This window comes from Dermochelys coriacea, chromosome 2 (assembly GCF_009764565.3).
Source record: "Dermochelys coriacea isolate rDerCor1 chromosome 2, rDerCor1.pri.v4, whole genome shotgun sequence".
In the NCBI taxonomy this organism is placed as follows: domain Eukaryota; kingdom Metazoa; phylum Chordata; order Testudines; family Dermochelyidae; genus Dermochelys; species Dermochelys coriacea.
The window spans coordinates 57,136,186-57,208,274 of record NC_050069.1 but is presented as its reverse complement, the minus strand read 5'-3'; the positions used below and the strand labels follow the sequence as shown (position 1 = coordinate 57,208,274).

General features: G+C 39.9%; 1 protein-coding gene across 1 annotated transcript; it reads left to right on the top strand.

Moving 5' to 3' along the window:
* The first annotated feature begins 24,892 nt into the window (after positions 1–24,892).
* PI15 (peptidase inhibitor 15) lies at positions 24,893–53,854 on the top strand. Its single transcript, XM_038392425.2, has 6 exons — positions 24,893–25,054; positions 25,620–25,961; positions 49,256–49,374; positions 49,715–49,847; positions 50,025–50,140; positions 53,365–53,854. The coding sequence occupies exons 2-6, from the start codon at positions 25,689–25,691 to the stop codon at positions 53,498–53,500; spliced, it is 777 nt and encodes a 258-aa protein (XP_038248353.1). The 5' UTR covers positions 24,893–25,054; positions 25,620–25,688; the 3' UTR covers positions 53,501–53,854.
* The last annotated feature ends 18,235 nt before the right edge of the window (positions 53,855–72,089 follow it).

The window sequence follows — 72,089 nt, the reverse complement described above, 5'->3', positions numbered from 1 at the left end:
TACTGAATGTGTGTGTGTGTATAGATATGTATATGACTAATACCCATTTAGCTAGCATCCCAGAGAGATGATGATGGAGAAATTGCCTAGAATATATGCCTCCACATTACGGGTGTGGTCTCAAAGAATCCTTTTTTGTTTGGGGGCAAAGAGAGAGGAAGTCCCTTTGAAAAATCTTTCCTCCAGCGAAGGGGGTGAGGGTGATGTGTATTTTTACAATATCCTACACAGGGATGCTTTCTGAAAATACATTTTCAATTAAAATAGTTTATTTTGGACCAATATGGAGTTGGTGTTTTGTTGCATATTAGAACTGTGCTATAGTACATCTGAGATCTTTGTCATCGATCTGTCTAAAAGGAGTTTGGATTTCTTCTACCACTAGAAAACTCATTAAAATAAGAATATTTTTAAAAAAGGAATTTATGTGATTCCTGAAATGTGGTCACTTGAGGTACAATTAGAGATTGTAGTTTTTATCCTAGATGCAGGATAGGAAATAACTGCAGTAATTCAGATAACACTGTGGGTAATTCTTCCCTTTTTATAGGAAAGCACTATACTATCATCTACAGGCTGAAAGACCAGCTATGATTGTTGTTTGGGACACAGTATCATTTTCATTATGAGAAATTCAGTATATAATTTCTTAAGATAGGAAATAAAGATCTATACAGTTGAGAAAATGTATGATTTTATGTTATAAAATAGTTGATTTTCTTCCAAAACATTTCATGAAAAGCAAGTTAGGTTCTGTTACAGCAGGCATATTTTTGTAATCTGTTTTTATCATTGTAGGAACAGTACAGTAGAAGCAGACAAAGCTGTCTAAGATTCCCAGCTCAATTTACTCACTTTGCAAACACACCACAGACTGATTAAATCAGGTGCTGCTGGATCTCTTGCATTACCGAAAATAGCAGTTTCTTTTGGGCTGGGTGCTGTTCACACCGGCTCTTTTAGTCAGTAAAACTTTTGTCGCTCGGGGGTTGTTTTTTTTAAAACCACTGAACGACAAAAGTTTTTACCAACAAAGTGCCAGTGTAGACAAAGCCAAAGGGATCCAGGTGCTGTTTCAACCTGTGTCACAGAAGATAACACAAGCTCAGACATTATGGCTGTAAATTTCTCAAGCTGGACACTGAATCAAGAATAAGTGATTGGTAAACTTCTGCAACTTAGGCCACAGCCTCTTTGCACCTCAATTTCCCCATCTGTAAATTGGAAATAATATTACTTATGTCCCTCACAAGGTTATAGTGAGTCTTAATTAGTTAATATTTATAAAGCATTTTGAAATTATCAGACGGAAGGATTCATAAATTTTAAGGTCAGAAAGGCCAACTATGATCATCTAGTCTGACCTGCAGAGAACAAGGCATAGGACTTCACCCTGATTAATTCCTGCATCAACCCCATAACTTCAGTTTGAACGATAGCCTATCTCCAAGAAAGGCATCCAAGTTCTACACAATTTTGAATCCAGTTCAGCACGATACCTAAGCATGTACCTTTTTGAGCAGGAGTAGTTCCATTATCTTCATAATCTCATTATTATTACTATTTATTATTTTGTATTTGTTGAAAATTGCCAAATAACTTGTTTTAAAGAGCAGGAATAAGCAGCTAATTAATCCTAATTGCTACATTTACTACAAATGCAATGTACCAATTATTAAACAGCCAGCACATCTACAATGAATAGAACATTAATGCACAAATTTTCATGAATATGCCTAAAGTTAGCTCTTTAATCCATATTTAGGCATCTACATAAAGCTTTTATTAGGTGCCTAATCATAAATTCAAGAGCTTATCTTTAGGCTCCTAAATTTCAGTTTTAGATTACTTTTTCTGTTATTTAAAATGAAATATAAACTTTAAATCCTAGAAATCACAAATATCAAATTAGACTGAGTGTTTTAGTAGCTGTCTATTCGTTCATGGCAGTGCTAATATTTTAAAATGATGCACACACATTATTAAGATCTGTTTTCCATGCCTTATTTTGAGACTGCAGATGGGATAAAATGGCAAAGTTCACTGATTCAACAGGCACTGCTTCATCACAGCAAGATGCCATATATGTGAACAGAAAGACATAAAAAAGTCATTCCCTTTCCCAGTATTGTCGTATGATTTCATAAGCACAACTTTGGGAGATATAATAAAATAAACAGATTGTTTTTTAAACAGATGTTCTTATGCTGGTCTGCATGGGAACAGTTGATATATGAGGGAATCATCTAAGATCTAGTACAAAAATAATATTTAAATTGGAACGAGTGCCTTTTGTGATTTACACCTAATATTGCTCTCCCTCTGACAGACAGCCAAATTTTAAGGGGGAAAAAATCCACAATGTATTTCTCATTTCAAAGCAGCTCTGAAAATTTGTAAGGGAAAGCAATCCAAGGATCAAAGATATTTTATATATTTTGCCATAAGATGCTTGTGCATTGATCTACAGTACTACTATCTCTATATAGAACAGTCAAGGCATCACATGTTAAAATAATGTTTTTTTGATAACTAATTTGGTTTAAATGCTAAGATTTTTAATGGGTCCTAAGGGAGTTAGGTACTCAAATCCCACTAAATTTGGATTCTTAGCTGTCTTTAAAGATTATGGATCCAGTCTTGTGAGGCTATGAGCGATTGTGAGTTGAGAACATTCAGCAACTTGCAGGATCAGATCTTATGTCAACTCCTACATCTGTCCTAAACAGAGCTAGTATTGTAGGTCTATGAGAGAGCCCTTCATCTGCAATAGCACTAATTAATGGAAAAGTCCTTCGGCTTCTGCATAGTCCACACCTTTTTCATTCAGTCTGTAGCACTAGCATGGGCCCAGAGTAGGCAGAGAAAGTGGTGGGGAAGGACTGCTTCAAGCAAATCTGGGGCCCTGTGAAGCCTACTGACTGCTAGGACCCAGGTTAAGAGCTTGGGAGAGGCTTGCCTTGGAGAGATGTGAGTGGGGGAGAGAGAATCCAGAACTCATGTGTATTTGTGGACGGAATTAGGACAATAGTGGGTGGATGTTTCCTGTTAAAGTGGAGGAGGGGAAAATGTGCCTCACAGGACTGGACAAGCATTCCAATTCCTCTGTGGCTCAGGTTATTTTTATCACTCAGATCTGTCAGTCAGCATACAGCAGCTCACACTCCAGGCTATGGATCTGTGGCACAGGAGCAGCAAACATCACACGAGCATTTGGGATGGGCTAGGGCTAAGTGCTGTATGTGGCTGCAGATTTGGGAGCATTGTTTAAACTGTATAGAACCAAGGATTTTGGCTTCCAATCCAAAGGAACATGCCTACCTGTTCTGGAGCACTGCCCAGCAGTGCTAGCTTACTAGCCCCTGGTGCAAGGTTCATGGTCAGGGTAAAGGGGGATGCTTCTAAGCCTGGTTAATCTCCAGCCAAAATGGCCCATTGAGGCCGTGGGCTGCTGAGCATAAGTTGGAGAAGCATTGATTCTTCTCTAATTTACTTCAGGACCAGTTTGATCCCTGACTGACCCCAGGACTGGGAAAGCATACTGCCATCTTTGATTCCCCAGATGGACTGGAGGAACTAGCTCATCAACTCTAAACATTTTTTCTTGGCTAGATAAGCAATTGTCTCAATATTCAATTTATTTTAAACAGTGTAGATTTATCCTCACATTAGGGAGTACAATGGATTTGACTACAGTATAGAGGAATAGCCCACTAGGAGAGAAGAATTTCATTTCTTAGTAGGGAGAGAGCAATAGGGACAATCTGTAGAATCCCATTCATACATTTGGTCAGAGACAAAAAGAGGCATCACATGTCTCCAGGGTAAAGGAGGAAATATCAGAGTTTTCTCTAACACAGACAGAGCTTTCTCGACCCCTTACAATGGGTTTTCAAAGAATTTGGTGTACTACATGGCCAAGTCGTTCAGGTACAGTGATAACAAGGATTAATTCTCTAGCCACTGCCAAACCTTGGGTTGGTCCACATGCTACTGGTAGGGCTAATGTAGAATGGACATAAGTATTTGTATAGTGGTTCTGGATGGCTAGTGCAATGCATAATGAAATGACTGTGCCCTTGCCAGTATGGATTCAACCCAAACATGCATAAATTGGGATACCCCAGAGCTGACATATTACCAATCCTCCAAATAATATTCAAAATATTAATATACTCCTTTTTTCTTACTTTTTTTAGTGAATGGACTTTAGAATTCTCCCAATCTCCTTTAATAAATGCAGTATGGTCTGTTAACTAGATGTCTGGAAATGGGTCAGCCTTGGGACAAATGTTGGACTGGACAAGCTGTTCTTTTATGTCCTTTATCCATTAGTCTAGTTTATGTAAATAACAGATCGGAGAGGAGTATATTAACAGGTGGAGGAATATGGGGAGTAGTGGCGAAGTGAATTTGGGGATGCATTGAGAGGTGGGTGATAAATGGTCTGAGTGGTATGAGTGGTAGGGGAGGTGAGAGGAGTTGGGGGCTCACATGAGAGGTAGGGACACTGGGAAGGATATGGGGGGTGAATGGCAAGGAAACTGGGGAAGAATAGGGGCAGGGACACCTCTCTGCCCGTCATTCTCATCTTCTGTGTGTGTGCAAGGATATGGGGGTCTGAGCCTTGTCCCCTCCCTCTGTCATGTGAGCTGGAATCTGCCCTCAGGGGATATTAGAGCCCCATTTCCTGCTCCCTCAGGTAAGCCAGGTTCTGGGGCAGCTTGCCTTTTGGAGGTATCTGTCCTCTTTCCCTACCCATCCTGTAAGCCAGGATCTAGGAAAGTCCTGCACCTCTATATGGGGAATTGAGAACATTCATGCACCATGAACACACTGATAAGACTGGAATGAGGATCTGAGAATGGATATGCCTGACATATATCAGAAACTGTCCAGCACTGAAGAAGGGAATGCCCACTGAGATGAATGGAGCAGTTCACACACCTCAGAGTTATTGTTTTAGGCTGTAGTCCTATCCATGGGATAGTCTCTTTCAACTGAGAATATCTAATTGAGCTGAATGGGCCACTTACCAGCTCTTTGATCCTGCAACTCTAGAGTTGGAAATGCAGTCTGGGCAGAAATCTGAGAATAAACTTTAAACCCTGGGGAAAAGTCTGTCTGTCAATTTGTTTTTTGTTTTTTCTCGGAGAAATGTCATCTGAGTACATCAGAACATTTCCAAGGGGCTGAAAGTACTGTTAAAAAGAAAATAAATTACACATGTGAATGCTTACTGATGGTGAGGGGTGATTAGGAGAGCAAGGTTAGGTGGTAATAGGGAAAGAGGCGCTTGAGTCTTCAATGAGGGCTTGGGGTAGGGATTATGGGGAGTGGAAAAAGACAAGAGGGATTGGAGAATATGAGGGGTAACAGAAGAAACTGGTGGCTTAGGGGTAGGATGGGATCCATCAGGCCAGAATTCTCCCCTTCCATGCATGTACTAGGTCTAGGAGAGTTCTACCTCTCCACAGGGGTTAGAACCCCTCTCCCTGCCCGTCCATGTGTGTTGGGATTGTCAGACTGAAGGTAATGCAAATTTAAACATCTGAAATCCAGAAAATAAATAAGATACACATTGCCCGTGTTTAGGGTAGCGACCCAGTTTGAAGGAGGCACTGTGCATGGTTGGGGAAGTCTGGCTGAAGCCGAGGGTGAGTGGTGGCAGTAATGGGCTTTGCTCAGCATGCAGCTGAAGCTACATAACCAAGGTAGTGTGCAGCCCTCCAGTAAGCTGCTGCCTGTGATATATATGTGTATATATATGTGTATATAAAGCAGCACAGGGCGGGAGACAGCAAGAAGCAACTTCTTACATGTTATTGGCTTCTACATTGCCAACTAACCACTTAATGGGCTAGGAAAGGTGGGAAAATGGTGACGGGGGACCACATGTTGTGGGGAATGGTGGGGTAGGGTGAAGAAGGAGAAAGATACATAAGTCTTCTCTCCGATACTTAAAGTTATTGTAACCACCATGTAATATAAATTGCAAGCTTTTGGAACATGGGGCCAGTGAGAGAAATCTCATCCTGGGTCTGTTAAGCATCCAGACATTGCAAACATTTTAAAGCATGACCATTATTTCCATTCCACTATAACAAAATGTACAGAAGGAGCATTTTGGATGGGTTGTACATAGCAACTGTGTAGCATAGTGGAAAGGCCACTGAACTGGGGCTATTCCTTGTTCTGCCACTGGCCTGCTGGGTGACGTTGGGCAAATCAGTTAACCACTGTATGCCTCAGTATCCCATCTTTAAATTGGGGATAATTATCTAAAGTTCTTTGAGATCAGCTGATGAAAAACGCTTATATAAAAGCTAGGTCTTTTGATTATTACCTAGCCATAGTAGCATATCAACTGAAGACCTAGGTGAGAATTATAACTGTCTAAAAGACCATTAACTCCTACCAGTGAACGTTTGGTTTTTGTTTAAAAACTAGGAAATTAAATGGCAAAAATATTTAACACAGATTTATGGTTGCCTGGTGATAGCTCATACTTTCCAGAGTGCTAAACTCAGACTTCTGAAAAATCAGGAAATACAGAGTGAAGGTAAACATCCATGCAACTGTAACTCTGCCCTGTTTAAGCAATGCCCCAATATGTCCATATCTCACACGCTTCCACTCTGCCTTTTCTCCGCAATGGATAGGTGTTATTTGAACAACTTGTGCTCTGCTCAAACATTGAGCCCCCTCACAGAATACCCCCTGAGCTGGCAATAGCCACTGGACATTCTCTGTATGCATTTTTGTGAAGGCTGAGTCCCCACCCTGGCACTTCAAGTGCAGAAGGTGGGGGCCCGCAAGGATTTTAAAAATTAATACTGACCAGTCCAGGCTTGTATTAAACTCCCAAGGTTACAGCTTCTCTCTGACCTTGCTGCAACCACCCAAGTGCAAAAAAACCTGTGGGACCCAGGAAAGCACACTTGGGAATTCCTTCTTGTGGGGTACTCTCAAGCTCTTTCACCCCTCCCCCTCCGGGAAAGAGCTGAGAAAGAAAACAAAGGAAATCAGCTGTTGCCACCAGCTAATTAAGCAATCTATGTACACCTCTTTGGACACGAAAATTAAATTCTGTTCTTTAAAAAGGTAAATTTTATTAAAAATAAAAAAGAAGAAAATACATTTGGAACTTAGGCTTTTTGCTAGATTTAAAAAGAACCACTTATAAGGATTAAGCATCAAAATCTTTCTAGAGGTCCATCTTAAAGGTTACAAGCAAAACAAAAGCACCTGGGGTTAGCACAGAGGAGCCGACAAGCCTTACAAAATAAAAGAAATAAACCTAATCACATTTTCCTAAACATTTCCTGATCTACTTACATATCTGGGGTTTCAGATAAGTAGTTCTTGGTATGATCTGATGATTTTTCATACCTGACTTAAAGCTTCTTATAGCATTGCTGTTATGTGTCTCCTCTCTCAGGAGAACAACAACAGGCAGACAAAGGGAAAGTTTTTTTTTCCCAATTTTAAAAAGTTCTAGCCCTCCCATTGGCTTTTTTGGTCAGGTGCCCACTCCCTTCCTTTTATCTATTGACTTGTTAACCCTTTACAGGTAAAGCAAGTAGAGAACAGCTACTAACAGGGATTTTATAGCTAACTGGCTGGCCGGGTGTCCATAAAAGGGAGCTACCCTCCCCACCTCATTTATCACAACTCTATACTACATTATTCAGGTTCTTATACTGCGCTCATCACTGTAGTATCTGAGTGCCTTCCACTACTGCACTAAGCTACATGAGTACCATTTGTTATACGAGGTGTGTTCTCTCTCTTATCTTCTCCCTAGAGAAAAATTGTGTGTGCAAAGTTGTGATTTCTTCTGGTGTTTTTATTAATTATTTATTTTATTATTATATGAACACACTCTGCTGTGTTTATATTACAGAAGGCAAGGTCACAAATTGTGTCTTTCATTTGGAATAGAAGTTGGTAAGGTTTGTGATGATCCTTAGTTCCCATAGTTTTTCCTGTACTGGGACCAGCCTCCAACAAAACTCTGTTTCCTGCACAGATGACAAACAGTAAGGGAAAAATAAATAAGTGACACTTAAAATACCCATAAAACTTTTTCAGTAAAAATGATACCTTTTTTCTCAACAGATCTGCTCCTTGTGTGTATTCTGAACACTTGCTTTAGTGACAAAAATAAGGCTTTACTGCATTTTACTCCTTCTAACCCTACAGAGCCATAACAGCTAACAGAGAGATAGCTACCAATTCTATACCATCAACACAATTGTTTGCTGAGTTCCAATCATTTATGCCCTGCTCCTGCACCATTTAAGGCATTGACTTAATGAGCATAGGATCAAGCTCTAATCCTTTTGACACCATGCTGAAGGCACTGGGGCTGCACAAATTTTTCGATTACCTAATTTAATCAGCACAGTTTCATTACTGTTGATGATGCACAAGATGGATGAAAACCCACATGACTTGAAGAACTGAAGAACAGGCTGAGTGTGCAAGGCTGGCAGTTAGAAAAAATATATATTTTTGCTTGTAAAAGAGCATATTTGATCCATAAGTCATTAAGACATAACACATATGGAGCACCATGATGCCATTTTTAGAGGCACCATTCAGAGCAAATATATTTTAAGTGGTACGCAGATGTTTGTGAAGGCCCCTCTCTAGTGGTATCACTTTTTCACTACAATACTTTTTGCTGTACTTTATAAACAGGGCATTTCTGCCAGCCACAAGTAACTCAATACAGACATGATATCTTTTCTATTAGGGCTGGTTATGTTTATATCATGAGTTAAAGACTTCACTAGGTTCTATAGATGTGAATTTTCCTCTGAAGTGAAAGGTTAACAAAGGAACTATGCAAAACTTATTGATTTCAGTTCACAGAGTCTCATGTAAAGCAAATATTATCTTCACTGGCAGATGGATTCACAAGATTTCAATTTCCCTTTGAGTTTCAGGACTGAATAAATTCAAAGCAATGCAAAATGCAGAGAAAGACATGGTTTTGATACAAAACGACAAATCAGATGAGATTTCTTAGAGATTGGACCCAGGTTCACTCAAAAGAGTCTTGAACCCTTTGATGAATACGGGGTCAGTTTTGAGTGTGTAATGATATATAAAACCAGACATGTTTCACATGGGTTGTAGGTATTATAATGAAAGTTTTGCACATCTCTGATTAACAATCGCTTATCACTCAAATCATTGAGAACAATGGGCTAACTTCAGTGGTGTAACTCACTGACTTCCCTGGGATGAATACACTGTAGTAGAGATGAATATAACTCAATATTATTTTCACAAAGCTGATGTTTTTGTTTTTATTTAGGATCAGGTTTACAGGTATCAGTCAGGAGCAATGCTATTAGGCAAACAAAAGTAACTAAAGAAAATCAAGAACCAACTAAAGAAACTCACCACTCCTTACTGACTTTGACTGGAAATACTGCTTGTCATTATTTCTCTGAATTTTTTCTAAATAGGTCATTTCAATAAAGTGACCATAGGGTTTGTCTACACAAATATTTAGTTCGGGGCAAGATGGGGTAAAAATCTATCCCGCAGAAGCCTGCTGTGCATCAAGTGTCTATGTGGATCCTGTTGCTATGCACTAAGGGTTCCCAGGGTTTAATCTACCCTGCTTTGAAATGGGAGTAGATCAAAGTACACTAAGGAACTGATAGTGTATGGCAGCAAGGTCCAAATGGACACTTAGTGAAAAGCAGACTAGAGTGGGGTAGAGTTAATCCCAGCTTGCCACTAACTAAATGTTCAGATAGAAAAGCTCTTAGTGAGCTAAATGCCATTCATGCCACTCTCAGTTCCAGCTGAAGAACTTTACTTCCATGTTTTTTGTTTTTCTCATTTTCTACTTGGGGATGGAGTAAATGGATGGAGGACTCCTGGGGGTGTTACTCTTCTCTCAGTTATAACTTTTTTATGTTATATAACACCATTGTTTGCAAAGGAGTTACTCTTAATTTACATTGATGTAACTGAGATTCATATATGGCCCTAAGTATTTGTATAAGTTACAGAGAGTTGCTTTTTCAGATTGTTGTGAATATATATGATTAGGTCATCCCAGTCTGAAGCCATCCTATGTATGTGAATTATCATTTCAAATAGTTCAGCTTTTGAAGCAGTGAAAGTGCAAATAAAAAAAACTGTATATATATATATATATATAATATGAATAAAAGGACTGATTCTTGTCTCACTTACACCAATGCAAATTGGAAGTAACTCTGTTGAAGCCAGTGGAGATCTACTGGAGTAACTTAGAGGAGAATCAGCTTTCTTTCCCCAGTAAAAGATGAGAAAATAAAAGAACTGAAGGTGAGATTTTTACAATGGGAATTTAGTGTGACATAAATGACATTTATCTCTTTTAGCACACTATGGACCCTTTATTATTTTTAATGACCTATTTAGAAACATTTCAGGATAACATGACAAGCAACATTTCCAGTCAAAGTCCGTAAAAGATTAGTGATTGTCTTTAAACTGGTTCATGCGTCATACTGCTTTCATTTGTAATTTATGCTGGCAGCTGGACAATCTGCTGAAGTGAATCTCACTTGGCACGACATAAACCTGGCAAGGATTTCTGGACCGTTATGTGCATTCACTTTATGAACAAGTACACCATTCTGTGCACTACCATATACTGTAACAAATTAAACAGCCCCACATCATCCTCTCATTTTGCCTGCAGTTTTGCTTTTGCAGACAATTGCTGGTGCAAATGATGGTAAAGGATTGCCTAATTACCGCATTGCACTCACAGATTTAATTGCCATCATTTACACCTGCAGCTGATTTTTGAAAATTTTGCCCCAAGGCCTGTGTGATTTAGGAGCCTTTATCTCATTGACTTTCAGTGGGGCATAGGCTCCTAAGTGACTTAAGAGCTTCTGAACATCAACCAATAGCAACTACAAAATAGGAGGACAGTTTTATAAATGAAACCTTATGCACAAAACTTGGTGCCTAAAGTTAACACAGGAATCCCATGTTTAGACACTCTGTATAAATAGCCTGATTTTCAGAGATGCTGGAGTCATTGGCAACTGCAATTGCTCAGCATATATGAAAATCAGGTCTGGCAAGGCACTTCCTTCACCTGTCAGGCTCAGCGCTTTTTCCTCTGCCAGTGGCGGTGGGCACCTGGAGTAAAGTAGCCCCACTCCAGACAATGTTTTTTCTCCCACACTTTGGGTTTATTGCTCAATATTTTCCAGGGAGGCCTCAGGTCAGGCCCAAGGAGCAGGAGTGACAGAAGCTCTCTAAAAGTGGGGGGGGCCATGGGTGCCTGAACTATGGCCCTGGCCCTGCCTCTTCCCCGTGAGGCCTCATAATGTGCCACCACTTCTCCTCAAGTAGGATTGTCAGGTGTCTGGTTTTTGACCGGAATACCGAGTCAAAAAGGGACCCTGGCAGCTCCAGTCAGCACCACTGACTAGGCCATTAAAAGTCCAGTCAGCGGTGCTGCGGTTCTAAGTCAGGCTAGATCCTACCTGTCAGAGCACAGCGCTGTGCCCCAGAAGCAGCCAGCAGATCTGGCTCCAAGGCAGGGGAGGCACGGGGGCTTCATGCGCTGCCCCTGCCTGGAGCACCGGCTCTGCACACCCATTGGCTGGGAATCACAGCCAATGGGAGCTGGAGGGGCGGTGGCTGTGGGTGAGAGCAGCACACGGAGCCTCCTGCCCCCTCCCCCGCACCTAGGAGCCAGACCCGCTGGCCACTTCCAGGGCATAGCGTGGAGCTAGGAGAGTCAGGGAGCCTGCCTTAGCCCTGCTATGCCACTGACGGGGAGCCACCTGAGGTAAGCCCATGCCCCAACCCCAAGCCCCAACCTCTTGTCCCACTCCTGAGCTCCACCCAAGCCCAGAGCCCCCTCCTGCACCCAACCCCCTGCCTCAACCCACAGCACCCTCCTGCACTCTGAATCCTTCAGCTTCACCCCCCAGCCTGGAGCCCCCTCCTGCACCCTAAACCCTCATCCCCAGCCCCACCCCAGAGCTCACCCCTCCAGCCCAGAGCCCATACCCCCTCCTGCACCCTAACCCCCAGCCCCCCGACACCCCAACTCCCTGCCCCAGCCTGGAGCCCCTCCTGCACCTGGAACCCCTCATTTCTGGCCCCACCCACACCCCCACTTAGATCCCTCACCTCCTCTCACACCCCAACCCCCTTCCCCAGCCCAGTGAAAGTGAGTGAGGGCAGGAGAGAGCGAGCCACTGAGGGAGGGGGAATGTAGTGGGCAGGGGTGAGGCCTTGGGGAAGGAGCGGGGCTAGGGTGTTCGGTTTTGTGTGATTAGAAAGTTGGCAACCCTACCCCCAAGGCCCCACCCCACCCTATCCCTTCTCCCCAAGGCCCCACCCTTGCACTACCCCTTCTTCCTGAGGCCCCAGCCTCATGCTGACCTTTCTCCCTGAGGCCCGCCCTCTCGCCACCTCTTCCCCTGTGGCCCTGCCTTCGCACTGCCTCTTCCCCCCAAGCCCCACTGCCATGCTGCCTAGGGTTACCAACCCTCAAGGATTGGCCTGGAATCTCCAGGAATTAAAGATTAATATTTAATTTAAAATTATGTCCTGTGATAAAACTCCCAGGAATATGTCCCACTAAAATTGGCAACTGTAATGCTGCCTCTTCCCCCCGAAAGCCACCCTCCACACTCGCTTCTCACTGCACCCTCTCCCCCATCACTTGCCATAAAGAGTGATGGGGCCATGGAACCATGGCCTTCATGTTCCAGCGCTCCTGCCAAGGAGTACTCCTCCACCAAGCAAAATAAACAAATTCAAAATACTAAATAAAGGGGAATAACTTTTCCTACCTCCTCTCTGTATGTGTGTGACCTTGTTATTAGCCCCAGAGTGCCAGTCCTTCTCCTAAACAGGCAGTCAGTTAGGCAGCTTTCCCTGGAGGGAGGAGAGCAGCCTCCCACCCTGGAGAAGCCTTTCTCCCTGAGGCCACACTAGCCCTGCAGCATCTTCTCTCTCCTCCTCTGTCATCAGAAGAGGGGTTTGTAAAGGTCTCAGGCAGCCCTTAAATGGACTCACGTGTCCCTAACTGACCTGAGGTTACCCCTTTTCAGATTAAAGGGAAAGCTTTATTCTAGGTTTAACATACTGCCTTCCACCACTCTCCTACAGCTGTCCAGCCTGACTTTGTCACACAGGATGCTTATTTAAGTGTATAAATATGAATCTGGCCATCTACCTTTCAAAGGTAGACATTTGGGCCTCTTTCCAATTTTGACATTTTGGCCAAAGTGTTTTGGTGATTGTTTTATTTTTACTATTTCATTGGTATGGCTGGATGATGGCTCTATATAGGGAATTTATGGGACGGGTAAGTGAAGGAGCAAAGTAGTTTTGAACATACTCATTAGGATGACTCTTAGTAGGGAGGAATTGGAGAAGTTGCTTCATTTTAGGGTGCTTTGAAATCTTCCCCTGACCCCTACTGAAAATTTCCTACATTGACTGGGTGGAACAGATTCTTCCTGCATAATTGTGATAGGGTAATGGCAGGTCATTTCTGAATAAATCCAGCACTTTTGATTATTCTATTATTGAATGACATTGTAACCCTGCATTTAATATTAAAACCTTCTTGAATAATATCTGTGGCCCTACTTTGGGACAGCTGGGTATTTGGTGACCCCTCAACTTTATGGAGCTTGAAGAAATTGTGTAAATTATGGTTCTGCTGGTATACAAATGACCAGGTTCTATAACAAATTTTAAGGTTCTCTGAGCTGGTACTGAACATTTTTCTTGGAGTCCTCATATATTGAGGTCCTTGGGGACTTCACTTTGGGGTAGATCTTGACTTCCTGACTTAACAGTTCCTTCCCAGTCTTAAACATCTGTTATAGGGAAAGGTGATTGAGAAGGCAATGACTCTTAATTTCCAGGAACACCAACGACATATGGTAGATTCTGGTCTGAATTCAGCTTCCTTTGGAATTGTCAGGTTATGAATGCTCTTCTGCTGGCTTTAGGTTATGGACAGTTGCACTATAAGACCACGTTGGGCCTCTCAGCAACTTCTGATACAATCACTGCTTTAGCAACAAAAGGATGTTTCTCTTGCATCTGGAACTACCAATTCCCTGTACTAAGACTTACAAAAGTTTCTTCTCTTAAAAAATGGACCCTAAGATTGGAAGCATTTCAATGGTGAATGAACTTATTCCTGTGAATAACTTGCAAAACACTTTATTATCCTTTTGTATCAGTATTCTTATGTAATATATTGTTATCAGTAATTACAAGAGTACACACAGTAACCACATAAAAACTTGGGGCTTTATTAAACCCAGGTGTAATCAGACCAACTTAAGTGACTTCATTTGTATTATGATCCCCTTGCCTACAGCTGAATTTGGACATTTATGCCTATGCTTAAAATAATTCTGTGAAATCATTCTAGTTAGCTTAGTATATAAAACATATCATTTGTTTGAAAAACAAAAAGGATTTTAAAATCTGAATTATTTAGATTTCATTTCTTGAACTTTGATTGAAAAATAAATATCTTTACTTGCTACATTTTCATCATTATCATTATCATGTATATTGCTGTATACAACTGGGGGAAAACATTTTAAAGTACATCAAAAATAATACTGTACACAGTCTCACATTAATACAGAATGTAGAATTCCAGAATTTGCATCATTTGGCAAACTCACTATAAAAACAAAATTGACACCAGCATTCCCATTTTAGAAAATATTTTGTCTAGTTGTATTACCAGAGATCTTTGTTTGAGATCTTTGCTTAAGGTCAAAAAGGCCATTGTTTTGCTCTATTCATAAAAGCGTAAATAATCCAACAAGACATAGAAGATTGACAAGACTTGAAGGTGTCTACCTCTGCCTTTGCCAATTTTTCCCAAATTGAATGCAGATGTGCTTAGGGGAAAGCTAATGATGACAGGGAAGATATCAAAAGGAATCAGAAAAAACATTACACTTCCAGTGATAATATTATTGATTCAGGTGATATAAATAGTTGAAATGCATCTATCTTCAAATCTTTCAGCCTCCAAGGAACAAGCACTACAAAATTACTTGAACAATTATATGAACAGAAAAAATATAGCTCTGTCCGAAGTGTTTCAGCTTCAGAAATTGAGTTTATTATGGCCATTCTCACCATTTTAATCTCATTTAACCCATCCTGTTAATTTCTTAATAGTTTCCCTTGAGCTTTTCCATTCAATGGACCACTGACATTTTAAAAATGTCATTTACTTCCTGTGCCCCACAGACTATTCACAGCTAGACATTACCTACTTACATGAAGCTAGAGAGTCCCATAGACTTTGCCTAAAATGAAGTTGATTGCATGTACGCTTGGTGATGTGGTTTTCCAAGCATTGCAGGAGATTTAGCCATGCTTCTTTCACTAATTTTAATGCAAGGTGCATTGATAAATCCCCAGTACTGATTTGAAAATCTCAGACCTCATCTTTAATGCTAGGACCCATGAGAATAGCATGAGCATCCTAGTTCCAGTGATGCCTTATCTTGATCCAAGATGTCTGACTATGCAACTTGCATGGCCTCTTTGCTCAAAGAACACCATTTATACTGTCTGTGGCCTGAACCTTATTGTTAAAACTAAGGGATTCTGGGTACCACATTACAGAACATGGTGTGCCATATTTGTCCAGTGGGCTGCACCATTCTTTAGTGTGAAAAATTTCAGCTAAAATCAAAAATATGTTTTGCATTTATCATAAACCACCAAAAGCATTTGAGAGCCCAACTAAAGTTAAAAATGGCAACATTTGGAGTGAACTCATGTAAAGCAAAAAAAATGGTAGTCAACATTGCACATAAATCCAATGTAGCTGGCCTTCTCTTTCTTTGCTTATAGTTAAGGCTGGACTCCCGTTCCTGTCTTTGTTGCCACAATTCTATTACAGTAAGGACAGGAAGAGAAGACCAGCTGTGACCCCCAAACAGGAAGAGGAAATGGCTAGACCAGTGTTTTTTTTCCTAACATGAATCCTAGACCTTGTTGCATTGTTGTATTTTATGCTTCATAAAGGCTACTGCACTGTGAGAGAGCACACAGTCTGCTGGGAAGCAAGTGCTGAGGGGAGCATGGAGTGGGTATGAATGCAGTAGCAGTGGTCTATAGCTGTATGTGAATCAAATCAACCTGTAGCCCTTTGGATATGCCCTTATCACAACTTGTAGCTCTAGCTTTAGAGGAATAATTCAGCTTTAAAGAGGGAAATTCAGGCTTATAGTTCTGTAACTTCAGCTTCAGTGACAAAAATCCCAACATGAGGTTGACTGAATCTAGTCTTGAGGAAGACAACGTCCCAACCATTAAGTGATTGTATCCCTGTAAAGGGAGACAAAATCTTTCTAATTACTGACTAGCCTTGCCTGAATAGTGAGGAAAAAAACATTGTTTAAATGAGTGAATTCTACAACAGGATGTAAAGTCAGTGGCTTTACAAAGTCAAAAGTGGGAATTTTTGTAACTTAAATAATCTTGTTGCAGTGAAAGGCCATTTGTGATGGAGAATTTTGCAGTATTTATGTTCCACATGAAGTAGACTAAATTAACTTCATTGAATTCAGCTGAAGCCAATAGAATTAGTTTACCCACTAAATTGTTAAATCATTTGGATGCCAACATTATACAATACAACTGATACTGGGGAAAAGATATGAACCTTTAGGAAGAAAAGTCATTGCAGTTAGCTCCAACCCTTGCAATTGAGCTTTTCAGTTCTGCTAGAATGATTTCTAACACAATTTGTCTACCCTGTGCAGACAAAGTCAAACTGTGTCATCTTGGGAATCAAGAGTTTTATCTGGTCTAAAGCATGATTTTAAAGCAGACTTTTCAATGGTTTGGCACCGTCCGCATTGGTCGACCAAATTGTGAAATCATGTTAGAAATCATTATAAATGGAACTACATTTAAACAGAGTTAAAACATTATTCCAAAAAGTAGATAGAAGCATCCTTCCCTGGAGCTCTAGTCTCATTTGTCATGGGGTTGAGATGTTAAGTCAACATCACTATTCCTGACCCTCACTTAGTAAAATAATGAGTGAGGGTGAGCCCCAATAATAGCGCAACAGGAATATATATATATATATATATATATATATATATATATATATATATATATACACCCTCCCCAGCAGCTGAGAGTGAAGAGAAAATCTACCTGTAATGGTTTCCTCCAGGCACAGATTCTCAGAGAACAATCTTCTGGACCTATTAATAATTTATCCTGCAATAAGAGACTTGTAATTTTTAATTGCCTACTTTGATTCCCAGACTCGGATCTAATTTTATATTATCTTAATTAATTTTTAACCTGTATATGGGCCACCATTTTCAAACTGGGTGCCAAAAGCTGGGCACCAAATCCACATTTAGTGAGGGGTGGATGAATGCCCCAGCAGTTAGGGCACTAGCCTGCGACTTGCAGATCTGGCTTCTATTCCTTGCTCTGCCACAGACTTCCTATGAGACCCCATAGGTTATACCCATTCTATAGTTGGGGAACTGAGGCACAGAGAGATCAAGGGACAGATTTTTAATGATATTTAGAGATCTAACACATTAAAATCAATGGGAATGAGGCTCCAAAATACCTTTAAAAATGTGCGTGCCTCAGTTCCCCACCTGTAAAATGGATAGAACATTACAATGGTGTTGTAAGGATAAGAATATTAAAGATGGTTTGGCACTGAGATGCTATGGGAATGGGGGACATATAAGTTTCTTAGATAGATAAATCTTCAAAGAATTAACTTAGCTCTGTTCCCTCTGAAGTCAATTATTCATATTACAGTAGCACTAAGATGTGCAAACCAAGATTGAAGGCTAAGCACTGCATGAACACATATATTGAGACAGTCCCTGCCATCAAGAGCTTATACTCCTAATAAACAAAGGCTTGGAGGGGAAACGACTTACCCAAGGTTATCCAGCACTTAGAAGAGACAGGCATAGAACTCAGTTCTTCTGACTCTGGACCCAGGTCAGTAATCTACTAGTAATCCACTAGACCACCCTTCCTCCCACATAATAATTTATCAAGGATTTTTTCAAAATTAACTTTCCACACACAGAAATCATTGGCCATTTCTGAATAAAACTTTATCTATTGTTCATAGAAGCAGCATACTCAGAAAGGTGAGTCCTCTATGTTAGTAAGAGATAGTGATGATGAATAGCCTTGCATTTTGCAATGCTGATGCTGGGTGTCTGTCTACCTCTTCATAAGAAAAGAAGTATTAATAGTGTTGAGTAAAGAAATAGCACTCAGACCAAATTGTGCTTTCCTGGATTTATATACTTGCTGTCTGACAGACAGCAGGATATCTATTCAAATAGTCTCCCCTTTCTCTTCAGTATCGTATCCTTTGCTGAAATGGCTGCTCAGTCCAAGAGAAATTAAACATATAAATCTCTGTGCTCAGTACGAGAAATCTTACCTTTTTTAGTACTGCAATACACTAGATTTTTTTCAGTGACATCTTTAGTTGTAAAGATGCTTAAATATCTCCAAAGGACCATATAAAGGGGAAACATTACTGCAGAACTATGAGACAGCATGACAAAAATGCTTAGGCTCGCTCACCAGGAGTCAAAATGATGAGCAGTGCAGACGCTACGTTAATGGATTGGGAGACTTCGTTTTGTAATTTATCTACACGGAGACTCTCAACTCTAATACATTCATTTGTTTTCGTTTTGCTGGTTACTATAAGAACCCTAAAGGGACATTATAGTACTGCACAGAATGGTATAATATGACAGCAACCAACAAAACATCTGGAAAATGTACTTTTAATATGACAAGTACACTCTGTCTAGTAAATACTCTTGATACTCTCCTCTGTGCTGCTGATGTTCCAGTGAAATTATCTTTTTCTCTATGTCCAAAAGTATGATAGTTGCTTCAAAACAATGGAACATCATAATACACCTAGTAAGGAAGTTCTGGCAATACGGAAGGGACATTCTAGGAGCCATATCTGCATCTGGTATGCTCAAAGCAGCAATTTTTGGTGAAGTAGGATTCTTGCCAGGAGTTGTTAACATTTCCTCCATTAATTATTATTCATTATTATTATTATTGGTTAGTAGTAGTAGTAGTATAGCACTCAGGAGTCCAGTTTGTTGACATATTTCTGGTATTGAGATGACCAATTTGAAGAAATTACTCTAAGTGTCTTTCAGATGCCAGCTTTGCTACTGCTGACATCCATATCCTCAGCCATAACCACAAAACTAAACTACAGCATTTTCTACATGAGGCAACATATTAAATCAACTGGGAAGCTGAAGCTGTTGCTCAAATTAGCAGCCTGCTTGGTCAGAAGTGTATTTCATTCTGAGCACATGACACCAGTGCTTCATGTGTTCCATCTTAATTCCCTAGCAATTGGAGTTTAAAGGCAATTAGGATTTTACCTATACAGTCGTAGCTGGCTTGGGACTTGTCTGCTTGAAACAGTATCCATCCCCCCATATGATACTGCTGAAGATGAGTTCAGCACTATGGCTGGATCCTTTTGGTGCAACAGAGAGGGTGTTGGTGGCACAGGGACCTTGACTTTGGAATTCATTCCCTACTTTGGTCTGACATAGTTCTAATCTGTTGACCTGAAGGTCCAGTATGAAATTCATTTGTTTTCTTTAGGCTTTGGTGCAGTGGGTTGATGGCTGGGAATTTGAAGATCTGATATTTTTCACTCATCGATGTTCTGCTTATTTATTTTTACTGGGGCTACAGGGTAGGAACAGGCTGGTGAAATTGATTTTATTTTTAAACATTTTGTAGAGTTTTTAAAAGTTATGGCAAAGGTGCTTGGAACCTGAGACAGCCATTTTAAAAACATAAATATACATCAAAGTAAATACATTAGGCCAAATCTTTCAATCCTGAGTGTCTTACGTTGATCCCCAGATCCAGCCTTATGCAGCCAAGTAAAATTGATTTGATTTGAAGGGGTCATCTCATGGGGTGAGATGATAGTTTACCTTCCATACTGGCTCAATCCTTGACCTGCCCATCTGTAGAGAACACCAATAAAAGTGCCAGCTAGAATGGTAGCATTTGTAATGTGCATACTTCTTCACTGAGAAATCAATGGAGATCACCCATTGAATGGCTGACATTTAATATTCAAACCTGGATTCAGATCGGTAATTTAGAGTTAAATGACATCATATTTCATAACCAAGCCCCAAGCAATCTAGTCTGCCAATGTTATAGTGTATGTGAAATTTAAAAAAATAATGAAAAAAAATCCATTATTCTTCATCTTTTTACAAACACTCAGCATAATGAATTCATATTGAAGAGGTTGTTGGTTTAAATGAATGGGGTTGTGGGTCTATGGCCTGTGATATACAGGAGGTCAGACTAGATAATCACAATGGTCCCTTCTGGCCTTGGAATTTATGAGCACATTCCATTTAAGGAAGGGATCCATCCAGGTTTTTAGCTAAACCAGAAATTGAGAAGTTTCTGTTCCCACTACATGCTTTTCTCCCTCACTTTCAGTTTCTAATGTGTTATTTCAATACTTTCTTTTAAACTTTATATGCCCTCTCTTTTCCCTTATACCCTGTCTGTTGTAAACCAGTGGTGGGCAGGAGTAAATTTATTACACTTCTTCCACAGATGCATTAGCAAATGTTGGCCACCTGGTCTTCTTGCATAGGCACGGGAGGTTATAACAGCAGGTATTACTGATGTGAAGGCTGTTGTGTGACAAATTGATGTGCCTGCTGATGATATACACAATGCAAGACAAATCTCTCTCTTTCACTTTCACCCATGCATGCACACAGGGAAATCTGGTTCTTCAGTTCTGAAACCACAGAAGGCTGCTACTTCAGTAAAAGGATGTAAGGCTTGGATGGAAGCCAAATGTTGACAATTCGGAGATACAACAGGCATCACAACTCTCAGCCTCATCAGCCCAATAGGCCACTGCAGAAGAACCAAGGGTCATTAGTCTCACCACTTTATTTAACAGGTTTCAGAGTAGCAGCCGTGTTAGTCTGTATTCGCAAAAAGAAAAGGAGTACTTGTGGCACCTTAGAGACTAACAAATTTATTAGAGCATAAGCTTTCGTGAGCTACAGCTCACTTCATCGGATGCCATCGATGAAGTGAGCTGTAGCTCACGAAAGCTTATGCTCTAATAAATTTGTTAGTCTCTAAGGTGCCACAAGTACTCACTTTATTTAACGTGACATTTCCAGGCACTAGTGAGTTTCATACTCCTGTTTCCTATTCTGTTTGAAACAAATCTATGGCCTGTCTCCCAATTAAAATCTGTATCTCTGGCTATTACAGCATTCTGTCATTTCTGTTGTTTTGATCTCTGTGGACATTCTACCTTGTGAAATTATAGACAAGACCATCCAGACCTGCAGTCTGTCTCCTTATCTCTCAGAAGATAATATTCATCAATTTTCCTTTACTGGTGACATTTGCTTCCATGTGGATTAAAATCATGAGACATTCCCCATCATTCTTCAAGCTACCCAGTAACCCTTTGGTGGAATCCTGTCCTGGCACACTCTGTCATTAATCAGGCTCACAGATATCTTGGGCCATATTTCTAACTACTGACTTATTAACCAGGATTACTTGCCTCTTTTTCCTCCCTATAATCTCCCTTTAACACTGGTCAGATTGTTACCTCTCCCACCCCTGCTTGGGCTCCTTAGTCTGATGCTCCCGTCTTGTGAGTGCATAATACTTTCTTTGGGTATCAAGGTAAATAGTTCAATTCAAATTTCACTTCTCTTCTTAAAGATTTTAATCATCCTTGATGCTACACTGTTCTGTCATCCATCATTCTTCCTTACACTCTCTACCTCTGTCACTGGCATAAACATCCCTGGTGACTCCTGGCAATCACACCCACTGGAATTTAGCTGATTTGGCTTCATCTGTCTTTCTGAGTAACTTCAACTGCAGTTCAAATTCTTGACTCTTTTACTTCAGAACAAAACCTAATTTAGACCTCGTGCATGTGATTGCCTAGGATCCTTCAGTTAAAATTAGGTGTAACACAATCCAGTACTGGAAGTTGAAGCTAGACAAAGTCAGACTGGAAATAAGGCATACATTTTTAATTGTGAGAGTAATTAACCATTAGAACAACTTACCAAGGGTAAGTCTGTATGTAAAAGAATAAATGGACACAAATCAGACGTCAAGAATTATAACATTCAAAAACCAGTCGGAGAACACTTCAATCTCTCCGGTCATTCAATTACGGACCTGAGGGTGGCTATCTTTCAACAAAAAAACGTCAAAAACAGACTCCAAGGAGAGACTGCTGAATTGGAATTAATTTGCAAACTGGATACAATTAATTTAGGCTTGAATAGAGACTGGGAATGGATGAGTCATTACACAAAGTAAAATTATTTCCCATGTTATTTCCCCCCCCCCACACACACTTTTCCTGAGATGTTCTTGTTAACTGCTGGAATGGCCTACCTTGCTTGTCACCATGAAAGGTTTTCCTCCCCCCCCCCGCTGCTGGTGATGGCTCATCTTAAGTGATCACTCTCCTTCCAGTGTGTATGATAAAACCCATTGTTTCATGTTCTCTGTGTGTGTATATAAATCTCCCCATTGTATTTTCCACCAAATGCATCTGATGAAGTGAGCTGTAGCTCATGAAAGCTTATGCTCAAATAAATTTGTTAGTCTCTAAGGTGCCACAAGTACTCCTTTTCTTGTTGGTACATGTGTGTCTCTCTCTGATGCACGAAGAACTGTCATGTTTGCAGACTGCTCTTCATGGCTATGCCTGCTAGGATTGCATATAGTTGTGTGTCTACTTTTACATGAGCATTTACTGTAAATGCCTATTACACATGCAAACTACTAGTTAAACAATAACCAAAAGTAATGGAAATAAAGGAAATCTCACAAGAAAACCTGTTCTTAAGAGATTTGAAGCCAAATTTTACAAATGTCAGTGGTATTGATATTTTATAATGTTTGCTAATACATCATATTTATACAGTGTCTAGCACAATGGGGCTCTACTTCATTGTTGCCTTTAGCCACAATATAAATGTTGTAACAACAATATAAATGTTAAGTATCAATTATACCAATCTAAAATATGATTGCTTTACAAAATTAATCCTTTGAACTTCTTGAGAGGTTGGGCCAAATTCTCAAATCATTGACAATTTACACTATCTGAGTATCTGTCTTGTTATATTCAAACAAGGAGATGATAGTTACTTAGCAGTAATATACACAAATATGGACTTTATTTACATAGGGAGAAAATTAAATAGAACAAATTATCCAATATCCAATATCATATACGCAAAATATGCCTGTGTTCAAGATTTCTTGTTTGGTCATCCATATGAATATTTTGTGGGTACAATTTAGGCACCAGTGTTGGACAATTTGAGCATACATAATAACACTATAATAATCATCATAATAATACACCTTATCCTTAAATAACACCTTTCATTGCAAAGTGCATCAACAAAACCCAATTATTTGAGTCTTACAACATGTCTGTGAAGGACTATTGTACATATGGCACAGGAAAATTAAATGACTTTGTGTAGACCACACACAGAGATCCCTGGTAGACCCAGGGATAGAGCCTAAAAGTCTTGGCTTCCAGTCCCATGAACTAACCATTGGATCACACTTCCTGGCTATAAATTCATGTCGTGCTTCTTCAGCTGAAATACTGCAAACTCGTGCACTAGCAAACTCAGTAAGTGATAATGTATGGTATATAAACTAATGATGAGTCCTCTTTTGAAAGTCTTTCCATTCCCCATGTCCTGTGAATATTCCACATCTTGTTTATGACATCACAAAATAATTTGAAGTGTCTTGTCTTACAGAGTGCCCCAAATTTCCTACTCCTGGAAACTCGTTCAGCCTGACATTGAACATGCTCAAATCTCTAGCCCCCTAATATCTGACTGCTGGCTGCTAGCCACTGGCTGCTGCTGTTACATTCTTCATGGCCTCAGTATTGTACCCTCAGCTTGGCAGTATGAGTGGCTAAACCATTCTGTGCCTAAATAATTCCAATTTATATGCTATTAAATCTAAAACAGATGGTTCTCTGGCTCTCTTTCACTCTTAGTCATGCTGTTTCTGTAGTTTCCCAGAGGCAGAAGTTCAGGTAACTGACCTATTTGTTAGTTATAAGCTTTATTGATCCTTGCTTTGGAACTTGTAGGTGTGTGAGAGAGAGGGAGAGGGAGAGAGAAAGCCAGAGCAAGAAAGTGAGTGAGAAGGAGCAGGGCTTTGAGTGTCTGTTCACTCCACAATGAATGAACTAAATACTTCTCTTTTATGCTGCTGCTTGCATGCCCTGTAAACTCACTAACACAGCTCAGTGACAAACCATTCTTTAAAGACATTCCCATGGACTGTTCTGAGCACTAACTTTGTCTTGTATGTTGTCTGAGTTACCAGGTCTACCTTATACCCAGTCATTGCCTATATAAATTGTATTTTCTGTTACTTGAATACTGATGTTTTAAAACAAAACATATATACCTCCCATTATCACCATAAAATAATATTAAGAAATCAAGATGAATTTAATCAAATGAGGCTGGGGGGAAAACTGTAAGAGAAAAGGTAAAAAGTACTGAGAAAAAAGAGGGTTGTCTTTTGCCTCTTTGTTGTATAGCAGCGGTGGGTGTGATACAATATCTTAACCACCTACATTAAAAAGATGCCACCCAATCATTGTGTGTTCTGTACAAAACTCGTCCCCTCCCATTTTGGCTAGGAAGAGACTTAGAGACTGCCCTTTCTGGATCATACAGACTGTAATATATAAAAGCTGTTAGTAGCTCCTTTAGCCAACAGCTTCAAAACTAGCAGAGTTTTGTTCTTTGAGGGTTTGTAACAAGACACAGTCCTCATTATAAGAGTTCACACTACAACATAAGAAAGAGCTGTATAAATTGGGATCACAGTGTACTGTATTGATTTTTGGTATTACACAGAGGTAAGCCATTCAGCTCAATAAGTTTGCTTTGCATGCATTTTTATTACGGTTCATCACTTTTTGCTGGAATGAGATTTGAATATTATTACTAAGCTGTCCTATTTTCATGCTTTTTATGTTCTTTGCCTGTTAGTTCGTATGTGAGGCATTATCAGAGCCATGAGTGCAAGCAGTAAAAGATATGCCCTGGAATGTATTTTTCATTCCCAGTAAATAAAATTCTGTGAGATTCCTTGCAGTCTGCCCAGTTAGAACAAGGGGTATGGTGTGTAGTAAAAAACTGATTGTGTGTATTAGTTCAATCAGTGTGCAGAATGTGTATCTGTCATTATGGCAGTCCAGATATGATGGCATTTTATTTGACCTTAGTTTTTAAACTTTCATATTAATGTTCACTTTCCTACACTGTGTTATGAAGGAATAGTTCTAGATAGCTTTGTATCAGAGATTTAACAAGTTGTGGGGGCAGGAAACTTTTGATCTTAGGGGGAAAAAAGGTTCCTTTTTTCTATCAAGCCATAAATTTGTGTATAGAATCACATCTTTTGACACCTTTTTTCCACAGATCTGCTCTCTGCTCTCCTGTCTTAAAGCCGAGCAACTCTGTGGCCTATCTTCCTCCCTTGGCCCTAAAATGACAGTAATCTCTGCAATCAGTTGTGCCTTCTTATTTTTCATTCTATATGAAACAAGTGCAATAGCATTACCCAATTCCACTGACATATTCCTCTCAAACAAAAATTTCACTGACATTGAAGCAGCTTTGACAGTTCACTTGGACTCTGAAAAGATCCCCAAAGTCAGGCGGAAGAGATACATTTCACAGAATGACATGATTGCCATCCTTGATTATCATAATCAAGTCCGAGGCAAAGTCTTTCCACCTGCTTCAAACATGGAGTATATGGTAAGTGGATTTTCGTTTACTTCTGAGAGGGGAATAACGTTTCATTATACCTGCTGGAATATATAAGAGACTATAAATCAGTGATTTCATTTTCCAGAGCCAAGCCAACATTTTTTAGTTCAGTAAACAAATGATTTGTAACCACTGCATGGCTTTACTATAACATGTCTTTTTTTAGCTGAAGTATTGTAATGAATAATAATAAGAGCCAAATTGTGAATCCTTTACTCACCTTGGTGAACATTTACTCTTATAAGTAGTTCCAATAAAGTCAATGGGACTTTTGAGTCAGTAGGGTTACTCATGTGAGTCACTGCTCACAAGGGTAAGTAAGGGGTATATAATCTGCTTTTAAATAACTAGCATCTAAACCAAGTGATTAAGATCCTAATTATTAATAGTTCAGTTACTGAATTACTAGGGAGAACACTAAGTCCTAACCTTGGTGTATTTTTAAAAAAATGCATCCCATGAACATTGCTAGTCTCTTCCACATATACTATTTGCAGACATTGATTTGTCAGGTGATCATGGTTTTCATTTTGCATGCATATTTTGTATTCATATAATGGTTTTATTTCTCTGTCAGATACAGTACTTGTTTAAAATTTTTCTTTAAACATGTTGGATTTATTCAGAAATCAGTGTGCATGATATCCCGAGGTATTTTTTCCCTTTATTGGCTAAAGTTCTTCCTGGGAAATATTTTTCCTACAGTATGCTAACTGAACCCACTAGTTATTTCCTCATTATGATTTCATGCTTTGTCATTGAAATGACTGGTCAGCCAGTGTATTTGTAATATGTGTTTCAACTTTCAATGCATGCATACTTTAGTACTCTAACATAAAAAATAGGTCAGTTAAGCAGAAGTCCTTTTACCTACCAAGTAAAGAATTCACACTGTTTTTAAAGGACAGTCAAATTTTGTATATGGAGTATAATCTTCGCTAAGACACAGGAGCATCTCAGATGACAACAGCTGGTTAACAGATTTAAGAAACATGACACCACTAACATGACATGCAGAAAAGGGGATGATGGTAGTAAAAACAAACTCCTCCTCTTTAGTAGCTAATGATTAACAATTTGGACTTCTCTCTGTCACAGATGTTACCTAAATCTGGGTTTGATCATGCCACATGCTGAGTATCTCCCAAGGGCACCTCAGAGAACTGAGTGTGTGCCGAACCTTGCAGCATCAGGCTTGTGTCTGTGATGGAGATTGAGTTTGAAGTTTGGTTAAGTGGAAAGGTCAAAGGCAGAAAAAAATAAGAAGGTCAAAAGTCAAGCTCAATCAGCCTTTTAATTACTGAATTCTGTGACTGATGGTTTCTATTGATTCTGTATAAATAAACATCACTGTGATGTCTGGGAGAAGGGCCGTCTAGCCTCACCCTCCCTTTGCCTTGTGTCTTTTGGAAATGTACTGTGCAATTGACTACAATGAAACCAGCTGAAATTTGCTTCAAAAACAATGTCAGGGAAAAAAAATCATATTCTCATGAGTTTTGTAAAAGAATCATTCACAAGACAAAAGTAAAGAAATTGTGAAGAGAGGAAAGAGGAGGATGGCTCCATTCATTTAATTTATTTGGGTGAATTAACACCTTTCAGAAACTGCTAGGGCTTCATTGCATATTGTTGGGCATTCTGCTAGGCTTCACCCCAAGGTGGTGACCTTTAGACCTGACAGGTTTGACAAAGAACCAAGATCCTGCCGTTGGCAGAAGGGGTGAAATTCATGACAAGCTACGTTTTACTTCCTTTCTTGCCCTTCTCACTTAGACTATCTTGCAACCAGCCATACAACCAGCAGGTGTATCTGTGCTGCTTTCAGCATCAGCCAGTTCAGTAGCCACCAAGACAAAAACCTCCTCTGAAGCACTGCTTCCTGTTTTAATTAGTCAGCAGGGGTCACAATGGCAGTGATATGTTCCATTGTTTCCTCTTTCAGAGTTCAGAAAACTTGGGCAAAAGGACTACAGATCACAATTCAGTTAGATCTGCAAGTTGTAGCTCAAGACACTACCAATAATTCAGCTAGCTGCCCCCTCACCCAACAGCATTCTATTGGAGTTGTATGGAAAGCTTGGATTCCATTGTGAGGCCTCCATGTAATTTCTTCATGAAATTTCAGTATGTATAATTTCATCAGTAATGTGCTGTTGGGAACATCAGGTCTCTGTTACTTTTATGAGGTTATGACATTCAATATCCATTCCCACATATAATATTTGGGACATATTGTAATTGCCAATAGATCAAATGTATCATGCTGAACATTCACAGAATTATGTCATCCTACTCTGAGGCCCCTGGAAAAGGGCACAGCTAGTTGTGAAACTGGTCTTCCTAAATCATTGTCTTAGTCACCTTATGATAAGGGAAAAGCAGGTCAGATGCAGGAGAACTTTGAAGTAGCTGAGGGTGCTGTTTCAGTGCATTGAGTAGACATCTTGGTGAGGCAAGATGAAAGTGGATCATTTCATATAGTACATTAAAATAAGGATGGGCAAACTGATTTGGAAAAAAAAATATGTTGTTTCTCCTTGTTTTTTTCCCCACTGTCCAAACAAATCACATTCTGCTCTTTCCCCCTGATTGCATCCTTTTATTCCTCATAAATGCCCTATACTCTTACTCCTTTCCACTTTCTCAGTCCCTTCTACTGATAAGGGTTTAGGATTTAGCACAGGACCCCATAGTCCAATTCTCTGCCCCTCCCCCCCTGCATGCTTGTCTCCTTTAACGTCTTCTTCTGACCCAAGTCTGTTCTGCCTCCTATGCAATTCCCTACATTTAGTAATATTTTGAGTCCATTGGGCATTATGTCATCTGCTGTGCTGAGACACCTGTTGTCTTAAATTCTTACATGTTACAGGGCTTCTCTTGGCTATACTCCTGATATGAGGAAAGGCCAGGAATGCACAAGATTTGTATACGGTAGCCAGCTAACTTATTGCCAACCTCTTGAGATTCCATGACACATTTAGTTTGATAGCCAAATTGATAAGGACAATGGAATATATTTTTATTGTTGCCATGCATCAGTCTCAGACATATAAAAGTAAAACACATACATTCTGGTCCTAATATTTTTATTTGGATTTTGCATTGGCAAACACGAAAGGTTTGTGTTATTTGACATTATTATTTGAGACCTGATTTTCCTCTGCTTATATGGGTTTTACACAAGTGTAACTCCATTGATTTCAAATGAGTTACTCTTGTTTTACACCAGAAAAAGCAAGAAAAGAATCAGACCTATTGTATTAAGCAATATCTGATGCAAAGTGTTAAAGAGAGAGATAAGGTGGGTGAGGTAATATTTTTTATTGGACCAACTTCTGTTGGTGAGAGAGACAAGGTTTCAAGCTCCACAGAGCTTATTTTCAGGTCTATATAGCTCAATAGCTTGTCTCTTTCATCAACAGAAGTTGGTGCAATAAAAGATATTTCCTCACCTACCTTGTCTCTCTCATATCCTGGGACCAACATGGCTACAGCAACATTGCAAGCAGATTATTAAAATCAATTAATCTATTTGGGCCCAGTTCTGATTCTACTGTAAACATACATTCCTGTGCTTAGGAGAGACCTGTTTAACAACTTTTGCCTACTCAGGTCTGTGTGCTAACAATATTATACAGGGGGAATTCATAACTTTGCCTATAATGTTGCTACGTACGTTTCACCATGATATTATTGACCAGTAAATTATTAGTTTTCAACTGATATCTCACCCAGTGTGTATTTAGAAAGCATCTTCAGGTTCACCAAGAGCTGTATTGAGCCCCCAAATTTATTTCACAGAATGCCATAAGTATCCATTGGATGATCATAACTTTCAAATACTATTAGTTGGATTAAAACTAGAGAGCTAAAGGTGAAAGTCTCTGTATAAACATTCCTAGCCATTTAGTTACTCTTGAAGATGCTTTTGAAGTACACACTGGGATAGGTCAAGTAGATTGAAGCAATTTTGCTTACCATTCCAAGCACATTAAAGAGGCTTATTTGACACCTGAAAACCTTTCATCATAAAACAATAAAGTGAGATTAGTTGGTTTGTCCTCCAGCACTCTGGCACTGCTGATAAAATGCCTTGCTGTTTATATACTTTGCCACATTAGCATTATGCAACTAGTACTGCTGCAGGTGTCAATGTACTAGTTTCTTTTCTTCTTTCATATATTTCAGAAGATGTTTTGTTTCTTGAGTTGTTTGCCTTTGCTCATGTGAATGATCCCATTGAAATCAACTATGCTTGTAAGGACTGTAGGATAAATTCCTTTAAGAGTCATATATAATGGGTTGGACAGGATCTCTTAGTTCATACAGTCTGCCCCAACCCCTTGCAGAACTGTTATCTTCATTAAACACATATGGCAGTCTATTCTTGAACATGTATAGTGATGATGTCTCAGTAACATCTCTTAGCAAATAATTTGCCTTAGTATAACCTTTGAAATGATTTTTGGCTGAACACCATGAAATCAGAAAAAGAAATAGGGGCTACATTAGCATTAGAAATGATTTCCAAATGACTAATCTAAATATTTCCTTTGGAAGTTGAGATTATTACTCTTTATATACTGTTTGTAACCAACTAATCAAATATATCTCCCTGTTCCATTTCATATCATTACCTCTCAAGTATTTACAGAAAGTTGTCTTATTTGCATCATTTCTCTAGGTTATATGATACATATCAAATGTCTTTAATCTCTTTGTATAGGTTATGTCCGACCATGTTTTTATTGTTAATACATGTAAATTACAGTTACATCCACTTTAAGGCTCCTTTACCAGAGCAGCAAAAGGCAGCATTTGTGTAAATGAAAATTAGGCCCAATAATTTTAATTGGTGGATTGCTAACTACCTCAATAGCACCAACACAGGAATAACACACAGTGGACTTTGTTCAAGAAGTTATGTCTGTTCAATTGTCTCAGGCAATAGTTCTCAAAAATCTCAAAAATATAAATGGTAAAGCTTGAAATAAAGTAATGGACAGACAAGTCACGGATTCTCCCCTATGTTAAGGCTGCTTTCTGTCATACCAGCAGAACAAATTGGCTCTAAATCTGGCATATTCAGGACTAATGTCCAAGGTTCTGGTGTCTGGTCAGGGGACACTGCAGTGTAAAGGGTCCTTAGTTGTGGCTTCTCTGTACCCCAGTGGTCCACTTCTGCTGTATTGACCTCGGGGATCACTGGCAGCCAGCATAAGTCAGAGCAGCTTTTAGGATGCTCTCACTTACCTGAGGGAGTGAATCAGCAGCCCACTAGACCAAATAAAGCTCTTACTGTGTATGTCAAAAACAAAAGCCAGATAGTGTTTCATAGTGAATGGTTGGAGAACAGTTTGAAAGATAAACAGAAAAGACCTCCACTGGAAAACATCCCTTCTCTGCAAAATTTAAAGAATTTCTCAAACAATAAAATGGTAAGGAATGCCCTGTTTAAATTTGCTTTGGCATGAGAATTCCTTTCACTTGTTTTAGGCATAAATGTTTTGGAGTGTCTATGCTAAAGTGTGGATGAATATTTACATTATGTAAATATAATATCAGCAGAAAGCCTTCTGGGAGTTTGAGTCAGAGGGGGGAAAGAAAAACCTAGTGAGGTTTCTGATAGAAAGGCAGTAACTCTGAGCCCTAGGAACTGGACATTCATTCATTATTAAATATAGCACCTCTTGAACTTCTTGGCTAAAAACAAAGACAGACATTTTTCACAAGAATCCTGATTCAAAGTACACAAAGTACTTAGCTTCATACATGAATGGAGAAGGTAGTGAATTCAAACCTCTCTACATTTTTGTCCTCTTTCCACCTCTGAGACAAAACTGAGAAAGAGAATGTGTTCTCCAGAATTGTGGAAATGTGCATGCCAAAGAGAGCAGGAGACAAAAACTGCCGAGACACCACCTGCTCTCTATTAGATGGTGCAGTCCAGTTATGCTTACTATAGTTTATACATCCTCTGCTGTTCTCCAATGTGGCCCAGAGCCAGCTTGACCCTGAGTGTGAAGGTGTGACCCAGAGAACAATGGTTCTCTATATCTTCATTCAGTGCCTGTCAACTTGTATCAAGGTGGAGCATCACATGTTGAGACTTATCACTCCTTGGACCATAACTCTATTCTGAAGAACAAAGCAGCTTCTATAGTGTCTTTTATGTATATTACATCTGTCTTTCTGGTAGAATTGTTTGGAAAATGGTAAGTATTTTCCATGAACATTTTCAAAGGAAATGGAAGAAGTTTTTTTCTCTGAAATGTTGTTTTTTAATGAAAAACCAAAAACAATAAGTTTTTGATATACCAAAACTAGAAAAGTTTCAGGTTTTTCATATAAAAGAGGATAATTTCAAAAGAAACAAAATTTCCTTTAACATTTTTGTTCTTGAATAAAAGGCATTTCTCTTTGAAAATATTTCAGATGAAAGATTTCAACTGACTCTTCCTTCAGGCTCTTGGCAAATTATCAGTATGATCATCAGTTGGATAAAGTTAGATCCCCTTGGTACCTCTTCCTGAGTAAGATCGTGCCAAATAAAATGAGTCTTGGAGTAGGTTAGGAAAACACTGAATATTTTGAGGTTTGTAACTCTTTCACTTGACTTTTCCAAAAGATACACAAATAATAACATATGAAAGGAACTTATTACTATTACATTTGTCAGCCTACTGATTTTCTTTCTTTGCTTGTTACTGTTTTAAAGCCTGGTTCTAAAGATGAAAAGAAAAGCAGAGAATTGAAAGAAAACTATTTGGCCATTAGTGATGGGCAAACCTGAAACAGTTAGGAGTATAGGTTTGGACTGAATAGGTACCCCAAAATGTAGAAATTTATATAAAACTTAACTATACCTCTTGTTTCTGCAAATTGGCTTGAAGTCTCATGACAGCAGGCTTTTTGTGAGATTTCGAGGACATCTGATCCTAGTCATGCTGGGAATGAATACCATAGGAGCGGCCCTCTTGTAGGGTTGCCAGTTTTGGTTGGACATATTTCTATGACGTGACATAATCTTTCATTAAAGATTAATCTTTAATTCCTGGAGACTCCAGGACAATCCTGGAGGGCTGGCAACCCTTCCTCCTTGTAGTATTTCAGCAATTCTGCTTACCAGAAGTTCAGAGCTGTGTTATATATTTTTAAATGTTAACCAACTGTCTTTGAAACGCAGAACAATTTCCCTTTGGGTTATTTTATGTGAATCTGTTTGCTCATATTTATTTGCAATAATATCCAAAAGGGAACTACATCTTACAGATGGCCTTGTGTGATAAATGAGCATTTTTTCTTTACAAAGTGGACTTTTAGAATTTCTATTTACATTTTCAAATGTGTGCTGCACGTATTAAGGCAGGATTTAGACACACATTAGGTACTTATTAGTTACAGTATGTGTAGTAATATTTCTAACAGGTGGCAGTTGAGAGCAAAGAAAGTATTCTTATTCTTAGAGAGAGTGAGCCTTGAATCCAAATGATCTCACAGCCCAAATAAATATATAAAGCTTGCCAAATCTGTCTATATAAATTCCAATGAGCTCATATGTTTTCATCACACAGTATGTACTGAAAGAATGAGAGAGAAGAGAGGAGGCATTTTCAATCACCCTGCTAAAAAAGCATGCAAGCAGAGGAATGGTGGTTGTTTTATTAAGCTTAGGGCCAAATAGTGGTGGGGCCTACATGTCCACAGAATACTTGAAAACATTTTAAAAGCTGCAGGTCCATTGTACAGAGGGGCCAGCAGAGAATCTGTGCAGGGGAATTCTGCATCTTTCTTCACAATGTGGTAGGTCTCCATAGAAAGGGGTACTAGGTGGGTGCCAGCATGGCCAGTTGGGATCTGCACACTGAGTGAATCACCTTGGACATAGCCCTGCACAATGGGACAGCAGCAGGCCACATTTGCTGTTCCTCCCCATGATTACATTTGTAGCTGTACTCTAGCTGTACAGACAACAACACGTGACAAATATGTAGTCGCATTGCTTCATGCACCACTGGAAGGAGCTCAGATGCTACAGTGATGAGCATAGTATAAGAACTTATATAAGAACAAAATAGACAGCCTGGCTGATTGGGGCCAAGGATTTCATTCCTCAGACATCCCATTTCCCCCTCCCATTCCCCAATTTCTTTTTTTTTTTGTCACAGAGAGAAGTCTTTTTGCAAAGGATTTTCTCCTTCCCTAAGCTTTACTTTTTATGAAAAAGTATTTCTGATCTGCACAGCTCGTTGAATAAATAAGCAAAAATGTATGTCTTGTAAAAAATAAAACGGGCAGTTTGATGTAAAAAATGCAATGGTTTTGATGGACCATCAGTTAAAGTACTTGCCATTTTCTCTTTGGGCCATCGTGGTGATTGGTTTGGTTTGGTTTTTGTTTGTTAATTGAAAATAAAAATCCATAAGCAGCCACAAATATAATGTAAATGACGACACAAATATAAAAGGAGTCTGCATATTAATAGCCAAGAGGATGTTGCTTATATTTGCATGACAATCTGGCTATGTCAACACTTAAATCACTATAGCAGCATAGACATTCACTACAGCAACAGGAAGGGTTCTTCTGTTGCTGTAGTTAATCCATTTCCCCAAGAGTTGGTAAGCTCTTGGAAGAATTCTTCCGTTGACCTAGCACTGTCTATGCTGGGGGTTAGGTCAACTTTACAACATTGTTCAGGGCTGTGGGTTTTTCACAATCCTGAGCAACGTAGCTGGATCACCCTAATTTCTTAGGGTACACATGGCCTCACAATTACTTAGCTCTTCATTTTATTTGCAATCTGATGCTGTAATTATGCATGTGCAATTAAGGTTTCAAGTATGTATACAACTACACATGAAAGACTCTCTACTCCAAAAGTTTACATCAAAGTGATTTATTTAAATTGGTCAAATTAAAATATATCTCTATTTGGACAAGTTTATTATCTGTGCAAGGAAAAATTAAGATCTCATACCAACACGGGACCAGCATCAAAACAGAGGCAAGTGTGGCTAAACTCTATCTGTACTCGTCCCATAAACCTAAGATCTTCCCAGTATTCCAGAGTAGTTCAACATTTCTCCTAAAATGATCAGTAGTTTAATATTAATGTAATTTAAAGCATTATCATTACCTTTCAGAGTTAACATCCCATTAATATGAATTGGCCAGTTAAGGCACCTGTCTCTTAGCAGATTCAGGGAGACAGCACTACACTTACTCATATATATAAAATTTTATTTGTGATTATAAGGACTAGAAACTTAAATATTTTAAATGAAAGCACAAATTATGCAGAAATATATGGGCACATGAGAGAAGTGCTGGTACTATCACTGAATTCCTTGCCTGATTTGTCCCTTTCTACACGATACCCTCTTACCTTTTCAGCACCTTCTGCTGCTCCAGACAACCTTCTCTCCTTTGTAGAGTAGGAGAGAAGAAGAATGCTCCTATCTTCCCTTTTTACACATCATAGTAAGAGAGGATTGAGATAAAAACATTGGGACTGGTCAAAAAATTTCCATCAAAACTTTTTTCCAACAGAAAAATGGGTTTTCAACTAAATGAATTTTTTTCACTGAAAGTGACTGATTTCCTTGAAAAAAAATATTTTTTTTTTGGTCAGAAAACCAAAAATATTTTATTTATGGATCTTGAGTCTGACTTCTCACAAATTCAGAATTCTGAGGCCCATTTATATATTTGCTGGAATACTTGCTTGCATTCAATCACCAAAATCAGGAATTCAATCACCAAAATACAACTCCTACACAATAGACACAGTTAAAGAGCTGGCTTTAAAAACACCATTTCAAATATAAATAGGTATTAGTGGCTTAAGGAGCTATTCACTATCTCAAAAATAGAAATACTGCCTGAATCAATGCTATTTTACCTTCCTGTAGTCCACTTTTGGTGTAAGCCACTAAAAAGAAGATTGTAACAACACTCCTAAGCATAAGAAATATAGTAAACTGTTGACAGATCTTGCTGGTGAATTAGGAATAAAGCAGCAATTTCTTTCCAAGGGGGAAAAAAATCACAACACGTCTTGTAGAATTTAAAAGTCAGATCATAAATCTCAGTGATGACGGGGCAATATGGGTGGTTAAAATTATGCATCTTCTTTTCTTTGTTTCTCTGATAATGCATTAAAGAGATAAGGTAGAAAACTACCTCCTTAGTGAGTGATTGATTTATTGAGTGGCTATGGATGTTTCCTCCGGTACAAGATTATCCAGTGGTGGAATTCTGATAATTTTTCATAAAAGGTAGGAAAAAATTGATTGTGTCAGTATAAATCAAGTCAAAGAAATATACTCTAGTATAACATTTAAAAGCAATATTTGCACATACACACAGAAGTGTGGGATTGCCTGTTTATTTTCATCAAGTGGAGAGTGGTGTTCTCCATGCACCAGTCTGAGGTTCAAAGTTATCTACCGTTTTTCCCTTTTGATTTGTGTTAGGCTATCAGACTTTGAGGCTGAATTCAGCTGCCTCCAGAACTGGTGAGTACCATTCTAAGCTGTCTAGAGAAGTTGATGGGGTTTCATGTGAAGAGCCCTATGCTTCTTCCAGTGCTATCCAGGGACTGAAAGAGGCTGTATACCAACTCCAGCTCCTCCAGGGCTGGGACTGGAACTAAACCAATGCTCATACATGGGCACTTCTCTTATCAACCCTTCAATCTGCACAGATTTTAAGCTTCCATTAAGTATACATAGAGTGTGTGTGTGTATTTCTAGCTCTTCTAGTTAAGAAAACCTTCAGGCTGTCACCTGATGCAGTGTGTTTCATGAGCTTCCAGGAATTCCTCAGACAAACAAATTGAAACAACAGTTCTGAAAGGAATTGCTCCAAATAGTTTAATGTGATGCTAACTCTGACATCTGACAGTGACAGTTTAAACATCAGCATGGTTTGCATATTGTATTGCTGAGAGCATTTAAGCTGAAACATTTAGCTGTGCTTGTTAACTCTACATGACCCCACTTTTCCATGATGACTGAACATAATGAGGGAATACAATCATGGACTTCATTTTGCCCCCATTGAAATCAATGGGAGCATTGCCATTGATGTCAATGGGTGCTGAATTAGACCCTGCTTTGAAATGGGAGTAGATTGAGTGAACTCCCAAACTGTTAGTGTGCATCAGCAGGGTCCACACGGATAGTTAGTGCACGGGAGGTTAGCACAGGGTAGATTCACAGCCCAGCTTGCTGAAAAATAAATATTCACATAGACAAGCCCTAGATGAATGCTTAACTTTGAATCCAGTGATAAATGCATAATGTGTCATTTCAAGATAGGTTACAGTGGGACTTTAGCCTGCTCTACATTGAAACCAGTAAGTACTCCTCCAAAAGAGCAAACCTAAAAAAAAGGTGACATGAATTCTATTACAACTGAGTATTCATACAGCAGGCACTCAATGAATGCAAGAGAAAATGCTGAGGTGCATGTACAGAGTGAAAATGGTATGTGCTCTCTGCAGGCCAATAAAATCTGAGTCATTAAAGTCTGATATATCCCAATAGCATGCTCAGAAAAATGGATTGTTGATTTTACAGTTTGTTTTGTTTTAGTCAGTATAATTTAACCATGACATTGCACATTCATCGTCCACAGATGCCCTTAGCAAAGCTTGTATGTTCAAACTGTCCTGAACAGCTGCTGCCAAGTGCAATAGTGTATTTAAGAATAAGCATATTAAATATTTTACTTCACTAATAAAACAGAAATAATTTTGTTTAGAGACCATTTTAAAAGGTGTACTTTGCTCTTGGGAAATTACCAGGAAATAAATATATCTAGAAATTGAAACCTATGTATAGTATAATTCAGCAGCTCTTTAGCAAGCTTGCATTAGATTTTGTGAAAGCAATTGTGATGGAGGACTTCTGATTGCAGACATCCCCAGCAAAGTTAGAAAATACATTTTTTTTCCTTGTCTCAAAGACATTTGTTTCATGGTGTGACGGGATGCTGTTAACAGCTACAAATTGGGCACTATGGAAGCTACAGTGGAACCTCAGAGTTACGAACACCTTGGGAATAGAGCTTGTTTGTAACTGTTAGCAAACTATATTGAAAAATCCTTATGAAAGAATACTAGTTTCACGTCTTAGAGTTCATTCATTATTAGCAGTATTAGCAGTATTTTTTACACTTTCCTCTGCTATTTGCTGTACTTGATGGGAATGATAGGATTTACTGTACTTCTTGCTTGAAGAGAGTAAAAACAACAACAACAGAGATGAAATTCTGGCCTCACTCAAGCCAGTAATAAAAAGAATTATATCTTATTTTATGTTTCACAACTCCTAGCAACTTGTACTGTTGACTGAAAATGAATAATGATTAATTAATACATCAAAAGAAACACAGTATTTTAGGGGTGGTCTCATCAATGCCATAAAAAAAGGGCCTTACTGCTTCCCTGCTCTGATAAGATACTTCTGCATGCACAGCCTGAAATTGTATGCACATTTCTCTTTTGCCATCCAGACAGAAAGTTAGGCTGTGATCCTGTCTATGTGGAACACTCATTGAAGTCCACAGGGGTTACGTATATGGATGGTTTCCAGAGACAGGCCCTTAGTTTGCTGAATATAATCAGACCTTTCTTTCTTTCTTTCTTTCTTTCTTTCTTTCTTTCTTTCTTTCTTTCTTTCTTTCTTTCTTTCTTTCTTTCTTTCTTTCTTTCTTTATTTCTTTCTTTCTTTCTTTCTTTTCTTTTTTTCCTTTTCTTTCTTTCTTTTTCTTTCTTTCTTTCTTTCAAGTATCTTGGTTCTTTGGATTACATTTTATCAGATGCATTTGTCTGTGGGATTTCTTGTCTATATTTTCAACCTTTCCACATCCCTTTATTTATTTATTTATTTTGTCCTGATTCATGTTTGCAGCATCTCCCCATTTAATGTCAACTGCAGCTACACTCTTTGTTCTCTATTCCAAGTCACATGCTGAATAAAACTAGCCTAAGCACTAATCACTGCAGTATATCATTGTCCATCTCCAAATGCAAAAAGCATTGTGTGTGTGTGTGTGTGTGTGTATGCACATGTGAATCTGTGTAGAGACACGTTCCTTGTGCTTCTCCCCCCATTCCCATAAATGCCGCTCACTTAGACTTGACCAGCATGGAAAATATATATTGAGACAAAAATAAAGAGAAGTGCAGGCTCCAGGTTATTCTTCCTCAGAAAAGTTTGAAGTAATGTTATAATTTTCTATATTATAGAAGATTGTATGTCATTATGAGATAATACGTACTGCAGTAGACATATTTTTTGGATAAATTGTCTGCCTTTGCCTCTGGAGGGGATCAGGATCTGGTGGCAAGTTCTTTGAGGGAGTGGGGGCCAGCAAGGGGACAGTGCTTCTGTAAGGAAAGTTGGATAGGGGATTCGCTGGTAGGACATCTCTTGTTCTCCCCTAGGTGCTGCTGCTTCACCTATTGGTGGTAAAGTCTGGGAGCCAAAGAAACACCTCAACTAGGAGCCAGTTTCTACTGATGCTCCCAGTTCTGACTTCCCTGATGAATCCTTACCTCACAAGCTTAGGTGAGGAGGAGATCTGTGTGAGTAGCATTCTCCCAGTTAGGGAGGAGCGTGGGGAGCTGTGCTTATTTTTATTTTAATCCCTGCTCATATTACTATCTTGTTCTCTTATTCCTTTTTATGATGGCTGCCATCATGCCTCATATCCCCAGAGAGCCCTCATAATGCATTGGTCATGCAGAGAAAGGAAACATAGAATGTATTATTATTCTGAATTACAATAGCTCCTACAAATCCTGAGATTTTTTTTTTAATTTGGATTCAAACATTCCCAAATATTGCAGCATTATGCTGTTGTATGAGGCCCAGAAAGCAAAACTGAATAAAATGAAAGTGTATGGATTAGCTCTGTTTTGTCTGTGGAATAGAAAAGGTAAACATAATATTAATGGTAGGGAAAAAATTCAGATTTATACAGTTTTTAGATTTAATAATCTAAGTACTGTTAGGTGAAATAATATAATTTTTTTAAGTATGCTGTATCAAAATCAGAAGCTAAGTGCTATTTATGCACAGCCAGTGTACGTTAACATTATTGTGGGCCCATAGCCAGGATCACATGGGAATGGGCACCCCCTACCAGACTCCCCCCACCCGTACAGTGCTTCTGGCAGAGACAGCTGATGACAAAAGCATGATTAGCACTAGCAAGGAAGAGTGTTTATGGGGTGTCACATACCTGACTGAACTCCTTCCTCTTTGTGGTTGCTCCCCAGGCAGCTGTGTTTAGACCCATGTGCTGGATCCATGTACTTCTGAGCAACCCTATGTCTGGGCAGGATCCAGTCACGGTCTCTGGCTATGGCTTCTTGGCATATTTCCTGGCCACAGAATCTCTGTTTGCTACCACTTTTAGGGAATGGGACACTTCAGTCCAATTGCCCTGGACCCCTAGGACAAGTGCTGACCCCCCTCCCAAGATGCCCCAGCTGTTCAAGAACACTCTCCCCAGAGCTCCATCCTCATGGGTACTTCAGTTTATAGTTTAGCCCTTCATGGACATGTGAGGCTTGAAGTAAGTAACACAGAGACTTTGCAGAATTTCTAAAGCAATCACACTTTACTCAAGGACAAAACACAAGAGATGCACTGATCTAGGCAAAATAATTAACACCTGTACACAAGTCTCTCCCTGGGAGTCCTCACCACTCTTAAGTTTTTCCTGGGTTTTGTTCACTGCTTTCAAGGGTCCCCCCAAATCTTTCTTTTAGACCCAAGTCCTCCGACTATTACATCTAAAATTTTCACATCCTGGCTATGGACTCTCTGACTTCTGTAATAATCTTCCCTTACCTGGTACAGATCCAGCACACCAGTCAAAAGTTCCCCCCATTCATTGAGCATGTCCTTTTTTAAAAAAGCAGTTCATAAAACCTTTTCAGAGTAGCAGCCGTGTTAGTCTGTATTCGCAAAAAGAAAAGGAGTACTTGTGGCACCTTAGAGACTAACAAATTTATTAGAGCATAAGCTTTCGTGAGCTACAGCTCACTTCATCGGATGCATTTGGTGGAAAAAACAGAGGAGAGATTTATATACACACACACAGAGAACATGAAACAATGGGTTTATCATACACACTGTAAGGAGAGTGATCACTTAAGATAAGCCATCACCACAGCAGGGGGGGAAAGGAGGAAAACCTTCCATGGTGACAAGCAGGTAGGCTAATTCCAGCAGTTAACAAGAATATCAGAGGAACAGTGGGGGGTGGGGTGGGGTGGGGGGGAGAAATACCATGGGGAAATAGTTTTACTTTTTGTAATGACTCATCCATTCCCAGTCTCTATTCAAGCCTAAGTTAATTGTATCCAGTTTGCAAATTAATTCCAATTCAGCAGTCTCTCGTTGGAGTCTGTTTTTGAAGCTTTTTTGTTGAAGTATAGCCACTCTTAGGTCTGTGATCGAGTGACCAGAGAGATTGAAGTGTTCTCCAACTGGTTTTTGAATGTTATAATTCTTGACGTCTGATTTGTGTCCATTCATTCTTTTTACGTAGAGACTGTCCAGTTTGGCCAATGTACATGGCAGAGGGGCATTGCTGGCACATGATGGCATATATCACATTGGTAGATGCGCAGGTGAACGAGCCTCTGATAGTGTGGCTGATGTGATTAGGCCCTATGATGGTATCCCCTGAATAGATATGTGGACAGAGTTGGCAACGGGCTTTGTTGCAAGGATAGGTTCCTGGGTTAGTGGTTCTGTTGTGTGGTGTGTGGTTGCTGGTGAGTATTTGCTTCAGATTGGGGGGCTGTCTGTAAGCAAGGACTGGTCTATCTCCCAAGATCTGAGAGAGCGATGGCTCGTCCTTCAGGATAGGTTGTAGATCCTTGATGATGCGTTGGAGAGGTTTTAGTTGGGGGCTGAAGGTGATGGCTAGTGGCGTTCTGTTGTTTTCTTTGTTGGGCCTGTCCTGTAGTAGGTGACTTCTGGGTACGCTTCTGGCTCTGTCAATCTGTTTCTTCACTTCAGCAGGTGGGTATTGTAGTTGTAGGAATGCATGATAGAGATCTTGTAGGTGTTTGTCTCTGTCTGAGGTGTTGGAGCAAATGCGGTTATATCGTAGCGCTTGGCTGTAGACAATGGATCGAGTGGTATGATCTGGATGAAAGCTAGAGGCATGTAGCTAGGAATAGCGGTCAGTAGGTTTCCGATATAGGGTGGTGTTTATGTGACCATCGCTTATTAGCACCGTAGTGTCCAGGAAGTGGATCTCTTGTGTGGACTGGTCCAGGCTGAGGTTGATGGTGGGATGGAATTGTTGAAATCATGGTGGAATTCCTCAAGAGCTTCTTTTCCATGGGTCCAGATGATGAAGATGTCATCAATGTAGCGCAAGTAGAGTAGGGGCATTAGGGGACGAGAGCTGAGGAAGCGTTGTTCTAAGTCAGCCATAAAAATGTTGGCATACTGTGGGGCCATGCGGGTACCCATCGCAGTGCCGCTGATTTGAAGGTATACATTGTCACCAAATGTGAAATAGTTATGGGTCAGGACAAAGTCACAAAGTTCTGCCACCAGGTTAGCCGTGACAGTATCGGGGATACTGTTCCTGACGGCTTGTAGTCCATCTTTGTGTGGAATGTTGGTGTAGAGGGCTTCTACATCCATAGTGGCTAGGATGGTGTTTTTAGGAAGATCACCAATGGACTGTAGTTTCCTCAGGCCCTTCGTTACCAGCACTCCCAGCTATCTTCGAGACACCACCGATTTCCTGAGGAAACTACAGTCCATTGGTGATCTTCCTAAAAACACCATCCTAGCCACTATGGATGTAGAAGCCCTCTACACCAACATTCCACACAAAGATGGACTACAAGCCGTCAGGAACAGTATCCCCGATACTGTCACGGCTAACCTGGTGGCAGAACTTTGTGACTTTGTCCTGACCCATAACTATTTCACATTTGGTGACAATGTATACCTTCAAATCAGCGGCACTGCGATGGGTACCCGCATGGCCCCACAGTATGCCAACATTTTTATGGCTGACTTAGAACAACGCTTCCTCAGCTCTCGTCCCCTAATGCCCCTACTCTACTTGCGCTACATTGATGACATCTTCATCATCTGGACCCATGGAAAAGAAGCTCTTGAGGAATTCCACCATGATTTCAACAATTTCCATCCCACCATCAACCTCAGCCTGGACCAGTCCACACAAGAGATCCACTTCCTGGACACTACGGTGCTAATAAGCGATGATCACATAAACACCACCCTATATCGGAAACCTACTGACCGCTATTCCTAGCTACATGCCTCTAGCTTTCATCCAGATCATACCACTCGATCCATTGTCTACAGCCAAGCGCTACGATATAACCGCATTTGCTCCAACACCTCAGACAGAGACAAACACCTACAAGATCTCTATCATGCATTCCTACAACTACAATACCCACCTGCTGAAGTGAAGAAACAGATTGACAGAGCCAGAAGAGTACCCAGAAGTCACCTACTACAGGACAGGCCCAACAAAGAAAACAACAGAACGCCACTAGCCATCACCTTCAGCCCCCAACTAAAACCTCTCCAACGCATCATCAAGGATCTACAACCTATCCTGAAGGACGAGCCATCGCTCTCTCAGATCTTGGGAGATAGACCAGTCCTTGCTTACAGACAGCCCCCCAATCTGAAGCAAATACTCACCAGCAACCACACACCACACAACAGAACCACTAACCCAGGAACCTATCCTTGCAACAAAGCCCGTTGCCAACTCTGTCCACATATCTATTCAGGGGATACCATCATAGGGCCTAATCACATCAGCCACACTATCAGAGGCTCGTTCACCTGCGCATCTACCAATGTGATATATGCCATCATGTGCCAGCAATGCCCCCTGCCATGTACATTGGCCAAACTGGACAGTCTCTACGTAAAAGAATGAATGGACACAAATCAGACGTCAAGAATTATAACATTCAAAACCAGTTGGAGAACACTTCAATCTCTCTGGTCACTCGATCACAGACCTAAGAGTGGCTATACTTCAACAAAAAGCTTCAAAAACAGACTCCAACGAGAGACTGCTGAATTGGAATTAATTTGCAAACTGGATACAATTAACTTAGGCTTGAATAGAGACTGGGAATGGATGAGTCATTACACAAAGTAAAACTATTTCCCCATGGTATTTCTCCCCCCACACCCCACCCCCCACTGTTCCTCTGATATTCTTGTTAACTGCTGGAATTAGCCTACCTGCTTGTCACCATGGAAGGTTTTCCTCCTTTCCCCCCCCTGCTGTGGGTGATGGCTTATCTTAAGTGATCACTCTCCTTACAGTGTGTATGATAAACCCATTGTTTCATGTTCTCTGTGTGTGTGTATATAAATCTCTCCTCTGTTTTTTCCACCAAATGCATCCGATGAAGTGAGCTGTAGCTCACGAAAGCTTATGCTCTAATAAATTTGTTAGTCTCTAAGGTGCCACAAGTACTCCTTTTCTTTTTATAAAACCTTTTGTCTTTGCTCCTTTTTTTTTCTGCTGGGGATTTTCCACTGCTCTAACTCCACCTTCTGCAGATAACCTGAGGAATACCAGTTTCCCTTAGGCTAAAGCTAGCTCATTGTTCAATAAATTTGTTAGTCTCTAAGGTGCCACAAGTACTCCTTTTCTTTTTTGCGAGTACAGACTAACACGGCTGCTACTCTGAAACTCATTGTTCTAGGGTGCTTCCATTTGAATGAAAGGCCATTCAAGTTAATGACTCTTAATTGTTCTTGTCAAACCACCCTATCCCTTTTCTCAGAGGGATGTGACACAAACCCTGATAGCAAATGATTGATTCAGTATACACTGAAGGAAAGGAATATTTGTGGCACCTTAGAGACTAACAAATTTATTTGATCATAAGCTTTCGTGAGCATCCGATGTAGCTCACGAAAGCTTATGCTCAAATAAATTTGTTAGTCTCTAAGGTGCCACAAGTACTCCTTTTCTTTTTGCAAATACAGACTAACACGGCTGCTACTCTGAAACCTGTCAGTATACACTGAGACATTCACTGAAACAGCAATTTCATAAAATCAATTAGCATTCATAAATTTTACATAGACAAAATTCTGAAATCTTCACATGCAGTCACAGATCTGAGTTAGAACTATAGTACCATTTTATTCCAGGACAACCCCATTACTGCAGCTCTGGGCACATAGGACTGTGAACTCAGCAAGTTTTGAAGGTTCACCTTGGAGGGTGCCTTTTTGGAGGGACCTTTACTGTAATTTTTTCCACTATTAGCCTTCTAAAGCTTGGCCTTTAAATTATTCCTTATGTAACTCTCCTCTCCCTCCCCCTGCCCCCCATTTCCTTCCCAGGTTATTCAGGAGCAGGCAACCCTCATCTGTTGCCAGAGGTAACACATAACTGTGGATGGGGGGGAGAAGGGTGGCACAACTGAAAGATTCTGGGGGGACAAGTGACTACCCCACATATTACCTCTGCATCCAACCCTGTGACTGACCACAGTGGGCAGTCTGTAAAGCAGGCAGTGGGAAGCACTGGGACTCCAGCAGCAGGGAAGAAGAAGCAGTCCCATGTAGCGGGGTCGATGGGAGCTCAGCCAGTCGCCCTGTTGCTGCCTCCCTCCCTGCGTTGTAGAGACACACGGTGAGCGCCACTGTGAAGGGGAGTCACTGCCTCCTTGCTGCTGGGAGGTGGCCTGAGAAATCTGGAGGGGGGGCATGTGACCCCATGTGACTCCCCATACATTGCCTCTGCCAGGTTCCTGGTCACCTTACATCATTAAGGATAATAGAGACCCTGGGGGTCCCAGATGAGATGGAGAATTAGGTGGGAATCCTCTAGTCACCACAGACTCATAGACTTTAAGGTCAGAAGGGACCATCATGATCCTATAGTCTGATCCCCTGCACATTGCTTGGTACAGAACCTCACCCACCCTTCTGCATTACTCCTCTAATTCCTATGAATATTGATAGCTGGTGGTGCCTCTAAGCATATGCTCAAATAAATTTGTTAGTCTCTAAAATGACACAAGTACTCCTTTTCTTTTTGCGAATACAAACTAACATGGCTGCTACTCTGAAATCTCCCGGGACAGGCACAGTATACACCTATGGGTATACCTTGGTTGCCTCCAGGTACACAAATATAAATAATGGCTCTTATGCAGATGATAAACACCCAGAATAAAACCAACACAATTTTATTTAAAAGTTATCCTACCAACATACAATACAAAATGAAACAGACTCATATAGACTCATGTAATATCTACACCAAACAGTAGTGGTGCTGTAATAGCTCAGCTAATGGCAGCAGCTTTCAACAGCAAGTTTCAGCATAAACCTCACCCACACTCTTGGCATTATACCACCCCATTCCTGACTGTGCGCTCTCCCTTAAGTTTACAGTCCTGAGCCCTCTCTTGTGTTGGTGCAGTGGCTGAACAGGAGTTCAAGCCGGCACTCAGTAAGTCCAGCAAAAGCAGTCCAGGTGAAACAAGGAATGAGGCACTTTTGTATTGTGACCAGCTTCGGTTGCACAGTGCTAGGTTGCAGTAATAGTTGTTATATTAGAGAGCCATAGCTCAGGGGTAACTTGTTCTTTACTCAATGGTCTCTAAACCAGATTCAGATCTTCTGCACAACTGACAGTCTTCAGCTTCTGCCCTCAATGCCTAGCTGTGGAGACAGAGACCATGAGCAAGGGATCAGCACTAACAAGTTGTCATCTGTAGTGTAGTCTTAGCCCTGGTCATGTGTCTTCAGCCCGGCAACTCAAACACAGGACTCTGTCTCTGTTTCTCCTTGGCCCAGATCCAAAGAGGAGAAGCAGCTGTCTGTTGCAGTTCCCTACTCACAAAATGGAGGCTGCTGACCCCCTGAAATAGTCTGTGACCCAGGAAGCTTTGTCCAGTCCCAGAGAGTATCCAGGGAGTGCATCATGGGACTTGCAATCCTTCAAAGTCAGCATAAAGTATCTAGAGATTTGTCTAATCAGGGTATCTGTGAAAGGATTCAGAGGCTCCTCAGACAGGTGTGCCTACACTTACATAGTTCATTGGCTTTTATTTGTCCTCTTGGAATTTAATTTGCTAGTTACCCAAATATAATTAGCTAGTTACCCAAATATAATTTGATTTTGGTTAGCTCTTTTTGAAATTGCTCAGATCCTTCTCTAGTCTAATCCAAATGTCATCCAAAAATGTTACATTCTTGTGGATCCCTGGAGCATCCTACCTAAAATTGGCTATTTACTTTCTTACTACTCTTAGCATCCTGACACAACCAGTTTTAATCCATGATGAGACTTCCTTCCTTCCAATGGCTACTAGAGTTCCTCAAGAGGTTCTTGTAAGGTTCTTCATCAAAAGCACTTAATTCTAAATTAACTTAAAACTATCAATTCCTTCTCCTGCATCTCATATTTGATTACCCTGAAAGAGGGCACCTTTGGGTCACTCCATAATCCTAACGTCAATGATTTTTCTTAACTATTTTTCTAGTACTGAGATAATTCTCACTGGTCTGTAATTCCCAGAAACAATCGCAGCTTGTTAGCTCATTGTCAAGATATGGACATTATGTGCCAAATTGTCCTCTACGATGTTTATCCCCAATTGTCCATCTTACATCATATGTGACAAAGTGTATGTTCCATTCTCCAGCCTCATTGGATGTTTTTGGTTTGCTTTTGTTTTTAAAGTTATATTTTTGGCCTGGATAAAATATTTATCCGGATTGTTTGTTTTTTTCTTGCATTTCTATTTGCTTTTGTTAAAGCTGACCTGGACCAAAAGCCTGAATTGGAATACCCTGAACGTTGAGGCATTATGAACACGCATCTAAGTCTGGAGCTAGACTTTGTTACTTGAGCACAACTTTATTTTTTAAATATATTGGGATTTGCACATATTCTATGATATTAGTAAAATATTCATTACTAGAGGCATTACACTGAATATGTGTTCATTCTGTAAGAGATTATTGATTGCTGCTATTTATATTACTTGACTGACACATTCCTCTATTTATGACTTCATAACTGTTTGCGGTTGAGTCAAATCAAAGATCTATGTGAACAAATGAGATACAAGCAGAAGACACTATTTAACCCCTGAGGGGAAAAAATTCCCCTTTAATTCAAATATCCCTAGTAATAAGAAACTGTGAGCTGGATCAGTTGTTCTCAAAGTAAAAATCATGGAAGAAAACTTAGGGGGAGGAAATCACTAAAAGATCTCCTCACAGAATTGTTTGCTGGTTATTGCACTGGGGAATAGCATTTGATCCCCTGTGGGATGAGCTATGGAAGCACGTGCTCAGTGTGGATCCTGGAGGATGGGTTCCGAGGACACCCTCTGCCTCCACTCTGGTCCTTCACTTTCCTGACAATGTGGCTTCAAAGCAGGGCTGGCTCCAGGCACCAGCATTCCAAGCAGGTGCTTGTGGCGGCAGTTAGAAAGGGGCGGCAGTGTTTCCGTGGCAGTGTTTCCTCTGTCCCGCAGGCCATGGCAGCAATTCAGCTGCAGCCTCTCTGTTCCGCCGGCCGCGGCAGCAAATCGGTGGCAGCTTCTCCCTTTTGCCGTTCGCAGCGGCAGTTTTTTTCACTGCTTGGGTCGGCAAAAACTGTAGAGCCGGCGCTGCTTCAAAGAAGCCAGGCTGGCTATTCCACCTGCTGAGCGTAGGAGGTTTCATGGAATATGTTATACCATCTGAGGTTGCAATATTCTTTCTAGGATGTTCCACAGGACAATGTGTGTTTTCTTAGCCCTGCTCCCCAACAATTCACAGGATCCCCACTGCCCACTCTGGACTCTACCCAATATGGAGAGCTTCCAAAGACTCCTGGAAAGTGGATTTGGAGAATAGTGTCATAGGAAAATCCTTCCTCCTACAGGATGGGGCACAGGTGCATACTTGGGGTGCTGGACTTTGGTGGTGTGGTCTGACCCTCTGATAGATCTGACAAGTCCCCATACATGATATGGCCATGTTCTTGTGGATGCTGGAGATCTCCCACTGTATTTTGTTTTTTGTAAGACACACAACATATTTTTCATGGGAACCACAGATTTAACATCAAGCATTATAAAAATCTTCTTCAAGTGTTGAGCTATTAATCTGATATGTTATATTGACCTGATCATATCATATCATACCTGCATCTTGCATTTGTCTACATTTTTCACTACCATTGCTAAGGACTTTTTACTTTGTCAGGTTTGGGATGAAACTCTTGCCAAGTCTGCAGAGGCTTGGGCTGCAACATGCATCTGGGACCATGGACCTTCCTACTTACTGAGATTCCTGGGCCAAAACCTATCTGTAAGAACTGGAAGGTAGGTAGCTGTCATTTTGTAAAATCTTTTATTTTATAAAAAAATTGAGGGCCGTATCCTCAGCTGGTGTCAATTTCAATGGAGCTACACCAATCTGAACCTTTTAGCTACTGCGATGGCAATAACTCAATTTGTTTACAGTTTATACGGATTTTCATCCCATTCCGGAATATGAGAATTACTCATTGGCAAATATTACTGTAACCAAGGATTTCAGGTCTCCACAGAATAGCAGTCTGTGAATAGCTGTACTATGGATGTCAGGCCAAATGTTCTAATATAACAAGTTTTGAAAAATCAACTTTCCCTCCCCCCCACCTATGTCTTTAAATTAATCTAGGTATCGATCCATTCTTCAGCTGGTAAAGCCGTGGTATGATGAAGTGAAAGACTATGCTTTTCCATATCCTCAGGACTGCAACCCTAGATGCCCTCTGAGATGCTATGGACCCATGTGCACACATTATACACAGGTTATATGAGTTCCATTCATCTTTCACCAATCTATAGTTCAAAATTGGTCTTGTCTGTGATGTGTGTGTGTGTGTGTGTGTGTGTGTTTGTGTGTAAAAATAAATAATATTTAATTATTTATTATTAATATTATTTCAATGTTGACTTCACCAAAAGAATAATGATTATTTATTCAGATGGTTTGGGCCACTTCCAACCGTATAGGCTGCGCAGTCCACACATGCCACAATATGAATGTCTGGGGATCTGTGTGGCGACGAGCTGTTTACTTGGTATGCAACTATGCCCCAAAGTGAGTTGCTTTCTTTTCATTCTGTTTACTTTTTTACTTCATGCATGTATGGGTTATTTGATAGGACTGTTTACTCCCTTTTTTCCAGCTAGCATTCCTGTCATGCTTTTGTGCTGGGCCTGCTTCCTCAAACAAATATAATAATTGGAATTATAAAAATGTACTACTTTTGTATATAAACAAACCAAAGGGGAATAAGAAGATGTGTATTTAACAAAAGCACATCTCATAATCTTTTATTATTGTAATGCTCATCCTTTGCATTACTCTTTTCCCCCACCTGTTTCTCCTCATTCCCTTGCTTTGTTAGGGAATCCAGTTCTGCAATCCATACTTATGTTAATTTGCACTTACTGACATGAACTGGCCCATTGTAGACTGGGGCCTTAAACTGTAAGCGCCTCAGGTCTTTTTTTTTTTTTTGTCTATAAACGGACTTGTATGCCTATTGTGCTGTATAAAACAACCCAAATAAATAACAATGAGTTGTACAGGTTTGATTAAGTTTAAATGTCACAGATCCATAAGTGGTAAAGAACAAGGCAGTGAATGAGTGTGAGTAATTTCATTGTCCCAGCTGCCATATACATAAGAAGATAATTTTTAACTGTGTCTCTAAAGAGTTGCAACCCCCAAACAGGTAAATTTTGGTAAAAAAAAACCGCAAAGAAGAAACCACTTCTATTTTGGGAGACAAGAATGCAAGTCCTTTATATTTACTAATGCAATTAATATAAAAAGTAGTAGCAAAGGAACTAGAGGGGGATCAGACAGTAAAACTAGATCTGACTCCAATCTCCATACTTTGGGGATGTTCGGACTGATATTCCAATCAGGTTCCAAATATCATAACTTGAGCCTGTCTTTAAATGCAACCCAGGCATTATAGTGTATGTATGTATCAAAAATTACAAAAACAGAAAGTAATTACAAAATTATTAGGGTACATCATTCATTTCATTCAATTATGGCAAATGAATAAGAGGCATTGTTGAGAACTGCTGAATTATTTGATTCATTATTTGATGCATTATTAACCCTGTAATAATGATATGTTACATTTAGTTTCTTTGTTCTGAAAATCCTGACTTACTTTGCAATCTGTAGAAGAAATCCTGAGGTCCCAACTCAGTTTTTACTAGGCCCTTACTCTATCAAAGTTCTTAGCTCATTGCCACTAAATATGGATGCCAAGGCTTAGAAGGATTTAAAAGGGGGTTAGACTTTTATATGGATAATGAGAACATCAGTAGTTACACTAGATAAGATAAAACAGTGTTTTTAATGAGATATGAGCTATCGTCCTTCAGAGCTTAAGCCAACTATTCACTAACTAGAGATAGGAAGAAACATCCGCTACAGGCAAGTTATCTCAGAACCTAAAGGGTTTCTAACATCTTCCTCTGAAGTATTTTGGGTGAATTCCTGGCTTCAGTTAAGTCAATGAGACCAGTATTTTCATCCCTAGTATTTGGCCCTGTCAGACAAAGGATTTGATATTACAAGGACCACTATTCTGGTCTGGCATGAGAATGCCTATGTCCCTGTTTTGATGTCAGTGGAAATTTGCCTGAAAAGAATGAATGAAACTTGGCAAGGACTTCAAAGTCAGGACCTGTATATCTACATATAGGTCTCACTTCACTAATCACTAAGACATTTGCACTTCTCAGCTACACAACATACCACAAAACTATACAATAGTTGAGGGCAGGAAGAGAAGGACGCTGTAACCATTTTAAATGAGAGGGGTTTTAGAGGTTCAGAGTAACATTATTCAAATTGGAATTTTCCTACTACATCAGCGCTATACCTCCTATTAGCTGATATATACCCTACTATAAACTGGTTGAAAAATATGCCAGGAAGTCCACATTGTCTTGAGTTTCTGATTTCAGAAACAGTGTTAAGAAAGGTTGTTTAAAAATGTGTGTATGGTTTAGACGTAATTAACTGATATACTTAATATACAGCTCTATTAATCACTCATGATACAGTGAATGAAGCCAACATTAAACTTCGCAAAAAGAAAAGGAGTACTTGTGGCTTAGAGACTAACAAATTTATTAGAGCATAAGCTTTCGTGAGCTACAGCTCACTTCAGTAGCTCACGAAAGCTTATGCTCTAATAAATTTGTTAGTCTCTAAGGTGCCACAAGTACTCCTTTTCTTTTTGCGAATACAGACTAACACGGCTGCTACTCTGAAACCTAACATTAAACTTGTGGCACTTCCTCTAAATTACAGTATCTGTTCCCTGCTTGTGCAGTCTGCTGTGCCTGTTTGGAATAGGAATAAGAATGAGTAAAGTATTTGAGAGACTCCTACTTTCTTCCAAGACACAACCCAAAGTTAGGCTTTTTGATCCATCTTTATTAGCTGGGAAGGGGGGAATGAGAAAATGCTTCACAAATAACTGCATTACTCACTGCTGTAGCACATCACACATATATTAGAAGGTTCTTTTCTTAGTGAAATGCAACATTTAAGTAGAAATCTAATTTTACCTTTCTTTCTCCAGTGATCATCCTGTAATCCCAGAGTCAATAGTGATGGGTCAATCTCTAAAAGTTTAGAGCTTTGTATAAGCATCTGGAAGCCTGGATGCTTATTCAGGTGACTCATTTGAGACCTCCCCACTCCTCATGCTTGCCTCTGCAGCCTGCTAGCTACCTGTATTCTCGGTCCTCTAGCAGAAACTACGTACCCAAAACTCCAGACAAATCCCTGGGTCCTCATGAAAGCTCAATAGACCCCGACTTCATCTTTCAGTGAAACTTTCCAACCATCTCACAGTTCCTGCACTCTTTCTACATGCCTTTGTGACTAGTCCTTCATTTTCCCAGTTCCTTTGAGCAAACCATCATGAGTTCACACTCAATACCCAGCAAAATGGATCCCAGATCAGCTAAACCCTATAACAAGATCCTCAAAAGACCCACTCCCATCTTGAAAATAAACATTACAAATATACAATCAATGAAAGTTTTAAAACTTTGCAACAACATTGTGACACTAATATCTTATTAACAGGAGCCCTCTGGTTTCTCTTTCTAGAGAGCAAAGATGCAAAAGTCATTCCGAAAATAGTGTCTGTCAACAATGCAATATGAAAATATTTTATAAATACATGGTGGGCAATCCATCACCCAAACTTAGTTTGCACTTATTAACGGATATTTTTTCTTAAGTTACTAAAAATATGTATTACTTTATATTTTCAGGGGCAACTGGATTGGAGAAGCGCCATATAAAGTAGGAGTCCCGTGTTCCGCTTGCCCTCCTAGTTATGGAGCGGCTTGTACTGACAATCTTTGTTTTCCAGGAATAACATCAAACTACTTATATTGGTTTAAATAAGTTAACACAGGTTTACATTATTTTTAAATAATATGGCTGAGAAACAAAAGCTTGTATATTGAATTTTGCACATATTATATATATATATATATATATATATATATATATATATATATATACACCCTTGTTTTTTTTATATGCTTTTGTATAATTAGCTTTCAGAGTACAGTATAGATTCATTTTTATCTCTTTGGAATGTATAACTATAATTCTCCATTTCAGGCCATGATCATGTAGAGAAGGATAATCTTATAGCATCTTAAGAAAGTATAACTTCCTAAAGAATAGGAGTACTTGTGGCACCTTAGAGACTAACAAATTTATTTGAGTGTAAGCTTTCGTGAGCTACAGCTCACTTCATTGGATGCATTCATGAAGTGAGCTGTAGCTCACGAAAGCTTATGCTCAAATAAATTTTTAGTCCCTAAGGTGCCACAAGTACTCCTTTTCTTTTTGCAAATACAGACTAATATGGCTGCTACTCTGATTCCTAAAGAATATGTTCTGTTTGATATTAAAAGCAAATTGAAAAAGGCACTGTCAACTTAAGTCTAAAATGTGACCCTTCCCTTTGAAATTATAGATATAGGGTCACTGGCAACTACACCATTGCCCTCATCTTGCAAATGGTTACTCCCATTTGCACTTATGCTTACTCCTGCATAGTCAATGGGACTCTGAGCAAGAGAAAACATATGTGCAGGAGGAACTCCAGCATTCAGCCTTATGTTAGCTCCCCCATACACAACAGTGATTAACGTAAAGGTATTTCAAGAGTTCCACACACCGCTGCAGCTATCATCAATGATACCTGTGTGGAGATAGAGAAGTAAAGAATAGAAAACCATCCTGGCCCTTGTACCACTAAGAAATATGATGGAACTGCAAGTGTTCACCAACCTGACTAAAGCTTTGTCTAAACTAGAAAGTTTTATCACTTTAACTATACTGTATAGTTAACATTGTAGAACTCCATTAGTGTGGATGCAGTTATATCAGTGTAAAGGCACTTTTTACCATTATAACTATTCCATATAGGAAGGGGAATAACTATATTGGCATAAAACACCTTTATACGAGTATATCTGTATCCATACTAGGGCTTTTACCTTATAAATATGTCAATTACAAAAAAAAAAGATCACATTCCTAGCTGAAATAGTCCCGTAGGTAATACTTCCAATTAGGCCTAAGTGTTGCACAATTTTGACTAACGGATATCCCAAATAAAAAGCACAAAGTGAAAATGGAATTTTTATTTAAAAAACGGAGGAAAATTTTTTAACAGTATGCAACAAAAAAAAAACAGAATCTGTAAAACAGTTGACAGAGAGCTTTACACAATCTGGTGAGGCTATTGCCTGAAAAGTATCTTTATAAACCAGGGAAGAAATATGTATTTATTCTCCCCAAAAAAGCAAACTTCTTATGGGAGCTAAGTAGAAAATTTATGGAAAAAGGGACTACAGCTGAAACTAGAACACTGTATATAGGTACAGATAGCTTTCCTGAATGGTATGCATAACAGACCAGGGTCCAAATTCTGCCCTCAGATACATGTGTGCAACTGTCATTGAAGTGACTGAGAGTTGTACCTTTATATTGCAAAGCAGAATTTTGCTCATGATGACAAGGGAATACAAGTGATTAGTTGTTTACAATTTCCCACATTTCCACTCTGTCTGGCACAGATATGTTGGGAGCCAACAGCTCCAATGAGCTTTGGAACAGCCAGATTCAGTAGAACAATTAGAGTGGTATAGTATAGCTTCACCAGAATCAATCATATATATGCATTTTATTTTAAATCAAAGATGTCCTCTTCCGAAGGCTGGTTAAGAAAGTCTGCCACCAGAGTACAGGATAACTTTACTAAAATTACAAATATGGGAATAATTTACATATAGTCAACCCTATTGCCAAAGGGATTAATTATATGGACAGAATGAGTGTTTTAGTATATGGCAAATTATCACACTTCAGATATCTATGATTTGACACTAACCCAGAGAAAGTAATTTATTGTACTGTAGCTCTTCAAGCATATCTCTGGGTGACATTCCTTTGTCTGACAAGACAATAATTAGAGAAGTATATAATGCCACTAGGCATCAGAACTTAAAAACCAAACCATGTGTGATGTTTCTGTAACTATTATTTTAGTAACAATTTAAATGTTACAGCTTTTCCTCACTGTTAACAATGGGCTTGAGGTTCTGCAGTCCTCACTTGGTCAAATAGTCCAGCTGGGTGAAATTCACCCCTTTGCAGAGGGAAAACACAAGCTCTCTGCAGCACTTAAGGCTCTGTTTGAAAGGTTTAGTTCTAAGTGGTACATAGACCATGTTCTGTAAACCAATGGGAGTTTTTGACTAAGAAATATAGAGGCAAAATCCATTTTTGTTCCACATGACAGATGTTTTTTGGAAGATTAAGGGGGAACAGATGAAATTTTACATGTTTGCATTTTCTTACATTTGCAAAAATTTGTAAAAAATAGCAGGCAGAGACTATGTTAACAAAAGTTCTAAGATGCAGAGCCTAAAGATTGGAGTTAATGTTTAATAATTATGCACTTTGTAACTTGCAACTTGTACATTGTGTGGTACACTTTCCAAACAGAACTAGAAATTGTAAATTAATTTATAATTCTGTAATTCTGCTGAAAGTATTATAACGGGTATATATGTTATTGTATCTGTTACTTTTTTTAACTTGGTAATAATAAGCTGATCATTTGGAATATTTTGTTTTCTGTAGATATAAATAATAGCAAACTTTGCTACTATCAAACAGGGGTTCAGTTTTTTTCAAAACACAGTAATGGTGCTATGGATAATTATATCAGTCATAATCACACTGTAATTTACAGCAGCAGCAGGAAATAATCTGGATATACGCTATTTCATAAAAAGCAGCTTCTGAGAAAACCAGGAACAAACATTTAGTTTAACATATTTCATTTAGCAGAGAAGGTTACAGCTAACTGGACATTTGACTAACCAAATGCAGTTTACCCTTCAATTTTTTATAAACATACATTATCTATTTGAATCCCTGTAATTTCTCTCATCAGCTTTCCCTTGGGTTGAATAATGACAATGCCAGCAACCATCTACTTTGATAGCCCATGTCAATGCTGCTTGATTGACTACCTGACACAAAATGCTGTTGGAATAAAAATAGCAGAAATGTGCTGAAGACCAAAGGTGTCATATAATATTCCCTCACCATTACAGGGCTACACTGAGAAAAGAGAAACCCAAAAAACCCCAGATACCATGGGAATATTTCACCCATTTCATAGGTTTACAAGTCTGCACTCTTTTTTCCTACAGAGCAGAATACCAGTGTGCTTTTATAATAGCTATTGGAAAAATAGTCCTTTTGGATACAATATTATTTGTTCTACTTTAAATATAAAACAGATATTTATAAAACTGTACAAGGAATAAAATAGGGATGAAGAATAACTGTGATTTAAAATAAGAGACACTTATTAGAGTTATAGGAGTAAAAAGCTAAAAGGATGCAGCAATGCCATTAAGAACCCAGTGGAGCCCTTCATGTTATAATAATTGCCTGTGATAGTTTTGACTCACTGTTGTGTCATTTACTGAGCAAATGGGCTAGTAAAGGCTGCCTTTTTGGTGCTAACTATATATTCTGGTGCTGGAGACATTTTTGCAGAAGATGAGTTTTATTTCTGATGTTACAATATATGCTCTAGTGCTTGTGAGCCATGTTCAGTGGAGCACTGCATCTGTGGGTAGGCCAATGAGTAATTGGCCAAATTCTGCTTTCAGAAGCATGCACATTGATTTAAATAAGAGCCTTACATGCATCAAAGGGGAAATTTAAACTGTTCTAAAAAACAAAACAAAACAAAAAACCCTATCGTCATTACACTTTGCACTTAAGGAACTTTCTCATTATTGTCAATAAGTGTCCTATGTGAAGATTGGGAGGTGGATAAGGTCCCTGTCAGTAATGATTTCAAATTGCCTATGAACACATTTTAATGATCCCAAATCTCCTCCCAGGGGAATAATCTACTTCAGAAACTCTAAGATTCACTTTGCTCAAATGGCCCTGTGGAGCCATACATCCCCCTTCCTAGGGATCCCCACTGAATTCCCAAGGAAAGGTATTAGGCCTCAATTGAAGTCAATGGGAATTTTGCCACTGATTTCAATAGGTCCAGAAGTAGGAATTGCTGTCTTTTCTTTAGCATAGATATAAGACCCTAGCTGTGATATTTACCAGTTTTTCTGTGGAGCTTTCTTTCTTCCAGATTCGTATGCTTAACTCCCAGTGTTGCTAAGAGAGTTATGTACATATGAAGTCTAATTGTACTCTCAGTTACATCCATGCAAATCCATTGAAATCTAGTTTTCTTTCTTATCTTCTCTTACCTAACTATCTGATTCTGGATCTATTGAAATCAGTGCCAAAATTCCCATTGACTTCAATTGAGGCCTAATTCATTTCCCTTGGAATTCAGTGGGGAGTGAACTGATCCCTATGAAGGGGGATGTAAGGATTCACAGGGCCATTTGAGCAAAGTGAACCTGAGAGTTTCTGAAGTAGGTTATTCCCCCGGAGGAGATTTGGGATCATTAAAATATGTTCATAGGCAATTTGAAATCATTACTGACAGGGGCCTTATCCACATAGTAATAAGATATTTTGTAAAGCCTTGAGTCTTGTGAGTAAAGTTTCCCTCAATTACTGTTCATTTCATTTATTTATTAAATTGGATGATCTTAGCCAACCTGAGGGCAGTTCACAAATGACTTGCCATTTTTACTGGTGGTTTTCTGTAATTGTGAGGTGTATAAATTCCTGCATCCTGGCTTTTAACTATGCACTCGTTCTGATAACCAGAGAGTATGTGAACCCATACATTGGGTTTCAGAGCTTCCCTCAGAATTCACCATTGTTATGCCTACAAAGAACATGGTCACCTCAACTTCTCATTTCTTCTAGAGGAAAAAGAATACTTCTGATTAATTTATGACATTTTAGTTTATTATTAGTCATAATTTCCAGGCCTCCCTTCTGCTCAGTCTTTGGTTACTGAGTTTGGCTCAGGATATGGTTATTGTTTGGCAAACAGAAAGTACCTCCTAGTTATATTGTTATGGATTGCAGTACTTGATTCAGACTGATTAATGGAATGGGCTTCAACTCCTGGTTTAGGAGCAATCCACTTCCAACATGCTTAACAGCATTACAGTGCAGAGCTCTCCTTTGAGAAGCACTACAGAGACAACAGAAATAAAACATTTTGAATTCAAAATTATTTTCTTCTGCAAAATGACAAAAATCAAGGTGGAAAACGGGTTTCCCCATGTTTAACTCATAACAATATAGTACACCTTCTATGCTGTTCACCCTGATAAAAATCTTCCTACAAACTCACTAGAGCTTCAGCACATCATTACAGAAGGCAGAAACTATTTAGATACAAAGTTCAAGATAATACCTTCCTCACAGGGAGTTAGTAATAAAAAAAGGCAATACGGGATTGCTCTGAAGAAGTAAATCTTTGTTTCCTGTGGGGTCTTATTGTTTCATTGAAGAGATGCTTGAGTGCTGTGATTCATTTAATAAGTAAACTGATTTCAGATCATCTATAATTACTAAATGCTTGTATATTTGGTTTTCTCTTCATTTTCTTCCATACTATACCTTACCAGAATAGAAGATTTTGGCATTCATACAAACAACAAAAGATTTGGTTCTTGCTATTGAAAACCAGCCCCAAAATGTTTTAAGTATTTATGCAATGCAATTTCTTGTTTCTCACACATTTTTAGGATTCTTTCTTTCTTTCTTTCTTTCTTTCTTTCTTTCTTTCTTTCTTTCTTTCTTTCTTTCTTTCTACAAAATGTTTGTCTGAGAAGAAAGTTCATTTGACACAGGTGTTGCAGTGAATTATTGAACATATTTTTCCATATTATATGATGACATATATATGTTACAACTGAGATATCTATTAGTATTCCTGTTTCAATTCTTGATGTTATGAAAACATAAAGAAATATAGATTATTTTGAACTAATGTGTAATGTCTATGCATTTAAATAAATAATTACAATGATCCATATTTACACCTGATGTTCCTTTGAGGCACTTTTGTTTGTTTCTTTTGCTGTTTTATTTTATTTATCAAACTAAAACCCTATGTAATCTATTTGGATAAAGAAGTCAAATTGGAAAGCAAGTTTTAGGGGATGTAAGGGTAGACATAACTGTAATTTGGTTTGAAAATGTTTAGATATTTACCTCCTCTTCCTTCTGTGAGCCCCAACAGGCCTTTCTGAAATCCCTCTTTGGGTCTCAGCAGGTCTGGCCATCTCTGCCAGGAGGTCTGTCATCTTCAAGTGTCATGAATTTGAAGCCTCAGCTTGAATTAATGCGTGAGGAGCTGTATTCTGGCAGTTTCTGACCAGGGCAAGCTAATCTCATAAGATTTGAACAGAGCAGCCATCCAGAGCCAATCAGAGAAAGCCACATCTTGAAAGCACCACAGTCTACCTACAGTACATAGAGACTTATATGGCCCTCATTATTGTAGCATAAGAACATGTATTTTTCAGTATTATATCTAATCTAACTAATGTGCTGTCATCAGGCATGTTGGAAACTGTTTGGAGACAAGGAGAAACAGGATCAGAGATAACAGTAAGAATCAGAGAGAAGAAACATCCTTGGGGTCAGAATAGGGAAAACTCTCAGGGTCTTACTGGAGCAGAAAGGGATTTGGAGCTTTGAGAGATGGTGTGGACCTAAAGGAACAGAAAAATGGGTGTGATGGAGTGTTCGCGCCACACAAGCCCTGAGTGGGTTACTGTGGGCCAGAAGGCCACTTATATGCTGCACCTGGAGGGAAGGCAGCGATTGATAAATCCTAACTGCAGATGAAGCCCAGGAAATGAGACCAGAAGGAAGCTTACAGGGAAGGGGCCTGCAGTCACTCTCTAGAGGCAAAGGGAGTTGGTCAGGAGGAAGGAGGAAATCTAGTGGGAGAATAAGCCCCAGATTTGCCCTGGCCTAGGGAGTCTGGCAAGAGGCCAACGGAGGTGAAATAGCCACAGGGATCAGAGGAAGCTCTGGTAGTAAACCTAAGGCTAGACCAGATGATAGTAGTGGTATTTTCTTTATACCAAGAAAATAAAAACCAGCAGGATCTTATTAAAGGGGAAAAGGCAAAATGCCACATTTATTGTGAATACAGAAAGAATCATAGTAAGCAGTTAGTTATAGCTATAACATTCCATTCAATCTCATATTTATTCACACATTCATTCATACACACATACACACAGAGGCTCTGCAAGGTTGTTATCATAGTTACCAGCCTTAGAGTTGCTCATGCCAACACTGGCCAGGTGGCCTGGACATGAGGAGGGAGCAGGGCCTTGTCAGATGCTCATCTGATGCTCCTGGAAGTGATTTTGCAGAATCAGACCCCAAAGTTCTCACTTTCTAGAGTCCATTTTTATAGGAATTTCTTCCTATGCCAGTCTATGGGAATTGCTTCATCATGCTGTTGCTGAATCAATCAGCAGATAGCACATTCCTGACGGCTCTGTGCTGCCAGATGTTATCTTGTTGTTTGGTTCTCCCATTCTTGAGGCTGTTGGGTGGATTACAGTCTGCCCTCAGGGGGTCCTCTGGTTATTTCCACTTGACGCCTTCTTCAGCCGATGGACACTGGATTCTTAGGCGGCACCTCCCTGATCATTCAGTTATTATCCACACCAAGCATCCATCCATATACATCCTCTATCTCTATTTTCATCACAATTGTTAACAAAGTGAGATGAATACAACAAAAGAGCGGGGAGTCTCTGGGTGCTGTTTCTGTTGTTACAGAGTACTGCTTTTAGTCTCTCTCTGTGTGAGTAGTTGTTGTTACAAAGAATTGCTTTGAGAACAGACTCTGTCTTAGAATGTACTAACACAATTAGCAACTTGCAAGTTTCACACAGAGAGGGAGAGAAACAGCACCATAAACCAAGAGACCTCTTAAATAGTAATACCGTGGAATTTAAACTATGGGGAATCAAACTCATTTGTGATTTTAATACAGAACTTCTTTAATATGATCCAACAATAGAGATGTGGGATAATAAGGAGCTCAGGTAAACAGCACTAGGTACTGACACTGAGATTACTGGTCATAGGGTCCAAGGGCTGGAACCTGGAGTTGCAGGCAGAGTTGGGTTCCCTTACAGCTATTGGAAAAAAGAAAAGGAGTACTTGTGGCACCTTAGAGACTAACAAATTTATTAGAGCATAAGCTTTCGTGAGCTACAGCTCACTCCATCGTAGCTCACGAAAGCTTATGCTCTAATAAATTTGTTAGTCTCTAAGGTGCCACAAGTACTCCTTTTCTTTTTGCGAATACAGACTAACACGGCTGCTACTCTGAAACCAGCTATTGGAAAGTGGCACAGGAACTAGAGCTGGAATGAAAGATCATCTGAGGTGGCATCTATATGGGGTTATCCATCTAGCGACCATCCTATCCTTCCGATGGGTGGTAGTAATCCCCTCAGGTTCTACCTGCTACCCTCATGTCTGTCTGGATAGAAATCAGTAATACAGACACCCGAATGTTGCTTCAAGCAGAGACGCAGTGGGGTGACCTGACCAGCAGATAACTTTCTCTAAAGAACTGGTAACCGTATATGTATTAACAATTTACCAATCAATACAGAGCATGAGGGAGTTATTGATAGGTAAACAAATTAACAAATCAGGAACTGTTGCTGGACAGAGTAAGAACTGTTGCTCAGCGGAGCAAGACTAGTGCCCGTCACATGAATCATAACCATAACAAGACTCTGACACCTGCAATCCTCAAGCCAGAAGTCCATTCTGCACATGTGCAGATCCACAAAGGTCACACAAGAGGCACCTTGATAGACAGCCCTTAGGCTGCACTCATTATACTGGCACTATACTGTTAGTGCAGCCAACATTCCACTCCTTTTCTTTGCTTTCCCAACGGGCCTGTCTTAGGTTGCCCCTATCTTTTAGGGATCTTACTCATCATTGGCTCACCAGCCCTCCAGGGAGGATATTCCTTAGGGTTATGCTTCATTTCAGGTCCTATTTACAACTTGCTTAACTAATTTAACAAGTTCATTTAAATTTTCGTCTTCTCTTGAATGCTTCACAGTCCAACATACATTCTTTTGGTCCAACAACACAAACGTACTTAATACAAAACAATTTGTATAATGCATAATACAACTATAAGATGTAGCATTACTTTCAAAACTCCTTTTGTGGTAAGTGACCATTGCAAAACCAATTCTCACCAATTATGCTGGATAACATTTTTGATAATTTCAACTTGTTTTGCAATTTTTCCATTAACAATATTCATTTTAACCTTAATATTCCCTACCTAATTTTGCATTAAGTTGTGTAATGTATGTCTGGTTTTCCAACTGAGATAGGACTTGATTAGACAATCCCCTTCAAGATGTTCCTGAAATTTTCTGATCCTTTAATACAATAATGAGTACAGTTTACTTTTGGTCCCCTACCTGAATTTCTTGAATACTTTGGTTGATGCACCAGGTACCTGCCACCACAGTGCCCACAACAGTAATATTTTGAGTTTCAGTTTGAAAATTAGCAAGTTCTCTAACATGGAAGCATACTTTACCTTCTCCCAAATAATTGAAGTGTTTATCAATGCCTGCTGCTGAAACCAATTCACAATCCCCTGGCTGATTAATACATGTAGATTGGTGAGTGTCCCATTTCCCAAATACAGTGCCAATCTATAAAAAGAAATAAGGACAACTGGGGGAGTTACAGACCAGTCAGCTTAACTTCAGTACCTGCAAAGATAATGGAGCAAATAATTAAGCAATCAATTTTCAGACACCTAGAAGATAATAAGGTGATGAGTAACAGTCAGCATGGATTCGTCAAGAACAAATCATGTCAAACCAACCTGATAGCTTTCTTTGACAGAGTAACAAGCCTTGTGGATGTGGAGAAGCAGTAAATGTGGTAGATCTTGACTTTAATAAGTCTTTTGATACTATCTCATATGACCTTCTCATAAACAAACTAGGGAAATACAACCTAGATGGAGCTACTATAAGTTGGGTGCATAACTGGTTGGAAAACCATTCCCAGACAGTAGTTATAAGTGATTCACTATTAACCTGGGGTCCCACAGAGATCGGTCTGGGTCCAGTTCTATTCAATATTTTCATCAATGATTTAGGTAATGGTATAGAGCAGTGGTGGGCAACCTGTCCCAGGGTAATCTGCTGGTGGGCCGCCAGACAGTTTATTTACATTTGCACAGCCGCCTGCAGCTCCCCCCACTCGCCCCCCCCCGGCATAATGAGTATGGAATGAGCCCACTTGAGCCCACCATACAACTCTCCTTTTTCATTTTATCACCCAGGCATTTTAAAAATTCTTTCTCCTGCTTCTGCTTTCAGTGATTTATCCAGGATAATCCATCAGGTGACTTTTGTTCTCTAATTTTTTTTTGATAATTCCTTAGTATATTCCCATAATTTCCCCAAAACAATAGTATTTCCCTTCAATTCATACCTCTTTGACCTCTAAAACACCTTTCTTCTTGCCCTTTATATGTTCCCTTACTCCTGAAGCCACACCCCCTGCCCCTCCAATTAGTTTCATGATTTTCCTGTTTCCATTTTAATAATTTAGCCTCCACAACAGTTACAGTATTCTTATTCACTGTTCACCAATGCTGAGCCCTATTGAGGATAGGGGTATATTGCTGAATGTAATCCTTAAAACCCACTGGGCATGCTTCAAGGACCATAACCAGAAATGCTTGTTCCTCCCTTTCCCACCGATTAGTCTTAATATTTCTTAAAAGTTTCCCATTGATATACTCACTCAGAAAAATCACTGGGCTATTCTTCTTTATAGTACCATAACATAGTCAATTCTAAATTCACAGATGTTTTCTCATATAATAAACGTGCTAATCTACCAGCTGCCTCACTAGTGGATCCGGTAAATCCAACCATACTTAACCATAAAGGTCCAGTAGCATGAGGGAGCATAATACCCAAACTTCATTTCTTCTAATAATTGATCATAATAGCAATGCTTGTGAACTTTTATTAAAGCTGATAATGAATCAATACAACACCAAATCACAACAGCCAATGATGATTCCAATCTTAGTTTATGCATAGCCCGAGAGCTGAAAAATTCCACTAGAAGAGGTTTTTCTTTCTTTAAAAGAAATATTTCTTCATATGAGCAAAAAGGGCAAAATCACAACACTTCAGCCATCATCTGGCTTATGCCGTGGCTTTCTAATGCACATGTAGGGAGGGTGGGCTAAGATGCAAGGGAAGAAACTGATAAAGTGCTATCGATTGAGGTAGACTGTTTATTAATGTTAAGAATTGTCAAATCATGTCATTAGTAAGGAATGTAAAAGTGTAGCAATATATACAGATCTGCATATCTATTAACACTCACAGATAATCACGAGACACATTTTATTCCATGAAAAGTGTTCAGAATAAAAAAGGATTGAATAAGCAAAATATTTTATTTGGGCCACACAAGTCTATAAGGGCTCACTGTGGTTCTGCAGGGTAATTATACTGAATGTGTGTATGTGTGCGTATATACATGTTGATCAATTTGCTCAAGATTAGTGTAACCAAAGATATTTTATGTATATCACCCCAAAATAACCTTTATACCATGTCACAACATGATAGCCAGTTTGTGCTACAAATTAACAAAGTCTATCACAACTTTTATATATGCGCCTCCATTTGAGTTCATGAGGTATTGGACTTTAAAATGTTTTCTTGTCAATACTATAGAATATCCAGTGCTGGTCCTGGCAGTTCATGCAACTTAAAATTGCAAGACCCCACTTGTTTTATTTTGTTTTTGTTTTATTAAAAGTTATTTTTTTTATCACAATATGAATTCCAGTTTATGATTAAATGACTTTTAACGGTGGGTCCAAAATTCTCTTACAAAGAATGTTTACGTGATCAAAACTGCTTGCAGACAAGTGTATAAAAAGCAAAAAAGGGGGGCAAACATGGTCATGCAACATGGCCATCCATGTAGTACATTGTAAACCAAGTAGGAATTAACATTCTATGATTCACCTTTGTGTACTAAGGTAATATAAATATATATCCACTATTAAACCACTGGAGGAAGAAACCAAGGAGGAATAATGATGGAGCATTTACCTGTTCTCATTTGAGCACAGAGTCTGCCTTTTTCCCTGGTCTTCCGTATACAGGATGTATGAGTCCCGTTTCTGCACCATTCATTTGTATAAAAGCCAGGCAGGAGCTGGCACTAAATTGTGTTTTTTCTTGTTTATAAATGTAGAAATACCAATAAGAAAATGAAAACATGTTGTGGTACTGTTTAAAATGACAAATTTGCTATTTGGGGTATTCTTTGTGGGGTTTTTTTCCAAATTCAAATAACGAACTGGTCGTCAGAAAAGTCAGGACTTTTCTCATCCCAAACATTTTCATTTTCAAAACTGGAGTTATGCTTTAAAAGAGAAAAATGTGAGCTGCATCATAACAGATTTTGATTGATAAGACCCAGATTTTGCCACCTTTACTCATGTTGAGTATTACCTTGCTTCAGGCAAAGCCCTAGATTCCTTGGGTCTAATCACAGACTAAGGTAATGTAAGCAAGGGTGATGAAATCTGTCTCATGATTATCTGTGAGTGTTAATGGATATGCAGATCTGTATATATTGCTACACTTTTACATTCCTTACTAATGACATGATTTGACAATTCTTAACATTAATAAACAGTCTATCTCAATCGATAGCACTTTATCAGTTTCTTCCCTTGCATCTTAGCCACCCTCCCTAAATGTGCATTAGAAAGTCATGACAAAAGCCAGATGATGGTTGAAGTATTGTGATTTTGCCATCTTTGCTCATATGAAGAAATATTTCTTTTAAAGAAAGAAAAACCTCTTCTAGTGGAATTTTTCGGCACTCTGGCTACACATAAACTAAGATTGGAATCATCATTGGCTGTTGTGATTAAAAGTTCACAAGCATTGCTATTATAATCAATTATTATTTATTTATAGAGATGCCTACAATGTGCTAGGCCTTTCCAGATAATGAAGCAGAGACAGCTCCTAGCTCTTGAGACATTTCAATGTATGGTCAGACAGGCTCTTCATAGTTCCATTCACAGTCTCATAACACTCCACTGCAGCAGTTGCTCACGTGGAGAAGGAAAGAACTGAGTGCACTTTTTAGCTGTCTTTTAATGTGCTTTAGCAGCTGGAAACAAGGAGGAGCCAGCACAATGTGACCAGCTAATTCTTTATGGACCATGAGAACTTATTCTGCAGGCTGTGTTTTGAGAAACACTACTGTAACAATGCAAGAATACATTGTCCAAGAAAATCAAAGAAAACTGTTTTGTCATTTTGATGGAATGTACAAATCACACACTAGGGAGGAAGAGGTTAAGGAGCTGCTCTGGGCCCAGGTAGATTCACTCCTCCACTCCTGTAATGCAAGCAGAGGCTGGATAAGGAGTTTAAAAGGAGAGCAGAGTAGCTGGCTTGCTGGCAGAGAGCAGAGATGAGCTGACCAGCACTCTGAGCTCCTGGTGTATGAGGCCTGACTACAGTGACCTGACCAAGCCCACAAAGAAGGGACCTGTGACTCTCTGAAGATTAGACACATTATTTGTGAGTTCAGTTCTTTGCTTTACCCTGTGGGAAGAGAGGGGATGGGTAGGAAGTGATCCAGGGAAGCAACCACATAGCACCTGAGGTGGGTATGACTTAACTGCCTACCACTGGGCCCCTGGATTGGAGCCCAGTGGAGAGTGAGGGCCTGAGCACCCCTACCACCCCCTGAAGAGAGACAACAATGGAGGTCTGTCCCTCAATGGGGAACCTAGATGGGGGGAAGATCCTGAAGACCCCAGGGCCTTGACCATGAGACCCTACCCAAGGGGGAAGCCCTGAATCCCTTTCTTACTCCTGAAGACTTCCCTATTGTTGGAAAAAGAAAAGGAGTACTTGTGGCACCTTAGAGACTAACAAATTTATTAGAGCATAAGCTTTCGTGAGCTACAGCTCACTTCATCGGATGCATTTGGTGGAAAAAACAGAGGAGAGATTTATATACACACACACACAGAGAACATGAAACAATGGGTTTATCATACACACTGTAAGGAGAGTGATCACTTAAGATAAGCCATCACCAGCAGCAGGGGGGGAAAGGAGGAAAACCTTTCATGATGACAAGCAAGGTAGGCTAATTCCAGCAGTTAACAAGAATATCAGAGGAACAGTGGGGGGTGGGGTGGGAGGGAGAAATACCATGGGGAAATAGTTTTACTTTGTGTAATGACTCATCCATTCCCAGTCTCTATTCAAGCCTAAGTTTATTGTATCCAGTTTGCAAATTAATTCCAATTCAGCAGTCTCTCGTTGGAGTCTGTTTTTGAAGTTTTTTTTGTTGAAGGATAGCCACTCTCAGGTCTGTAATCATGTGACCAGAGAGATTGAAGTGTTCTCTGACTGGTTTTTGAATGTTATAATTCTTGACGTCTGATTTGTGTCCATTCATTCTTTTACGTAGAGACTGTCCAGTTTGGCCAATGTACATGGCAGAGGGGCATTGCTGGCACATGATGGCATATATCACATTGGTAGATGCGCAGGTGAACGAGCCTGTGATAGTGTGGCTGATGTGATTAGGCCCTATGATGGTATCCCCTGAATAGATATGTGGACAGAGTTGGCAACGGGCTTACTTAGGCTTGAATAGAGACTGGGAATGGATGAGTCATTACACAAAGTAAAACTATTTCCCCATGGTATTTCTCCCTCCCACCCCACCCCCCACTGTTCCTCTGATATTCTTGTTAACTGCTGGAATTAGCCTACCTTGCTTGTCACCATGAAAGGTTTTCCTCCTTTCCCCCCCTCCCCCGCTGCTGGTGATGGCTTATCTTAAGTGATCACTCTCCTTACAGTGTGTATGATAAACCCATTGTTTCATGTTCTCTGTGTGTGTGTGTGTATATAAATCTCTCCTCTGTTTTTTCCACCAAATGCATCCGATGAAGTGAGCTGTAGCTCACGAAAGCTTATGCTCTAATAAATTTGTTAGTCTCTAAGGTGTCACAAGTACTCCTTTTCTTTTTGCGAATACAGACTAACACGGCTGCTACTCTGAAACCTATTGTTGGACTTTGTTTATACCCTGAAAGGGTTGGTCTTGAAAATGTGACTTGACTGGAGGGTTGAGTCACTAAAGGCATGTCTACACAGCAAAGAAAAAGCTGTGGCTGACCCATGCCAGCCGACTCAGGCTTGTGGAGCTCAGGCTATGGGGCTATTTCATTGTTGTGTAGACTTCTGGGCTTGGGCTGGAGCCTGGGCTCTAGGATGCTGCAGGGTGGGAGCAAGAGATCGGAGGGGACTGACCAAAAGGACAAAAGAACTGCTGAAAAGACAGTTTAGAATTCTGAAGAAAATACCTAAAACAGCAGTAAACATCAGCAGTAGCCACAGCATTGGCAACATTGAAACAAAACAACTAAGGGATAAAAGGACAGAGGGAAAAGAAGCTACAGGGAATAATCTACAAATGTAACAACTGTGACCAGCCAGAGAAGCTGAGCAGCAGCAGTGGTTTAAAGGAATACCAACAGATTTACCAAGTAAACTTTTCAGTTTTTAATACAATTTTTAGTATAGTATAGTTCGCAATTTGTTGCAAACTGGCCACTTGTAACAGATTGCTTCGCTTAGAATCATTTGAACTATCTGCTATTGGAGTTTGAATATGCTTTAACTTGCAATAAGGGATTGTGTCAGGGATTTTTAGATTATATTGTATTAGGGATTATTAGTTACTTTAATAAAATATACTTTGTTTTGGAAAGAATACTGCCTCTGTCAATTACTTTATCAGAAGGTTACATCTGTGTCCTTTAGTGTTTCACTAACAACCTCGGAAACTTTTACCTCGGGAAGAACAGACTAGGGGGGCAATTGGCAGGTTATTATACCAGCGTCCCAAAATCCATTTGTCAGAGTAATGGGAGAATAAGCAGCCCCTGAATTCCCCTGAATACAGGAGCTGGAATTGTATTTAGCTGTTATGTTTGGCCACACCAGGGAAGACTTGTACAGTGTGTCTTACTCGGGATCATGCTTGGTCTAAATTAGGAATTTATGTCAGTGTAACTACAATCCACACCCCTGAGCGATGTAGTTATAGTGACCTACCACCCTCACTCCAATCCCCCATCTGTAGACAGCACCATGTCAACAGGAGGGCTCCTCCGTCAAGTACCTATGCCATCAGGAAAAACTCCCATCAGCATAGGTAGCGTCTTCACTGAAGTGCTACAGTGATGCAGCTGCACTGTTGCAGCATTTTAAATGTAGACAAGACCTAAAACTTAAGAGTATAATGATTTAAAAGTGACAACACTTTAGCAAGGCTATACATTCAAAAAGGAAGGTGTTAGAAGCAATGTGCTTAAGCATACTAAGATAAATAGTTCCCCAAATGGAGGGAAAATGTACTGTAACTTCTAGCGTCTGGTCAGTCTAAGGCTATGTCTACACTACAGAGTTAAGTCAACTGAAGTTCCGTTGATGGTTATAAACCACTCTAATTAAATTGCTTGTGCATATCCACACAATGCTCCTTGGGTGGGCGAAGTGCATCCACAGTTGGTGCTCTTGCATTGACAGAGAGAGCTGTGCACCATGGGTAGCTATCCCAGTGTTCAACTCACCAACTTCTCCTGCTTGGAGTTCTGGGGCTCATCGTCCCATGATGCAGTTTTCTCTGTCCCATAATTGCATGGGCTTTTGATTATATTTTGTGCTGCTTTTCAACAATTTCTGTAAACTGTGAGCCCACCATCTCTTTCTGAAAGCATGGAACCTGCACTGCTCTCCAGTCTTGTGCTAAGTGTTATGAACACAATGCAGCTGATCTGGCAGTATTTCATGAGCTGCGAATCTGATGACCTCCTGGTGTCTGCCCTGCTATGTGCCATGGAAAGAAAAAATTCAAGATTGATATTGGCAATCACAGAGCAGCTGCACATGATGGACAGTTACTGGGCTCAGGAAACAAGTACTGAGTGGTGAGATCACATCATGATGCAGGTATGGGATGATGAGCAGTGGCTGCAGAATTTTCAGATGCACAAAGCCACCTTCCTGGAACTGTGTGCTGAGCTTGCCCCTGTCCTGCGCTATAAGAACACCAAAAGGAGAGCCACCCTCCAGGTGGAAAATTCAGTGATGATTGCTATGTGGAAGCTGGCATCTCCAGACTATTACTGATCAATCGTGAATCAGTTTGGAGTTGGGCAGTCTACTGTGGGGGGTTGCAGTGATGCAAGTGTGCAGGTCCATTAATCACCTCCTGCAACAGACTGTGACTCTGGGAAATGTGTGGGAAATAGTGGATGGATTAGTGGCAATGGGATTCCCTAACTGCAGGGGGGCAATAGATGGCATGCATATCCCAGCACCTCACATGAGCCGGTAGCGGGGTTGAAGCCCTGATCCCCAGAACCCCCTGCTGGGTTGAAGCCCTGATCCCCAGTGCCCCCCACTGGGTTGAAGCTGGGAGCAGAGGAGATGAATTCCAGAATCCCGAGTCCCAGTGCTCCCAACGGGGCAGAAGCCCTGAGCCCATGGGCAGAGTTAGAAGGACATGGGGTGTTTGACCCCCCGCCCTGAAACTACAGAGCAAGAGCAGTGCAGTCCTGGGGCACTCCACCCTCCACCTCCTTCTCTCCCCGCCCCTTGGCCAGGTTGGAGGTGGGAAGCCAGAGCTGGGCACTGCAGGACAGCTGCTACTCTGGCTGGTGCAGGGGTTGAAGCCCTCCTCTCCTGCTGCTGCTGGTGCAGGGGGTTGAAGCCCCCAGCTCCCAGCCCACTTTGCTCACACAACTAGTAAGAGCTGCTTGTGTGGGAGAACCCAGGTCCATGCTGGCAGAGCCCTCAGGGAACAGGGACAGCAAGGAAGTTCTCCCAGCATACAACCCCTAGTACCTTTCTCCCTGCACTCTGAGCTATGTCCCTGTCTGCACACCGCCCCCATCTACCCCTCTCCTTGCACCCTGAGTTACCCCTCCCCACCCCAGCTGCACACAGCCCCTAGCTACCCCCTGCCTGCACCCTGAGTTACCCCCTGCCCATACACAGCCCCTAGCTACCCCTCTCACTGCACCCTGAACAACCCCCTCACTGAACCCTGAGCTATCCCCTGCCTGCACACAGCCCCTAGCTACCTCCTGCCTACACCCTTAGCTACCCCCCTGTCCACCCACAGCCCTTAGCTACTCTCTGCCTGCACCCTGAGCTACCTGCTGCTTGCACACAGCCCCTAGCTACCCATCTCCCTGCACCCTGAGCTACCCCCTGCCTGTACCCAGCCCCTAGCTACACCCCTGCCTGCACCCTGAGATACCCCCTGTCCACACACAGTCCTTCAGTACCCCTCTCCCTGCACCCTGAGCTGTTTTCAAACTTTTTGA

What these genes read in the sequence shown, in the direction of transcription:
- PI15 (XM_038392425.2), top strand. Translation starts at nt 25,689, where the DNA reads ATGACAGTAATCTCTGCAATCAGTTGTGCCTTCTTATTTTTCATTCTA. An exon ending in CTTCAAACATGGAGTATATG is followed by an intron (nt 25,962 to 49,255) that starts GTAAGTGGATTT and finishes TTACTTTGTCAG; the next exon opens with GTTTGGGATGAAACTCTTGC. An exon ending in GTATGCAACTATGCCCCAAA is followed by an intron (nt 50,141 to 53,364) that starts GTGAGTTGCTTT and finishes TTATATTTTCAG; the next exon opens with GGGCAACTGGATTGGAGAAG.